General features: G+C 45.6%; 1 long non-coding RNA gene across 1 annotated transcript; it reads right to left on the bottom strand.

The window, feature by feature from the left end:
* Positions 1 to 42,585: 42,585 nt before the first annotated feature.
* On the bottom strand, positions 42,586 to 57,722 carry LOC146058921 (uncharacterized). The gene is made up of 3 exons (XR_014470041.1): positions 57,609 to 57,722; positions 55,754 to 55,877; positions 42,586 to 43,266 (listed from the first exon to the last, which is right to left on the bottom strand). It is a non-coding gene; the product is annotated as an uncharacterized LOC146058921 (long non-coding RNA).
* Positions 57,723 to 72,089: the final 14,367 nt, after the last annotated feature.

A 72,089-nucleotide genomic window follows, 5' to 3' on the forward strand; every position in this document is an offset into this window, starting at 1 on the left:
AATTGGTGGAGTTTGAGCATAAAAACGGTATTTATAAAATCAAAGATTTTCTCACGTGTAATACCCGCTATGCCATCTATGCGATAGAATGCACCTGCAATCTCCTATATGTGGGAAAAACTAAAAGACAGCTGAAAGTTAGATGGGCTGAGCACGTGAGAAACATCACAAATGGTGTGATGACACATCCGTTCTCAGCCCATTTTAAAGAAAAGCACGGACAATCCACTAAAGGTATAAAGAATTTTTTTGGCATCTCCCTGGTAAAAGAGGATTGGAGAAATAATAATAGAGATGCAAGATTGGCACGCAAAGAAATGCGATGCATTTACGATTTAAACACACTCAAACCCCATGGGCTTAATGTAGAATTCGAGGTTAAGTGGTTCCTGTAAAAATAAAAACTTAAATATTCTTTATTTTATATCAGAGTACTAGTATAAAATGCCATTTTTAATGTGTTTTTAACAACTTTTTTATATATATGTTAAAATTTGTATTTTTGTAATATGTATATGCACTTTGTCAAAATGGATATCGGGTATCTCATATGCACAGTCCTAGATTCAATTTGACATAGACTGTCATGGTAACCTAGATATACACATAAAAAGACGCAAGGCTTGTTTACATCATGTGACAGGATACTGTCACTACTATTTCCCCCATTGTAGCCTGTGCGCTGTATTCACACCACGTGGTGTTTGTTTACATCACGTGGTTTATGTTTCCATACTAGTGCTGCCTGGGACGTACGCACGTCCAGACCGGATATGATCACATGATCATGTGATCGGGACTCCGGAGCCCACCGCCGTTATGTAAGTTAATAGCGCGATCCTGGATCCACAGGACACGCTGTGATTATACCTTTGTTTAAGCGGCGGCTAGCCAGCACAATTACCTAATGTTTACATGTGTTTAAACCTTTACATACGTGTTTACATATTCCATTCGTTATGCACCTCCCCCGCAGCTAGTTCCGGGCAATACTACTTCCGGTTTAAGGGGGAATAAATACAATGGTGCACACATCATACACTCCACCTTGAGAAAGACGCCTGGAGCGTCGAAACATGTTGGAGGAGTGTTTTTAGGAGGCCATCCACGTTACCAGGGTCAAGGTTGAGACTACAGCAGGAGCTACCCGGGTTCCATTACATCTCCCTGTTGTTATTCCATTGATCCTACGGTACGAGGCTTGGCCTGTCATTTTTTATCACATTTTATTTGTGTTATTGTCAATAAATAGCCTCTTGATATTTGATCTGCACCATGAGGAGATCTCTTTTTTTGCATATGGTACTTCACCTGTCATGAGCAAGGATAAAGAAAAGATACCTTTGCATGTTTTGGCTCCACTTTCCATCACGTAAGATAGTGTGAGCATTGTGTTTGTTTCTGGAGATAGCAAAGATACCTTTTCATGTGTTTCCACAGTGTCCTACATGTAAGCACATGTAAGATAATATTGTCTTAAGCACAAGTTGGTGGTCCCGATAAAAAGATACCCAGATAGGATTTTCACACACAATACATTCTGTAAGCACGTGTAAGCCATCTATCCTTCGGGTTTTTTTGGGGATCCCTCCCTTGGAATAAATATTCCATTCACTTCTTACATGAAGAATTGTATCTGATGGGCCTTTTTTTGCTGTTTCTTTTTCCTGTTTCCTATGTTGGAGTTTAAGTTCACAATCAAGAAGTGACATCTTTTTTGGGAAGACAGAGAAATATATGACAGAGACAGCATTATTTGACCTTCCTGATACGAGAAGATAAGCAGCGCAGTGACCTCTAATCACCTTTTTTTGCATATGTACTTGTTTGTTTTGGCATTTGTAGTTGCTAATTCTTAGAGGTTTTGTGCAGCAGCTTTGAAGTGAAGCGCCGGTTGTTTTAATATGTGACCTGCCAATTACAGCTGTATCATCAGTATGCAGGCGGTCATGGCACCTCACAAAGTGACACTGGCCCCAAACTACCACCACCCGTCGGGACACCTTCACACTGTGACCCAGAAGTAGTAAGCCGGGTCAAATAATCACACCAAGCAAGCCACGTCCCTGCGCATTTCCTCATCAGACTTCATCCCGACTTTGCGTAGGGTCATTTTTGTTACATATCATGTAGTTCTAGCCCACAGCTGAATTTTATGCGCCTGTTGAAAGATGACGATTGGCTATATTTAACAATAACAATTTTTGCACTCAGAGGCGTACCTAGATATTAGTAGGCTCCATAGCAAAAGTTTGTAAGGGCCCCCTATTTAGCAACTGATGGTGATAAATGTATGTAAAACATATTAGTTAGACAGTAGAGATGGGCCCCCTTCAGCTCTGGGCCCCATAGCAGCTGCACCCCTTGCACCTATGGTAGTTATGCCCTTGTCTGCACTATCAAGAGCCTTTTTTTCTAGACAATGGGCGCCTCTGTCACCCATTGCCATGCTATATTGTGAACTCAGGTTGGGGTGGAGGAGGGTCCCAAATTATATTTTTTTTTTACACCTGGGCCCACCACCCACAAATTCCTCCACTATATATATACAGGGCTGTCTTAACAGCAGTGTGGGCCCCTGGGCAAAGCAATGCACTGGGGCCCTTACCCATTCTCCCCTCCTAGGGGTGTGGGGTGCTATCAGCAGCAGCTTTGATGTCCCACGGGTGGCAGGGGGTGCTCTATCTTCCACTCAACATGTAGGACCTGGAGCAGTAACTTCTGCTAATTACTCCTTTACTGCACAGGTGGTGAGAGGGAGAACACTAACGTGTGGAAGGGGGAACTGAGCTGAACGAAGGGTCCAGGTGAGTGTTGGATAATGGACTGGGCTTAATATTCGTCATTTTCCGGTGGAAGGGCAGCTTGTTTGACTGCAGATATCGCCATTATCTGGAAATAGATTTCTTGGCCTTTAATAGTATAAAAACCTAGAGTCCCAACTTTCAGGAGGTGCTGGGGACTTGGGGATCAGATATCAGGAGCCAAAGCAATCCATTGACAAAAATATAAAACTGTACACCAGACATTTGGAGCTGGAGCAGGAACCGAGCAATTAAGAGGTCGTATGTGGACTTCTGCTTTGAAGTTGGATATCTCCAGTACCCAAGGGCCGATTTTCAAAATTCGGGTATCCCTGGAAAAATGGGATCCTCAGCTATCAGCTTAAAGCCCATATACACCTAGGGCCCCTGGGCAAGTGCCCATTAAGCCCATACGAAAATACAGCCCTGTCTGGGGTGCTACATGAGCCCTGAGGTTCTCCACCTGATAGAGGTAGAGAAAAAGAAGTGGAATCAGAGAAACAAACACTGATAGGTAGGGTGAGAACCAAGAAAGAGCAGCATCTTGAAGACCTAGGGATTGTAGCATGTGTATGAGAAGGGATCATCCAAGGGTGGAACTACCATTGGTTTAGCAGGTGCAGTTCACTAAGACCCCTGATGACTAAGAGCCCACTGCTACCCTATTACTGTTACACTCTGCCTAACCTTCTATCTCTATTACTAATACCCCTTTCACACCAGCCTCATTTTCCGGGTTGGGCCCGGGAACATCCCGCGACTTGCGCAGGTGTGAAAGGTTCCCAGGCCAAAATCCCGGATTGTTCTCAGGTTCTCGGTGTCCTGTACGGCCGGGGATCCACACAGGCAGTGGGCGCAAATGATGGGACAGGCGATGGATGAAGATGACGCAGCTCTCCGGCAGCAGTGAGGGCGCCTGAGAGCTGCGTTATCTTCACCCGCCGCCTGTCCCGTCATTTGCGCCGCCGCCTGTGTGGATCCCCGGCCTGCACAAAGGACAAGCAACCGGGGTGAGTATTCTCACCACCTCCTGACCACCTACGCAGCCATCCCGCCGACTGCCCGGCTTCTCCCCACCTCCTGCCGGCCTCCTTCCCGCCCCCTTCACACACCAGAATATGCAGGGACTTTTCTGGTTTGAAAGGGGCCAACCCGGGAATGGCCCGGCATGATTCCTGGGCCATATTCCCAGGTGAGTTCCTGTATTTTCTGGTGTCAAAGGAACCTGATTGGGGAAGCGAGTGGAGTATGGGAACATCACAGTGACATTACACTTATCTCTATTACTAACAAAGGGACCTGACTGGGGAGGTGGGGGAGTCTGGGAGTATCACAGTGACATCACTCTTATCCCTATTACTAACACAGGGACCTTAATTCTGAGGGGAGTCTGGGAGTGTCACAGTGACTTCACTCAGAGCCGGCCCTAGGCATAGGCAAACTAGGCAAATGCCTAGGGCGTTTGGAATGCCTAGGGGCACCAGCAGCTTCTGCTGATTAAAATGATATGCAGCACGCCTATATTCTGTGTGTGAGTGAGGCTGTATCTGCATATGAAATAGTGTATTCATGGAAATCACTGTATCATAGCATTCCGTATGCAGGTACAGCCACAGTCTCACACAGACTATAGGCATGCCACATATCATTTTAATCATCGGAAGCTCCTTGTGTGTGCGGGTCATAACAATGCAAATAAGACGAATTTTCAGCAAAAAAGGCACCCAACGTTAGCAGAACTGGTCAGGAGCCAGGGTCAAACGCAGGATTTTCAGAAGGGGGTTTCCAGAGAAGGGCGGAGCAAAGCACGGAGACCCAGTATATGCCAAGTCAGTTAAAGTATTATAGATAGACCAAATATATATATAAATATATACTGTACAGTCCAAACTCCGGCACTCCCCAATCTGCTGCTAGCGTTTCTTACCCTGGTGCCTTCCTTGGGAATGAATTCCCTATGTAAACGATGATTGTAGGCAAATAAGGCGTCACTCAGGGATTTGGTGCAAAAGATCAAGACGGCAATTTATTCTTCCGACATGTTTCGAGCACACAGGCTCGTCCTCAGGGAACAAATGCATATACAAACAAAACGTGCTAAAATACCCAGCAAAGGTTACATAGTTACATAGTAGGTAAGGCTGAAAAAAGACTTGCGTCCATCTAGTTCAACCTGGTATAGATATCCATTGCTGATTTGGTAGGTTCTGGTATTTTACAGACAAATTATATTTCTTATTTGTACCCATGGATGTTTTTCTCCAGTAAATGTTTGTCCAACTTTGCCTTGAACGCATTTAATGAGCCAGCCGTTACCACCTCTCTGGGAAGAGAGTTCCAGAGTTTGACTGTTCTGACCGTAAAGAAATTCTTTCTACTAGCTGAATGAATTTTTTTTTCTTCTAATCTATACTCATGCCCTCGCGTCCTAGATTCCTTTCTAGTAGAAAATAGGGTGTGTGACAGTTCCTTATATTGGCCCTTGATATACTTGTACATGTTGAGCATGTCCCCCCTTAAACGTCTCTTTTCTAATGTAAATAGTCCCAAATTGCTCAATCTCTCCCCGTAGCTTAAATTCTCCATTCCCCTAATAAGCTTTGTTGCTCGCCTTTGGACTTTTTCTAATTCTATGATGTCCTTTTTATAGTGTGGGGCCCAGAACTGTACTCCGTACTCTAGGTGAGGTCTCACCAATGCTTTATATAGTGGCATAATTACCCTTGAGTCCCTAGTTTCCATTCCCCTCTTAATACATGCCAGAATTTTGTTGGCCTTTTTTGTAGCTACATTACAATGGGCACTACATCCTAGATTGCTGTCTATTTGGACTCCTAGATCCTTTTCAAGTATGGAATTACCCAGATCCTCTCCGCTAAGGTTGTAACTTGCACACTGGTTGTGTCTCCCAAGGTGCATAACCTTACATTTATCTACATTGAACCTCATCTTCCATTTTTTTGCCCACTCATCTAGAATTGCAAGATCATTTTGAAGCATGGTGACATCTTCTGGTGATTTGATGACTTTGCTAAGTTTTGTATCGTCCGCAAAGATGGATACATTGCTGAGTAACCCTATCCCAATATCGTTATTAAAAATGTTAAACAAAATGGGCCCCAAAACCGAACCCTGGGGCACTCCACTTAGTTCCGGTATCATATCTGATACGGCACCATTCACAACCACTCTTTGTTCTCTATTACATAGCCAATTCCCTACCCATCTGCAGATATTTTCACCCAATCCTAGGTTCTCCATTTTATTAATCAATCTCTTGTGTGGGACAGTATCAAATGCTTTAGCGAAATCTAGGAAAATCACATCTACAGCATTTCCATTATCGAGGTTTTTGCTAACCTCTTCATAGAACCCTAGTAGATTAGTTTGGCATGAACGATTTTTCACGAACCCATGTTGGTTAGTACTGAGTAGACGGTGATGATCTAAATATTCCTGGATACCATCCCTTAAAAATCCTTCAAATAGTTTACCCACAATTGATTTTAAACTAACAGGTCTGTAATTAGTGGGATCTTCCTTTTTTCCTTTTTTGAATATTGGCACTGCCTCTGCTATTCTCCAATCTTTTGGCACTATACCTGACGATAGTGACTTGCTCAAGATATAATGTAGGGGGGTAGCTAGTTCATCCCTTAATTCCATTAATACCCTCGGATGAATCCCATCTGGCCCTGGTGACTTATTTGTTTTGAGTTTGATTAGCCTCAGTATTATTTCCTTCGGCGTGAAATCCACAATGAGATCTGGCTTTTTTGTCCCGTTTGTGGTAAATGTTCGTTCCACAGTCTGCTCTCCCTTAGTAAATACTGATGAGAAGAACTCATTTAACAGTTTTGCTTTTCCCTTGTCCTCAGTTACACTTTTTCCACTAGTATCAGTTAGTGGGCCTATGTTTTCCTTAATTAAACGTTTACTATTTATGTATTTAAAAAAACTTCTTTGGGTTGGTTTTGCTTTCAGTGGCTATGCTTTCTTTATATAATATTTTAGCTGCTTTGATTACCCCTTTACAAGTTTTGTTTGATTCTTTGTATTTTGCAAACGCCTCCTCATTCAAGTTATTTTTATAGAATTTAAAGGCTCTGGTCCCACCCCAACAATTAATTAAGAGGCATACTCACCTGCGTCCACAAGTGTGCTGTCTCCGCGTTGGTCCGTTCAGTAGCCCGGGGTTGCGAGTGACGTCATCACACGCGCCGACTCACGGCGGCGCCTTGCGTATTTCGTCACAGGCAGTCACCTCCCAGCCCCTGACCGACGTCGGCGGCCTGACGCTGCACTTCCTGGTTCGCAGGTGTTGCCATGGCGATGTGTAAACAAATGAAAAAAACTGAAAAGATATAATAACAAAAATATTAAGTATACATATTAAATATTGGCATAAAAAAAGTGTCACAATACATTTAAAAACAAGGTCAGTGTGTTCACAGAGGGATAAACATGTTTCTTTACGACTATCCACCGAAGGGTGGGATCTCATAACCATAAAAAATCATTTATTCAAAACTTTATAGGTAAACTGATTTATTATCAAAATTTATATTTTTATATTATTATAATTCCCTGTGTTCAGATGTGTTCCAGCAACATGTTATGGTCAGAACACTATGGGTTTTACCTCACAAAAAGTGATGCAATCCCATCTGTTCATTTAGTCCCCTAGGGGAGATCGTGTCCAATACAAAAATCCATCTGGCTTCTGCTTGTAAAAGGCCTCTATTGCCTCCTCTTGCTGAGACTGGAATGTGATCTATTATTTTAGACCTAATACTTGCTATACTGTGCCCCTTTTGCACACAGTGTCTAGCCACAGGCTGATCACTGGTGCCTGAACTCAATGCATGGGGTATGGCAGTTCTATGGTTCGCCATGCGCTCTTTGAACTGGCATTCTGTCTTGCCCACGTAATAAAGACCACATGGACAAGACAGAATATAAACCACATAGCGGCTGGTACATGTAAGGGGGTACTTGATAGCATATTGGCGTCCTGTGTGGGGGTGACTCACAGATTTACCTGGCAACATAGATCTACATGTTGTGCACCCCACACATCTGTAACAGCCCGTAGGCCTAGACAGGAAGTGTGTGGGTTTCTCTTCTTTCATGAGCCCAGTTATGTCTACTTTTACCAGCATATCACCCAAATTTTTGCCACGTTTGTAGGCCGGCATAATTCTTGTATTTTTGAGGCCTTTAAGTTCTTTATCAGTGTTAATAAATGGCCAATGTCTTTTAACTTGCTTGGTGACTTCAGCGCTACCATTAGCATACTGTGTCACCCATGGCATCCGGTTGGACATATCTGTGTTGTTAATTGGTCCTACAGTGCTTGAATTCCTAAGCACTCTATTTTTGGCCGCTAGGAGGTCTTTCTTTTTATATCCCCTTTCTAGGAACTTTTGTTGCATGAGGTCTAAATCTTCTTGTTTTTGAATGGGGTCACTGGTAATTCTCTCAACATTTGGGAGTAGGGGAGGCCTTTTCTCAGGGCCAGGGGATGATTACTTTCGTGCCTGAGAATTGTGTTACAGTCTGTTTCCTTGATGTGAATAGACGTGGAGATCTTCTGATCTGTCACACGTATCTTCACATCAAGGAAATTGATGGTCTCTTTACTAATTACATAGGTAAATTTTACTGGACCGTTGGTATTATTGTGGGCATCAAAAATCTCAACCAGTTCTCCCTCAGTGCCTGTCCACAGAATTAGGAGATCATCAATAAATCTCAAATACAACAATACCTTGTTAGCATAAGGTGCATCAAAAAACAATGTATGGTCAACCTTGGTCATAAAGGCATTGGCGTACGATGGGGCCACATTGGACCCCATCGCACACCCAAGCCGCTGGCGGTACATAACTCCATTAAAATAAAAGTAATTTCGGTTAATTACCAAGGTCAACAATTCTAGGAATAAAGAGATAGGTGGACCTGTATATACAACACTAGTTTCCAATAGCTCTTTTACCGCCTCAATGCCTTCACAATGGGGTATGCAGGTATATAAGCTAACCACATCAGCACAGCACATAATGGTATTAGGTGGCAGCGTCCCCAATTCCTTGAGCCTATCAATTAACATGTTGGTATCCTTTAAATAAGATCTGGTTTGCTGGATACAAGGATTTAAATAGGCATCAAGGAAGGTTGACACAGGTTGGTAGAGTGACCCCCTGGCAGATATGATGGGTCTGCCAGGGGGGCTCTCCAAGCTCTTGTGGACTTTAGGCAATGTGTTGAACATAGGCGTTTCTGGATGGCTTTTACTCAGAGCAATGCTCAATTTAGGTGTTATGTCTCCATTCGTGACTGCCAATTTCAACAAATCATCCAACTCCTTCTTGTATGTTGCACTAGGGTCATGTGCTAGTACCTCATACACAAGACTATTATCAAGCTGTCTTAGACATTCAGCAACATACTTGGACAGGTCCTGCACAACAACAGACCCACCCTTATCCGCCTTGCGGATTATAATATTGGACCGTCCCTTCAGTTTTTTCAAAGCGTCTTTTTCTGGACGGGTTAAGTTGTTAAAAGTTTTTTGTTGCATAATCTGTTGGTAACTTGTATGCTCCATCATTCTTGTAAACGATTTTATAGATGGGTTTCTTGAAGGAGGGTCAAAAGTCGACCTTGGTTGAAGTCTTTTCAATTGGGCTGGTATGTCACTAGCTTCAGTGTCCTTAGGGTGTCCATCAAAGAACTCTTTTAGTCGAAGGGATCGTCCAAAACGGTAGCAGTCAATTTTCCATTGAAACTTGTCCATAGGTGCACATGGTACGAAGGTAAGTCCCTTAGATAAAACCTGCACCTCGGCTTCATCCAGGATTACTCCAGAGATGTTAAAGACTAAGTCTTTTATCGGTCGCCCCCCTTGCGACCTCCTTTCCCTCTCGGCCTGCCCACCGCGCCTCGTCCTCTTCCTTTTGGCGTTTTTTTGCCGGTGGCAGGTAGACCTTCCTCTAAAGGGTGGATATTATCAGTAGATGATTGCATGGGAGCCTCTGTTTCACTAGATGAGGTGCTAGTCCCTTCATAATCGGTGAAGCGGTATCGCTGTCTCTGGTATTTTACTGATCAAGATTGATTCGCTTGGGGCACTGTTGTACTCAGCCATTGGTACACTCGATTTTGTTCATAATCGACCTGTACTTTGCGTCGCTTCTCTCTCTTGAATCGTATCAAATCTTTGCGATACTGTTCCACTTGTTTTTCAAGTTTTGCTGGCCAGTCGACTTGTGTGTCGCTTGCTAGAGTATTCTTGTGCAAGGTCTCAAATGCAGATAGTTTATTTCTTGCTGTCGTCAGTTCTTTTGTCGACTCATCTACTACTAGCAGCACCAAGTCCATTGAGCATTTATTGAGGATGCTCACCCATTTTTTACATAAGGCCATATTCTGTCTACCTATTGTTGGTGAGTTCCGAATCTTGAACCCACGGGGTATTTGTTTGTCTTTATAATACCCAGCTAGTGTGGACGCATGCATAGTATAATCCACTTTGCGTTTTTTCAAGAAATACCAGTCCTTGAATAGATCCTCATTGTCAACAGCCACCGCCTGTGTCTGGGTTGATACTGCTCGCAGGATCACATCAATCTCAGCGTCTGAGTAGCTGAAAAAATACCCGGTGTCGACTTGAGAAAAGTTGACACCCAGTTCATTCGGTTCCATTGTATTTCCAGTGATTGTGCTGTTCTCACCAATAAACGTGCCAACAACACACAACTGTACAGGTTCACTCGATGAAATAATCCACTGGACCTGGGTGGAACCACTTTGAGGGAGACAAATATAAGCGCTGCTGGGGTGCCTTGATGGAAAGTGTATGCAGGTACTGCCAAGTTACCTCACTCCCAAATGTACAGTCCAAACTCCGGCACTCCCCAATCTGCTGCTAGCATTTCTTACCCTGGTGCCTTCCTTGGGAATGAATTCCCTATGTAAACGATGATTGTAGGCAAATAAGGCGTCACTCAGGGATTTGGTGCAAAAAATCAAGACGGCAATTTATTCTTCCGACGTGTTTCGAGCACACAGGCTCGTCCTCAGGGAACAAATGCATATACAAACAAAACATGCTAAAATAACCAGCAAAGGTCCCACCCCAACAATTAATTAAGAGGCATACTCACCTGCGTCCACAAGTGTGCTGTCTCCGCGTTGGTCCGTTCAGTAGCCCGGGGTTGCGAGTGACGTCATCACACGCGCCGACTCACGGCGGCGCCTTGCATATTCTGTCACAGGCAGTCACCTCCCAGCCCCTGACCGACGTCGGCGGCCTGCGAGCAGTATCAACCCAGACACAGGCGGTGGCTGTTGACAATGAGGATCTATTCAAGGACTGGTATTTCTTAAAAAAACGCAAAGTGGATTATACTATGCATGCGTCCACACTAGCTGGGTATTATAAAGACAAACAAATACCCCGTGGGTTCAGGATTCGGAACTCACCAACAATACAGTAGGTAGACAGAATATGGCCTTTTGTAAAAAATGGGTGAGCATCCTCAATAAATGCTCAATGGACTTGGTGCTGCTAGTAGTAGATGAGTCGACAATTGCTGCTTTAAAAAAACTGGAGATTTCTCACCAAATCTCTCACTTTCTGAATCTCTCATCCTATTAAATCTCACCCCCAGTCTTTTATCGGTCGCCCTCCTTGCGACCTCCTTTCCCTCTCGGCCTGCCCACCGCGCCTCGTCCTCTTCCTTTTGGCGTTTTTTTGCCGGTGGCAGGTAGACCTTCCTCTAAAGGGTGGATATTATCAGTAGATGATTGCATGGGAGCCTCTGTTTCACTAGCTGAGGTGCTAGTCCCTTCATAATCGGTGAAGCGGTATCGCTGTCTCTGGTATTTTACTGATCTAGATTGATTCGCTTGGGGCCCTGTTGTACTCAGCCATTGGTACACTCGATTTTGTTCATAATCGACCTGTACTTTGCGTCGCTTCTCTCTCTTGAATCGTATCAAATCTTTGCGATACTGTTCCACTTGTTTTTCAAGTTTTGCTGGCCAGTCGACTTGTGTGTCGCTTGCTAGAGTATTCTTGTGCAAGGTCTCAAATGCAGATAGTTTATTTCTTGCTGTCGTCAGTTCTTTTGTCGACTCATCTACTACTAGCAGCACCAAGTCCATTGAGCATTTATTGAGGATGCTCACCCATTTTTTACAAAAGGCCATATTCTGTCTACCTATTGTTGGTGAGTTCCGAATCCTGAACCCACGGGGTATTTGTTTGTCTTTATAATACCCAGCTAGTGTGGACGCATGCATAGTATAATCCACTTCGCGTTTTTTTAAGAAATACCAGTCCTTGAATAGATCCTCATTGTCAACAGCCACCGCCTGTGTCTGGGTTGATACTGCTCGCAGGCCGCCGACGTCGGTCAGGGGCTGGGAGGTGACTGCCTGTGACGGAATACGCAAGGCGCCGCCGTGAGTCGGCGCGTGTGATGACGTCACTCGCAACCCCGGGCTACTGAACGGACCAACGCGGAGACAGCACACTTGTGGACGCAGGTGAGTATGCCTCTTAATTAATTGTTGGGGTGGGACCTTTGCTGGGTATTTTAGCATGTTTTGTTTGTATATGCATTTGTTCCCTGAGGACGAGCCTGTGTGCTCGAAACATGTCGGAAGAATAAATTGCCGTCTTGATTTTTTGCACCAAATCCCTGAGTGACGCCTTATTTGCCTACAATCATCGTTTACATAGGGAATTCATTCCCAAGGAAGGCACCAGGGTAAGAAATGCTAGCAGCAGATTGGGGAGTGCCGGAGTTTGGACTGTACATTTGGGAGTGAGGTAACTTGGCAGTACCTGCATACACTTTCCATCAAGGCACCCCAGCAGCGCTTATATTTGTCTCCCTCAAAGTGGTTCCACCCAGGTCCAGTGGATTATTTCATCGAGTGAACCTGTACAGTTGTGTGTTGTTGGCACGTTTATTGGTGAGAACAGCACAATCACTGGAAATACAATGGAACCGAATGAACTGGGTGTCAACTTTTCTCAAGTCGACACCGGGTATTTTTTCAGCTACTCAGACGCTGAGATTGATGTGATCCTGCGAGCAGTATCAACCCAGACACAGGCGGTGGCTGTTGACAATGAGGATCTATTCAAGGACTGGTATTTCTTGAAAAAACGCGAAGTGGATTATACTATGCATGCGTCCACACTAGCTGGGTATTAAAAAGACAAACAAATACCCCGTGGGTTCAGGATTCGGAACTCACCAACAATAGGTAGACAGAATATGGCCTTTTGTAAAAAATGGGTGAGCATCCTCAATAAATGCTCAATGGACTTGGTGCTGCTAGTAGTAGATGAGTCGACAAAAGAACTGACGACAGCAAGAAATAAACTATCTGCATTTGAGACCTTGCACAAGAATACTCTAGCAAGCGACACACAAGTCGACTGGCCAGCAAAACTTGAAAAACAAGTGGAACAGTATCGCAAAGATTTGATACGATTCAAGAGAGAGAAGCGACGCAAAGTACAGGTCGATTATGAACAAAATCGAGTGTACCAATGGCTGAGTACAACAGGGCCCCAAGCGAATCAATCTAGATCAGTAAAATACCAGAGACAGCGATACCGCTTCACCGATTATGAAGGGACTAGCACCTCAGCTAGTAAAACAGAGGCTCCCATGCAATCATCTACTGATAATATCCACCCTTTAGAGGAAGGTCTACCTGCCACCGGCAAAAAAACGCCAAAAGGAAGAGGACGAGGCGCGGTGGGCAGGCCGAGAGGGAAAGGAGGTCGCAAGGGGGGCGACCGATAAAAGACTTAGTCTTTAACATCTCTGGAGTAACCCTGGATGAAGCCGAGGTGCAGGTTTTATCTAAGGGACTTACCTTCGTACCATGTGCACCTATGGACAAGTTTCAATGGAAAATTGACTGCTACCGTTTTGGACGATCCCTTCGACTAAAAGAGTTCTTTGATGGACACCCTAAGGACACTGAAGCTAGTGACATACCAGCCCAATTGAAAAGACTTCAACCAAGGTCGACTTTTGACCCTCCTTCAAGAAACCCATCTATAAAATCGTTTACAAGAATGATGGAGCATACAGGTAACCAACAGATTATGCAACAAAAAACTTTTAACAACTTAACCCGTCCAGAAAAAGACGCTTTGAAAAAACTGAAGGGACGGTCCAATATTATAATCCGCAAGGCGGATAAGGGTGGGTCTGTTGTTGTGCAGGACCTGTCCAAGTATGTTGCTGAATGTCTAAGACAGCTTGATAATAGTCTTGTGTATGAGGTACTAGCACATGACCCTAGTGCAACATACAAGAAGGAGTTGGATGATTTGTTGAAATTGGCAGTCACGAATGGAGACATAACACCTAAATTGAGCATTGCTCTGAGTAAAAGCCATCCAGAAACGCCTATGTTCAACACATTGCCTAAAGTCCACAAGAGCTTGGAGAGCCCCCCTGGCAGACCCATCATATCTGCCAGGGGGTCACTCTACCAACCTGTGTCAACCTTCCTTGATGCCTATTTAAATCCTTGTATCCAGCAAACCAGATCTTATTTAAAGGATACCAACATGTTAATTGATAGGCTCAAGGAATTGGGGACGCTGCCACCTAATACCATTATGTGCTGTGCTGATGTGGTTAGCTTATATACCTGCATACCCCATTGTGAAGGCATTGAGGCGGTAAAAGAGCTATTGGAAACTAGTGTTGTATATACAGGTCCACCTATCTCTTTATTCCTAGAATTGTTGACCTTGGTACTTAACCGAAATTACTTTTATTTTAATGGAGTTATGTACCGCCAGCGGCTTGGGTGTGCGATGGGGTCCAATGTGGCCCCATCGTACGCCAATGCCTTTATGACCAAGGTTGACCATACATTGTTTTTTGATGCACCTTATGCTAACAAGGTATTGTTGTATTTGAGATTTATTGATGATCTCCTAATTCTGTGGACAGGCACTGAGGGAGAACTGGTTGAGATTTTTGATGCCCACAATAATACCAACGGTCCAGTAAAATTTACCTATGTAATTAGTAAAGAGACCATCAATTTCCTTGATGTGAAGATACGTGTGACAGATCAGAAGATCTCCACGTCTATTCACATCAAGGAAACAGACTGTAACACAATTCTCAGGCACGAAAGTAATCATCCCCTGGCCCTGAGAAAAGGCCTCCCCTACTCCCAAATGTTGAGAGTGGGGAGAATTACCAGTGACCCCATTCAAAAACAAGAAGATTTAGACCTCATGCAACAAAAGTTCCTAGAAAGGGGATATAAAAAGAAAGACCTCCTAGCAGCCAAAAATAGAGTGCTTAGGAATTCAAGCACTGTAGGACCAATTAACAACACAGATATGTCCAACCGGATGCCATGGGTGACACAGTATGCTAATGGTAGCGCTGAAGTCACCAAGCAAGTTAAAAGACATTGGCCATTAATTAACACTGATAAAGAACTTAAAGGCCTCAAAAATACAAGAATTATGCCGGCCTACAAACGTGGCAAAAATGTGGGTGATATGCTGGTAAAAGTAGACATAACTGGGCTCATGAAAGAAGAGACACCCACACACTTCCTGTCTAGGCCTGCGGGCTGTTACAGATGTGTGGGGTGCACAACATGTAGATCTATGTTGCCAGGTAAATCTGTGAGTCACCCCCACACAGGACGCCAATATGCTATCAAGTACCCCCTTACATGTACCAGCCGCTATGTGGTTTATATTCTGTCTTGTCCATGTGGTCTTTATTACGTGGGCAAGACAGAATGCCAGTTCAAAGAGCGCATAGCGAACCATAGAACTGCCATACGCCATGCATTGAGTTCAGGCACCAGTGATCAGCCTGTGGCTAGACACTGTGTGCAAAAGGGGCACAGTATAGCAAGTATTAGGTCTAAAATAATAGATCACATTCCAGTCTCAGCAAGAGGAGGCAATAGAGGCAAGCGCCTTTTACAAGCAGAAGCCAGATGGATTTTTGTATTGGACACGATCTCCCCTAGGGGACTAAATGAACAGATGGGATTGCATCACTTTTTGTGAGGTAAAACCCATAGTGTTCTGACCATAACATGTTGCTGGAACACATCTGAACACATGGAATTATAATAATATAAAAATATAAATTTTGATAATAAATCAGTTTACCTATAAAGTTTTGAATAAATGATTTTTTATGGTTATGAGATCCCACCCTTCGGTGGATAGTCGTAAAGAAACATGTTTATCCCTCTGTGAACACACTGACCTTGTTTTTAAATGTATTGTGACACTTTTTTTATGCCAATATTTAATATGTATACTTAATATTTTTGTTATTATATCTTTTCAGTTTTTTTCATTTGTTTACACATCGCCATGGCAACACCTGCGAACCAGGAAGTGCAGCGTCAGGCCGCCGACGTCGGTCAGGGGCTGGGAGGTGACTGCCTGTGACGAAATACGCAAGGCGCCGCCGTGAGTCGGCGCGTGTGATGACGTCACTCGCAACCCCGGGCTACTGAACGGACCAACGCAGAGACAGCACACTTGTGGACGCAGGTGAGTATGCCTCTTAATTAATTGTTGGGGTGGGACCAGAGCCTTTAAATTCTATAAAAATAACTTGAATGAGGAGGCGTTTGCAAAATACAAAGAATCAAACAAAACTTGTAAAGGGGTAATCAAAGCAGCTAAAATATTATATGAAGAAAGCATAGCCACTGAAAGCAAAACCAACCCAAAGACGTTTTTTTAAATACATAAATAGTAAACGTTTAATTAAGGAAAACATAGGCCCACTAACTGATACTAGTGGAAAAAGTGTTACTGAGGACAAGGGAAAAGCAAAACTGTTAAATGAGTTCTTCTCATCAGTATTTACTAAGGGAGAGCAGACTGTGGAACGAACATTTACCACAAACGGGACAAAAAAGCCAGATCTCATTGTGGATTTCACGCCGAAGGAAATAATACTGAGGCTAATCAAACTCAAAACAAATAAGTCACCAGGGCCAGATGGGATTCATCCGAGGGTATTAATGGAATAAGGGATGAACTAGCTACCCCCCTACATTATATCTTGAGCAAGTCACTATCGTCAGGTATAGTGCCAAAAGATTGGAGAATAGCAGAGGTAGTGCCAATATTCAAAAAAGGAAAAAAGGAAGATCCCACTAATTACAGACCTGTTAGTTTAACATCAATTGTGGGTAAACTATTTGAAGGATTTTTAAGGGATGGTATCCAGGAATATTTAGATCATCACCGTCTACTCAGTACTAACCAACATGGGTTCGTGAAAAATCGTTCATGCCAAACTAATCTACTAGGGTTCTATGAAGAGGTTAGCAAAAACCTCGATAATGGAAATGCTGTAGATGTGATTTTCCTAGATTTCGCTAAAGCATTTGATACTGTCCCACACAAGAGATTGATTAATAAAATGGAGAACCTAGGATTGGGTGAAAATATCTGCAGATGGGTAGGGAATTGGCTATGTAATAGAGAACAAAGAGTGGTTGTGAATGGTGCCGTATCAGATATGATACCGGTACTAAGTGGAGTGCCCCAGGGTTCGGTTTTGGGGCCCATTTTGTTTAACATTTTTATTAACGATATTGGGATAGGGTTACTCAGCAATGTATCCATCTTTGCGGACGATACAAAACTTAGCAAAGTCATCAAATCACCAGAAGATGTCACCATGCTTCAAAATGATCTTGCAATTCTAGATGAGTGGGCAAAAAAATGGAAGATGAGGTTCAATGTAGATAAATGTAAGGTTATGCACCTTGGGAGACACAACCAGTGTGCAAGTTACAACCTTAGCGGAGAGGATCTGGGTAATTCCATACTTGAAAAGGATCTAGGAGTCCAAATAGACAGCAATCTAGGATGTAGTGCCCATTGTAATGTAGCTACAAAAAAGGCCAACAAAATTCTGGCATGTATTAAGAGGGGAATGGAAACTAGGGACTCAAGGGTAATTATGCCACTATATAAAGCATTGGTGAGACCTCACCTAGAGTACGGAGTACAGTTCTGGGCCCCACACTATAAAAAGGACATCATAGAATTAGAAAAAGTCCAAAGGCGAGCAACAAAGCTTATTAGGGGAATGGAGAATTTAAGCTACGGGGAGAGATTGAGCAATTTGGGACTATTTACATTAGAAAAGAGACGTTTAAGGGGGGACATGCTCAACATGTACAAGTATATCAAGGGCCAATATAAGGAACTGTCACACACCCTATTTTCTACTAGAAAGGAATCTAGGACGCGAGGGCATGAGTATAGATTAGAAGAAAAAAGATTTCATTCAGCTAGTAGAAAGAATTTCTTTACGGTCAGAACAGTCAAACTCTGGAACTCTCTTCCCAGAGAGGTGGTAACGGCTGGCTCATTAAATGCGTTCAAGGCAAAGTTGGACAAACATTTACTGGAGAAAAACATCCATGGGTACAAATAAGAAATATAATTTGTCTGTAAAATACCAGAACCTACCAAATCAGCAATGGATATCTATACCAGGTTGAACTAGATGGACGCAAGTCTTTTTTCAGCCTTACCTACTATGTAACTATGTAACTATGTAACCTTTGCTGGGTATTTTAGCACGTTTTGTTTGTATATGCATTTGTTCCCTGAGGACGAGCCTGTGTGCTCGAAACATGTCGGAAGAATAAATTGCCGTCTTGATCTTTTGCACCAAATCCCTGAGTGACGCCTTATTTGCCTACAATCATCGTTTACATAGGGAATTCATTCCCAAGGAAGGCACCAGGGTAAGAAACGCTAGCAGCAGATTGGGGAGTGCCGGAGTTTGGACTGTACAGTATATATTTATATATATATTTGGTCTATCTATAATACTTTAACTGACTCGGCATATACTGGGTCACCTAAGTGTCCATCTCCGTGCTTTGCTCCGCCCTTCTCTGGAAACCCCCTTCTGAAAATCCTGCGTTTGCCCCTGGCTCCTGGCCAGTTCTGCTAACGTTGGGTGCCTTTTTTGCTGAAAATTCGTCTTATTTGCATTGTTATGACCAGCACACACAAGGAGCTTCCGATGATTAAAATGATATGTGGCATGCCTATAGTCTGTGTGAGACTGTGGCTGTACCTGCATACGGAATGCTATGATACAGTGATTTCCATGAATACACTATTTCATATGCAGATACAGCCTCACTCACACACAGAATATAGGCGTGCTGCATATCATTTTAATCAGCAGAAGCTGCTGGTGCCCCTAGGCATTCCAAACGCCCTAGGCATTTGCCTAGTTTGCCTATGCCTAGGGCCGGCTCTGAGTGAAGTCACTGTGACACTCCCAGACTCCCCTCAGAATTAAGGTCCCTGTGTTAGTAATAGGGATAAGAGTGATGTCACTGTGACACTCCCAGACTCCCCCACCTCCCCAGTCAGGTCCCTTTGTTAGTAATAGAGATAAGTGTAATGTCACTGTGATGTTCCCATACTCCACTCGCTTCCCCAATCAGGTTCCTTTGACACCAGAAAATACAGGAACTCACCTGGGAATATGGCCCAGGAATCATGCCGGGCCATTCCCGGGTTGGCCCCTTTCAAACCAGAAAAGTCCCTGCATATTCTGGTGTGTGAAGGGGGCGGGAAGGAGGCCGGCAGGAGGTGGGGAGAAGCCGGGCAGTCGGCGGGATGGCTGCGTAGGTGGTCAGGAGGTGGTGAGAATACTCACCCCGGTTGCTTGTCCTTTGTGCAGGCCGGGGATCCACACAGGCGGCGGCGCAAATGACGGGACAGGCGGCGGATGAAGATAACGCAGCTCTCAGGCGCCCTCACTGCTGCCGGAGAGCTGCGTCATCTTCATCCATCGCCTGTCCCGTCATTTGCGCCCGCTGCCTGTGTGGATCCCCGGCCGTACAGGACACCGAGAACCTGAGAACAATCCGGGATTTTGGCCTGGGAACCTTTCACACCTGCGCAAGTCGCGGGATGTTCCCGGGCCCAACCCGGAAAATGAGGCTGGTGTGAAAGGGGTATTAGTAATAGAGATAGAAGGTTAGGCAGAGTGTAACAGTAATAGGGTAGCAGTGGGCTCTTAGTCATCAGGGGTCTTAGTGAACTGCACCTGCTAAACCAATGGTAGTTCCACCCTTGGATGATCCCTTCTCATACACATGCTACAATCCCTAGGTCTTCAAGATGCTGCTCTTTCTTGGTTCTCACCCTACCTATCAGTGTTTGTTTATCTGATTCCACTTCTTTTTCTCTACCTCTATCAGGTGGAGAACCTCAGGGCTCATGTAGCACCCCAGACAGGGCTGTATTTTCGTATGGGCTTAATGGGCACTTGCCCAGGGGCCCTAGGTGTATATGGGCTTTAAGCTGATAGCTGAGGATCCCATTTTTCCAGGGATACCCGAATTTTGAAAATCGGCCCTTGGGTACTGGAGATATCCAACTTCAAAGCAGAAGTCCACATACGACCTCTTAATTGCTCGGTCCCTGCTCCAGCTCCAAATGTCTGGTGTACAGTTTTATATTTTTGTCAATGGATTGCTTTGGCTCCTAATATCTGATCCCCAAGTCCCCAGCACCTCCTGAAAGTTGGGACTCTAGGTTTTTATACTATTAAAGGCCAAGAAATCTATTTCCAGATAATGGCGATATCTGCAGTCAAACAAGCTGCCCTTCCACCGGAAAATGACGAATATTAAGCCCAGTCCATTATCCAACACTCACCTGGACCCTTCGTTCAGCTCAGTTCCCCCTTCCACACGTTAGTGTTCTCCCTCTCACCACCTGTGCAGTAAAGGAGTAATTAGCAGAAGTTACTGCTCCAGGTCCTACATGTTGAGTGGAAGATAGAGCACCCCCTGCCACCCGTGGGACATCAAAGCTGCTGCTGATAGCACCCCACACCCCTAGGAGGGGAGAATGGGTAAGGGCCCCAGTGCATTGCTTTGCCCAGGGGCCCACACTGCTGTTAAGACAGCCCTGTATATATATAGTGGAGGAATTTGTGGGTGGTGGGCCCAGGTGTAAAAAAAAAATATAATTTGGGACCCTCCTCCACCCCAACCTGAGTTCACAATATAGCATGGCAATGGGTGACAGAGGCGCCCATTGTCTAGAAAAAAAGGCTCTTGATAGTGCAGACAAGGGCATAACTACCATAGGTGCAAGGGGTGCAGCTGCTATGGGGCCCAGAGCTGAAGGGGGCCCATCTCTACTGTCTAACTAATATGTTTTACATACATTTATCACCATCAGTTGCTAAATAGGGGGCCCTTACAAACTTTTGCTATGGAGCCTACTAATATCTAGGTACGCCTCTGAGTGCAAAAATTGTTATTGTTAAATATAGCCAATCGTCATCTTTCAACAGGCGCATAAAATTCAGCTGTGGGCTAGAACTACATGATATGTAACAAAAATGACCCTACGCAAAGTCGGGATGAAGTCTGATGAGGAAATGCGCAGGGACGTGGCTTGCTTGGTGTGATTATTTGACCCGGCTTACTACTTCTGGGTCACAGTGTGAAGGTGTCCCGACGGGTGGTGGTAGTTTGGGGCCAGTGTCACTTTGTGAGGTGCCATGACCGCCTGCATACTGATGATACAGCTGTAATTGGCAGGTCACATATGTTGTATATCATGTGGGCAGGGCATAAAGTGGTCATGCAGAAGTGGGGGAACTTTTTTCCCTATGCCACCTATTTACCAGTGGCGTGCGGTGGGGTGAGGCCCAGCCTTTCCTGTCATACTAACATATATGCTGGAGTTTTGAGTTTATTAAGTACAGATGGAACACCTCTCAATATTGCCGCCAGCTCGCCTTGACGGAGGTTCTGGCATTCTGATTTTCTTCTTGCGCTGCCCTCCGGAGTGATATACTGTAATGTGCCAATGGAATTCCGCCATTCGCCGTACGGAGCGCGCTTACAGTATGAGACAATCGTGCGGAATGAGATGCTCGTGAACATCGCTGCAAGCAAACGGGCTGTGTAGTGTAATGATCCTAAACAAATATTTACGTTCACGTAGCCGATACTGAAAGTGACATACTTGGAGTATATAGCTATATATCCATTGGTTTTATTTGTCTGCAACTACTATGCACCTGTAATTAGAGATGAGCGTGTACAGATCCTAGAGATCCGAACACCCCCGAACTTACCTGTTCCGCAGCATTCACAAGCTGTTCGCGTCCATCTCACCGATAATACGAACCGAAAACAAGGCCAAAACGTCATCATCATCCCGCATCGGATTCTCACGAGACCGGATCTCTATAAGTCCCGGCTTCCATCGTCATCTTCGTTTGGCACGGATGTGTCCATACTGTCTGCAGAGAAGGGAGGGGACATACACATGGGCATGCTATGGGGGCTGCAGGTGGGGGACAAACTAAAGGGGGAACTAACAGGCTGCCTAACTTTATGGGGGCTTGTGAAAACAAAAGGGGGAACTACTGAGTGGCAGGGTACAACTACTAAGGGGAACTACTGTAATGGACTCACTAGGGGTGAGATGTAGTAATATACATCACTGCCCGGCCGCAGTAATTCTAGCACATATGTATTAACATATGTGGCTAGCATCGCAGTGCAGTGACGGAGGCCCCCCCGCAATACCTGTAATGTGGTGAGCGGAGGGTGCCTGTCACCTCCCTGTGTGCCTCCTCCTCCCCTCACACCGGGGACAGCTAAGCAGACTGTCCCCGATGCCTCCTCCTCCTCCCTGCAGCCAGAGGGACATCCAGCTGCGCTGCTAGGGGGAGGAGGGGTTTACTTTCTGGGTTCAGGAGGACCTGCATCAAGGTAAGTCAAGGGGAAGGGGGCTCGGCTCGATGACGCGGCGGCCAGGTATTCATACATTAGAAAATGCAATAGACCCCCCAAAACGGGGGTTTTACCACATTTTTTGCTTAGTACATCCCACCCTAAGGAAGAACTACTTAAGGTACAACCAGGGCCTGCACCACCACTAGGCAAGTCTAGGCATTTGAACAAAAATTGGTATATTTTGACAGCATACCAATTTTTGTTCAGCTACCCACTTTCTGTATTATACAAGGTCACATCACTATTCTAGACACTGTTTTTCCTTCTTTTTTTGGAACACGTGCAAGTCCATCGTGTCATCTTCCCATATGCGGAAAATCCACACCGATGTTTAGAATTTGATTTCCCAGGGGCTACACCGAAAGAAACCTTGATAAGAGGAGTACCATCTAAATCCAACGTGAGTTTTGGTACGCCCCGCAGAATCAAATTCGTCATGCACATTAATAATTATACTACCCAATAGGGGGTTTATATTAAGAGACACTGACACAAAGATTGATTGTAATTTTGTTTATTTTATTTTTATGTTTCACGTCTTACCATGGTCTGTTAACCCATGTCCACCTAATGACCGGTCGACCTAAGCCAATGTTGACCTTTAAGTGTGTTGACCTTGATGCATGTCTCCCTTCAGTGGGAAGATATTGTGACAGATATTGCTAAGAAAGTCGCTTCTAAGCGATATCCTTCAGAATATCGTCCAGTGCTGGTGTGGCCAAATCATTGATCGGAGCTCTCACCGGTAGCTTGCGGAGCTCTCACCGGTAGATTGCGACCAACTCCTGCCATGAAACAAAGCCTCTGAAACAAGGAGAGGCTTCCCAGTAATGCAGTGCGCGGCTGACGTAATGACGCCATCCGCGCATCCACACTCTCACGTACGGCATGTGAAAAGCCTGCTAGATCCAGGTCCATCCAGCCAATGGTGGAGAGAGAACAGGTCAGCGGCAGCTGAAATAGTCAGTACCGGCGGAAGCTGAAAGCGGGAGTCGAACCCTTCACACACAGGGCCTTGTTCTGGTTCATTCGCTCGGACCCCTTCATTCACCAGGGGTCCGATTTTCGGTGTATGTGCATGCGCAGCAGCATTTCTGCACATGTGTATACGCTGGGTGCGTGCGAACTTGCCGAGAAGTCTGGTCGGCGAGTGCACGCTCGCAGCCTTGTGAGCAGGGGGTGGAGAGGGGCGTGTGGTACTGGGCGGGGCCATTAGAATATGTGCACGCCCTGCGTAATATGCTAATGATGTCATGACGCACATGCAAAGGGCGGACAGCTGAAATAGCCAGATGGCAGCTGCCCCCCCAATTATGCACAGAGAGGTGGTTATTTTGCATTGGAACAGAGGTACGGGTGTTCTGCATAGGTGGAGGAAATCTGCACACAGATGGGGTAATTCACATGGGGGACTGTCCTGCTCTGTGAGAGGGAGGGGGGTTTCTGCACATGGTGGAACCTGCACAAGGGGGAATTGCATAGGGGGTGGGTGTTGCACTGGAAGGGAAATAATTTGCACAGGAGGAGGTGCCGGTAGATCATCGGTAAGTGAGGGTACCCTGGTCTAGCATGCAAAATATCATTATCATTAACGATGCGTGCTCCTGCACCTTGTTAACAAAGATTGCATACCCGCCAACATTTGAAGGGCAGAAATCGGTACATACCCAGAAAGGGGGTGTGGTCATGGGTAAAGCAGGTGTGGCCACTCATAAAGGGGGCATGGCCACACCCTTTCTGAATGGGTGCTCGGCATTTAAAATAAAATGAAAAGTGAGTGCTAATTATATATATATATATATATATTAGTATCTGGCACCCAGACCTATACTATCCTGATGACATGATGGGTGACATTCTATGGGATGAGATTTGCGTTTTTTGGCGTTAATTAGTCAACAAAATGGCGACATCGCATTTTTCCGTCAAATCGCCAATTTAATAGGGTGCGCTAAGGGACTGAAATCGCATATTATGTGCGTTAAGGCATGCGGACCAAAAGTGCGAAATTAATTCACATTTTTATCGCATCCAGATGTTTTCGTATAGAAAAGTATACAACTGGCTTATTTAATGCAATGCGCATTCGCAAATCGCACTTTTTAGGTGTCTAATAATCGCACTTATTTCAGACCAGGTTCTGTTTGGCGATTTGGCCCAGAACTCATTTTGGTCAAGTGCACACATGGTTAATTTCACCACAGGTGCCCTCATTTTCACTCACAAACACCCCTACATAAACCCCAATATCATTAAGGACACCTGTGAGGGTTTCAGACATGGAGATTTTGCAGACTATTTTGGAGTTGCTTATCTGTGATGTGGCCCATTTGGAGGAGCTGCGCTGGAGGGAGGAAGCTGCGCACCAGATCCTGGTAGCCCCCCGACTACTGCGTACCCCACGTATGTATCGTGCTCGCCTGTACCTGGACTCCCTCTCGGATCAACAGGTTGTGGGGATGGTTACGCTGAACCGCATTAACCTGTTGGACTTATATGAGCAGGTGAGAGATGATTTGGACCCTTTTGGGGGAGCCAACTATGCAGTGTCTGGCCAGCACAAATTAATGTGTGCCCTCTACTATTTGGCCACAGGCTCCACTCAGTCTGTGGCCTCATGGGCCTTGGGGGTATCACAGGCCACTTTCTCTAAGCATTTTACTCAAGTGTTACTTGCTTTAAAGAAGTTGTGCCGGACATACATCATCAGCCGTTACTTTTCTGGTAAGCACATGTGCCCTGTACTCAAAAATGTACCTGTGGTGTAAGTGTACTCATAAACAAATTATTGACCAATAACATCTGTTTCCACCCACATTTAGCCTAATACACAGTGCCCAACGGATGCAGATGGTGGTGCTGACCTATGCCTTGCTGGTATCTAGCTTGTAAGTACATTTGATACATGTATGAATGAAGTTTGCAGTCCAACATGGCTCACTGGTGTTGTGGAACTACATGTGCCAGCATGCCCTGACACACTACAACCATTACAGTCCAAACCATGAGTGTCAGAGCCTGCTGGAATATGTAGATCCACAACCTTTGCCGGCCATGGAGTTACCCCACACTACTTTAGTGCAATCCCATTGTCATATACCATTACAATATGTTAGAATTCACACAATAATTGGTTTTTATAAAAAGACACAAACACAATGGTATGCGGTTAGACATTTTTACTTCTGCCTACTTTTTCAGACGCAATCTGCATTTTTGCAGTTGAAACATAACAACTGTGGGGGCATGTTACAAGATGTTTGGGATTTGACAAAATTAACAAACATATATATGAGCTACCTTCTGCCAGCATCAGGCACCCCTTCACCACTTCTAGAACCTGCACCAAGGCCACCACGGGTCCTAACACTCCGCCGGGGTGGGGAAGTGGGGGAGCCACTTATTGGGGTGCTGGATACACTGCTCAGGGTTGATGCTGCGCCACCTCCCACATTGGCTTCCAGCTGCTGTATTTGGGCCTGCATACCTATTAAGGCATTGGTCTGCGCTGTGCATGATTGGCTTAGTGCAGCTATACTTTGCGCCAGGCTGCCAATATGCCTATTCTGTTCCCTTATAGCAGAAGTTTGTTCTGCAAAACGGGTGTCAATGCTGTTAGCAATGCGCACATGAGTGCCTACACCTACCCGTACACTACGTGCAATTTTGCGTAATTGAAGAAAGGTGTCACGCATGTACCCCGGGATGTTACGTATTTGCAGGCTTTGGGAGGCCATGAATTCTATCTGCTTGTCCTTGAAATTGACCAAGGAGTTAGCTACTTGGGAAGCAGAAGCTGCTGTATGGGGTGTGTTGGTGGGTGGGGGTGGGTTGGGAGACACCCCACTTGGGGGAAGATCACTCTGTGATGAGGTCTGTATTTCTTCGTCTGCCGCAAAGGTCTCGACCGGTTCAAGAATGATTTCCATTTCGTCTAACACCATTATTGAAGAATCTGTTTGGTTGGTCCCTAGTTGTATAGCACCTGTGGATACAGATGAAGAGGTAAGTACTGATGCATATATATGCCACACTGTCATCTATACTGTTTTACATAGGGCTTGAGATGCTGGACGCACATACCTAGGGGTGTTATGTACGTACCCCGACACAGCATGTAACATTGACATTAATAATAATAATTAATAACATTGACATAAAAATATGTTAGAATTCACACAATAATTGGTTTTTATAAAAAGACACAAACACAATGGTATGCGGTTAGACATTTTTACTTCTGCCTACTTTTTCAGACGCAATCTGCATTTTTGCAGTTGAAACATAACAACTGTGGGGGCATGTTACAAGATGTTTGGGATTTTACAAAATTAACAAACATATATATGAGCTACCTTCTGCCAGCATCAGGCACCCCTTCACCACTTCTAGAACCTGCACCAAGGCCACCACGGGTCCTAACACTCCGCCGGGGTGGGGAAGTGGGGGACATTCATTTCCGTTGCAATGTAGCAGCAGGAGATGAATGTAGTGTGAGATATTGTTGATGTGACATGGGTGTGTGTACTGTATGTGTAATGGGGTGTTTTTTGTTCATTTACCTGCTTCCGCAGATTCTGCAGCAACGGGCCTTCTTGTCTTGGATGCTGCAGCACTTCGGGATCGACAATCTGTACAAGGAAAGATATGCAGCCATTATGGACCTTACAATGGATAAGCATTTACAAAACCCATGCATTGAAATGACTATAATGGACAATACTTCCTTTGGATTTGGACTGTATTATTTCTTCACCACATTTTTTTTTTTTTAACACTATTATTTGGTAAAATTATTATTAAATTAGTGGCCACATGACAACTATTGGATAATCGGTGGTATGTAGTCATGGCAGCTAAACCACCAGTACACCTCTGTGTTTTTGGCCACATACATGTAAGGCTGCTAGAAAGAATGTTACAGTGTTGAACAATATGAGCAGTTGTGGAACTACAGGGCCCAGCATTATGAGCAATTTGAAAGTAGGAGCATGCAATTTCTTGTGCATGACCTTGCTGGGCTATATAGTTCCACAGCAGCACTTTACTTAGCATAACAATACAAGTGAACATTATAGTTATAAAACATTGGCATGTATGTTTAAGTTTGCATGGGGTCACACTTACCAGCTCTGGATGGCGTTTGCGGCCTATCAGTATCCGCCACGTGCATGCCAGGCAGGACCTCAGGGGGTATGATGCGCTTCAGCTTCACCTCATACGAATTGTAGCACACAGTGGTGGGGCTTCCTCCTCCAGTCTTGGTGGCCTCCTCCAACTCCATGGCCATTTTACTTTTCAACTGCCGTTTGATGTCGTTGAATCTCTTTTTCACATTGCGGACCAGGCGCTTGTGCTGACTGATAGCGTTCACCGCCTGGGTGATATCCTTCCACATAGCCCTTTTGCGCTGTGCAGTGGTCTTGTGGTGAGATTTGCCAAGCAAATGGTCAAACACTGGCAGGATAGCCCGGACAAGTGCTGCATTTTCCTCATATGAAAAACGGACCTTTCGGCCACTTTTTGTGCGGCCAGCTTCCACCTTCTCCTCCTCATTTTCTACTCCAGCCATGTACCCCTCCTTCTCCATGCCAGTGTCTTCCTCCTCCTCACCACCATCTTCCTCCACCTCTGACATGTGGCCCTCCTGCAGCTGCTGTGGGGTATGGTCAAGGTCTTGGCTGTAGGATGGGGATGCCAGCGGATCCTCCACCTCCTCCTGCTGGGGCTGGACGCCCAGGGCATGGCCTGGGGCTGGCCTTGCTGTGGCCATGCTGCCTGCCACACTGCTGGCTCTCCCACTTGGCTGGCTGCTGCCACTGCTTCCTCTGCCACTGCTCCCTCTGCCACTGCTCCCTCTGCCACTCCTCACTCTGCCACTGCTCTCTCTGCCACTCCTCACTCTGCCACAAACTCCTCTTCCTCTAATCACACTGCCACTGCTCCTCTCCATGCTCCTTACTTCCTAACAAAGAGTGAACTGGCGCCAATGCCCCTTTATATAGGGGGTGTGATGCATAATGGAGGGGACAGAGATGGGCCAATAGGTTGGGGGGTTCTTAGTCATGCGGAGACAGTTTTGTAAATCGCACTCCGGTTGGTCCAAAATTCGCACATGACCGGCGGAAGAACTCGCACTTTTTTGTGACTTAAAATCGCACCACTTTGCCGCAAATCGCACCTCTTCGCACTTTTCAGCCTCCAAAGCGCATCACATTAAATATGCAAATTATGACTGAAAAGTGCGATTTGAAAAAGGGCGAATAGCGGCGATGTGGTGCGCTTAAAAAACATGCGCATTTATCTCATCCCATAGAATGTCACCCGATGTTACAGGATACTAGAATTAAATGTCTGACGCTTTGATAAATAAAAGTAACCATCACACCTTATTTTCTGCCTCCTGCTTGTTTCAAGATGTGCTCCGCCACTGCAGCCATTCCCCCGTCACTACCGCAGCTGCCGCACCCCATGCTGTGCTAGCTCTCCTGTCTGCGCGAAAATCACCACTGCGCATGCCAGAGAGGCTATCAGCCACACTGTGATCTCTCCTGAGTGCTGTGCGCCGGGTCCAGGATAGTGTGTATGGGACCGTAGTCAGCATATTCGGCCTGATTCCTGCCCTGATGCTGTAGTGATGCATGTAGTACTGCAGGTATGGCCAAACCGGTCCTCGAGATCTACCAACGGTCCACGGTTTCCATGTTACCTAGCTGGTGCACAGCTGTAGTCATTACTAACCATCACATTTTAAAACCTGCTGCATTCATTCCTACTAAAGATCCACAGGTTGCCTGGAAAACATGCACCGTTGGTAGATCTTGAGGACAGGTTTGGCCCCCCCTGTAGTACAGTATAGATGTTTGGTACCATGCGCAATGTGTCGGATCCATATTGCACATGTGCAGTACAGGTCCGCGACTTGGTTGTACTACAGCTTCCCATTGTCAGTGATTGACAGTCTGATGCTCCTTGGGGGCGGCATGTGTGACACCTCCTGCTACATTACCATATTAGTGCTGTCATTGCTGCATCCATGTAAGTTGCCGCGGGAAGCACCTCCAGCCCAATATGAATCAGGCCCACTGTGCTCCTACAAGCCAGTGCCCATCTTATGTTTGGCAATGGGGGCATAATAGGCACACACCACATCCAAGATCAAGATATTCCTGCTTTCTGGGAACTGCTGGACGCGCATCTGCTTCCGGTGTTCTTAGTGGCGGTACCAGGGTTGGCGTTTTCTCCTTATGAGACTGTTTTGTTATGGTTTGCTTTCTCAGTTGCGTGTTTTGGGGCCGTACTGGTGTTGGAGCTGGTGGCATCTTCCAAATTGGTTGCCTCTACTTTGCTCCAATCGGATGTCCTAATAGACGAGGGGTCAGAATCTCTGTAGAATACGGCAGTTTCTTTTTATCATATATATTTTATTGAGACAGTCTCTTGAAAAGTAGACAATAAATAAACATTTCTCAATGTACAAGAAATACGTTCAATAAAAAGGAACAATGTCCTTCAGAACAAGTACATTGTGACGGAAATTTCTAACAATTTTATTAAACAAAAATAATGAAATAACAGGATAAAAAGTATTGTAATAAAATATGTATTTTAAATTGTCAAATGCGTATCAAGCATATTAATTCATAATAACAGTAGAAGTAATAAGGGTAAATGATATAGCTTGGGAATAGGAAAGAAAATAAAATAAATGTATAAATAAAACAAAAATAAATAATAAAGGAGGGGGGGGGGGAATAAGAAATAGAGAGGGTTCGTCCGGGGGGGGGGGGGGGGGGGTTGAAGAAAAAAAAAGTAAAAAAGAAGAGCAGAATATAAAATAGAGAGGAATTTTAAGGATTTAACATGGAAGAAGTCTCAGTTAAGATCTAGATGATACCCCTTCAGACATACGGCAAAATCCCGGGATTTTTCACATGCACAATCCTAGGGTATGTCTGGAAGGCTCTACCTGGGATTTTAGTACTCTAAAATCCCGGGTCCTGCGCACCTGCAATGGACCTGGGATTTTTAAAGACCCGGGTTTGAACCGGGTCTAAAATCCGGGTAGTATGTCTGAAAGGGGTATTACATAATTCTCAAGATGGTCCGAGGAATTTCTGTTACAGAGAGAATACAGCAGTGTCAATGCCTCTGCAGGGATATATATCCCAGCGATAGGATCACATATTGCAAAGCGACCCTGGGCAGTAGATCATGACCTGCCCACATCGCATTGTATACGCGATCCTATGATAAATTAACCCTATCTGTTATTGGTATCTCATGTCCAATGCTGTTTTTCTTGTCTGTTCCCCTGTCCATCCTACTCGGAGATTAGCTACTCGCCATTGTTGGCAATGGGAGTCTTGAGGGATTTACAATTTTTGCCTGTACTGACGGACTAATTTGGCTATTTACAATGACACAATGTATTCCTAGGTCTGTCCCTCAGCAGGTTTTTATTTTACCTCTTGCCGAGTTCACTTGTGTTTCCCTAAATACCCCCCCACCCCCCATATTCCCCTCTGTGTCTCCATGTTTGTTGAGGCCACTCTAGCGGAGTTGCCAATACAATTAGTAGCATTTTTTGGGGGGCAGATCCTCCTATATATCAATAATCATTTGTATATTAATAAACAGCTGACACTTCTCTGCCAAATCTACGTCTCAGTGTCTTTATTTTATTACAGTATAAGGATAAGTGATCTGCACCCAAGACACTACTCCAGGGCTGCCATCAGGGGGGTGCTATGGGGACAGTCTATCCCCGCAGCCCGCATGGCCATCAGCTTCTGATACACTACTGCATCCTAAAGCGAAGCATCAGAACAATGGCGTAACCATCGGCAATCTGATTAACACGCAGGTTGCTAATAAAAAAAAAAGTTACAGACAGTAGATAATTGTAATACACCAGGGAGAGGGAGGGGCCCATAATTCCCAGTGGCAGCCCTGCACTTCTCATTCCATAGAAGGTTTAGGGACCAGAAAACCTCCATATGTCTTATGCACAATATTACATTATGGGCAACTGTTTCCACAGCAATTCTGGAACTACAAGTCCCAGCATGCTACAGAACCACTCTGGACATTAGTTGAGTCGTGTCCCTCATTGTTCATCCTGTCTGTCCTTATCGGTATTTCCACCTTCTGATCAGAAGCAGCAGCTACCCGACTATCACAATGTGTAGTTACAGGTGCAGGTGCATAATGTCCCTAATTAAGGTCCCGTAGGATCGGCTTCCTGATGCACAAAGTCCCGGTTAATGGTGCTCCGCCATGTGTAGGACCCAGTGGCGTAAGTTCATCCCGGTTGCCAGGATGCAAGATAAATATTGGTGCCCCCCAACACACACACCATCTTATATAAATATGTATGTATGTATGTTATGGATATTCTCAGGGCTATTTTTGTGCAGGCTCCAGCAGGAACTGTGGCCCTTATTCTAGTTCACTCTTTCTGACAAAATATTTCTTAGATGGACAAAACCATGTGCACTGCAGGTGTGGCAGGTGTAAATCCCCACCCAAATCTAATTATCTCTGCACAAGTAAAGGTGCATACACACTCTACGATTTTTTATGACCAATATCGTTCATTTTGGCCCTTATGAACGATATTGATCAAAAAATTGTGGAGTGTGTACGGGCAGGCCGACGAGCGGCGAACGACGGTGAGCGGTCATCACCCGTCGCCCGTGCAGGGCAGGTCAATTTTTACCTGCTCTACCGTCGTTCGCCGCTCGCCTGGAGGAAAGCCTGCTGGAAGGATGCGCCGGAAGGAGACTGCCGGCGGAAGCCGCGCCCGCTGCCCTCCGACCTCCTCCATCACACTCGAGTCTGGAGTGAAGACGGAGGCGCCGCTGGACAGAGACACGCTGCTGGGAGAAGACGCCGGAGTCCACTGGTAAGTATGAAGGTTCCCCACTGTCCACCAATGTTTACAGTGCTTTTTCACACTGCCACCAATGTATTTAAATAAAAAATGTATACCCCACTGACCACCAATGAATTTAAATAAGAAACTAATTACCCCACTGACCACCAATGGTTAATTTACTATCAGCCCGGCACCCACCAGCAAAGGGTGTAGGGGACAGCCCCAGGCTTCAACCCTGCCTGGGGTGGCCTTTGGGGGGGGGGGGACGGACACCTTTATTGGGGGTGTGCCCACTCTCCCAGGGACCCAGGCAGGGCTGACCAGTCAGGGTGTTAATGTGACGGCCGGGGCAGCTTATATAAAAAGTCTCCCCCGGCTGTGGCATTGCACCACTGGTTGTTGGAGCCTGGTGCTGGTTCCAAAAATACGGGGGACCCCTACTCTTTTTGTGCCCCGTAATTTTGGAACCAGGACCGGTCCAAGAGCCTGGTGCTGGTTGCTGAAATACAGGGGACCCCCTATTCATTTTGTCCCCTGTATTTCTAAAACCAGCACTGGCTCAAAGAGCCTGGGGCTGCTTATACGGGTGTGGGTCAGTTGGTCACCAGACTGTCATTAGGTCGACATGCATTTAGGTTGACATGTGTCTAGGTCAACATGCTGAAAGGTAAACATAAGTGTAGTTTGACATTGGTAAGGTTGACAGGGTCATAAGGTCCACATGGATTAGGTCAACAGGGTCATTAGGTGGACATGGGTAAGGTCGACAGTGAAAAAGTCAACAAGTTTTTTTCAAGTTTTAATTTTTTAAATGTTACCTTTATGTCAACTCAGTCAACATAGACGTATGGCTCACTGCGCTCGCCATGCTTCGGGCTTGCTACGCTCAGCACACTATTTACTTTTCCCACCATGCCCTAGTGGATTACAACCTGTTGGCACATGTTGGCTCAAAACAGTTTTAAAAAACCACGTCGACCTAATGACCCTGTCGACCTAAAGTCTTGTTGACCTTACAGCATGTTGGCCTAAAGTTGTGTCGACCTAATGCTTGTTGCCTACTTGGTGGTGACCCAATGACCGTATTCTTGTTATACTTGGGAGGGGGGACCACCACGGTGTTTAAAAAATATAAAAAAAATCAGGGGATCCCCCTACTCAGTTTGCCCAATGTTTTCTTTTTGTAAAAACCAGGACAGGTTCTTTGAGGCCGGGGCTGGTTACAGCCGTGCCGGTGACTTTATACTGGTTGTTTTGTTTTTTTTTTCACTGTAATTTGCCGTTTTTTTAGGCTTTTTAAACGGGTACAGCTGCAGTGGGAATGCTCCAGGTTGCTGTACCCGTTTAAAAATACCGTGTTTTTTTAAACGGGTAAAAAGCAGTGTTTTACCCGCTTAAAAGCCGTTTTTTCGGCAGTGGGAAAGGGGTAGCCCTTTTACCCATAAAAAAAAGGCATGGGGTCCCCCCCCACTGCCGTAACCAGCACCAGGCTGAAAAAGCCGGGGCTGGTATTAAAAAAATCAGGAAACCCGACAAATAGTGGTTCCCTGATTTTTTACAACCAGCCCCAGGCTCCAGGTCTGGAGCTGGTTCCCAAAATATGGGGGACAAAATGACTAGGGGTCCCCCGTATTTTAAGAACCAGCCCCAGGCCAAACCAGCCAGCAGGGTAATGCCACAGCCGGGGGACACTTATTATGTAAGGTCCCCCGGCCAAAGCATTCATCCCTACTGACCAGTCAGCCTGGCCAGGGGCCCTGGGGGAGTGGGGACCCCCCCCAATAAAGGGGTCCCCCCCTCCAGGACTTACCTGACCAGGCTGAAGCCTGGTGCTGTCCCCGATGCCCCTGTGCGGTGGGCATCGGGCTGATGGAATGGTGTAAAAAAATAGAATAAAAACTATTGTCTTTTACTGTGGAACTATGAGTCCCAGCAAGCCTCCCCCGCAAGCTGGGACTTGGAGAACCACAAGTCCCAGCCTGCGGGGCATTAAATCTTTCAAGAAAAAATGTACCAGCTGTTTTGTAAACAACTCTGGGAAGTTCAAGGGAAATCTGTCACCAATATCTTTCATGCACAGTTTCTACGAGTGTGTATGCACCTTAACTGTGACCCTAAAGAAACATAGAATGTGATGGCAGATAAGAATCACTTGCCCCTTTTTTAGACATGTTGGAGCCGAGAAAGTCGGCTCCTGATTGGCCGCTAGGCGGCCAATAGAATCATTCAGAAGAGAGGCGCGGAAGATGAATGTTCTCTGCGTCTCTCCTCAGTCCGAGCGGGGTGATGCGCGACTTGGACTACAGCGGAGAGAAGAAGACGGGATCTTCGCCAGAGGACCTGGTGAGTAGGATTTCCTTCCACAGGTCCCCAAATGGATTTCTTTGGATCCTGGACCCCGGACTCTTCAGCCCTGGAGACCCAGACCAGCCCCGGAACCAAGGCCCCGGACCTCGCAGCCACAGACCCAGGAACCAAGGCACCAGACCCTGGACCATGGAGCCCCGGGACCTACCAACAGGCTTAAGATAGGTAAGTATCAGTATGTGTGGGCTTTGGCTGTATTAAAGTTTTATTTTTCATATGTCAGTGTGTATTTATTTGACTATTTTTCATACTGTGGAACTACAAGTACCAGCGGGCCCTTTAATGACCCGCATGCTGGGACTTGTGGTTCTCCAAGTCCCAGCTTGCGGGGGGAGGCTTGCTGGGACTATTAGTTCCACAGTATTTAACAATAGTTTATTCTTTTTTTACACTGCAATCAGCTCGATGCCCACCGCCCAGGGGAACCGGGGACAGCACCAGGCTTCAGCCTGGTCAGGTAAGTCCTGGAGGGGGAGCCCTTTATTGGGGGGTCCCCACTCCCCCAGGGCCCCTGGCCAGGCTGACTGGTCAGTAGGGATGAATGTTTTGGCCGCGGGACCTTATATAGTAAGTGTACCCCGGCTGTGACATTACCCTGCTGGCTGGTTTGGTCTGGGGCTGGTTCTTAAAATACAGGGGACCCCTACTCATTTTGTCCCCCCGTATTTTGGAAACCCCTATTTGTCGGGTTTCCTGATTTTTTATTGCCAGCCCGGCTCTTTCAGCCTGGTGCTGGTTACGGCTGTGGGGGGGACCCCATGCCGTTTTTTTTTAATTGTTTTTTTTTATTCTTATTTTTTTAACACTGAAGGCTACAAATACGACAGGAAAATAAAGTGTATTTTCCTGCCGTTTTTGCCCAGCCATTCACGGCCGTTTTACGCTAATTAGCGGTCGGATTTTCAATACAGCCGCTTAGTAAATCAGGAATCACCATTCTTTTGAATGGTGATTTCTGTCGTATTCTATCGATGGTGTATTCATTCTTATTTGTAAATACAAATACGAATGTCCCATCAATACAAATACGAAAATTCGTATTTTTGGCACAGTAAATGCCAAAAATACGAATAAGCCCCCAAAAATCGTATTTTCATATGAAAATACGATTTTTTTCCACTAATTTTTCTTAGTAAATTTCCCCCGTTACCTCAAAACATATTTGATCCTTATTTTTTTGTAAGGATATCAATATGCCTATCCCAAGCATGTTTACATTGTGTACTACTGTATTTGCCGCTACTACCTCTGATGGGAGGCTATTCCACTTATCTACTACTCTTTCTGTGAAGTAATTCTTCCTCAAATTTCCCCCTTCCATTAATCTAGGACTGCTGTGACAGTGGTCATTGCTGACATCACAGACTCTCCTCTTAAATACCTGGGCACGACTGCATTTTTCAGAAACACCTGGAATATGGCAGGATTTCCACCCCCCCCCCCCCCAAACGCCGGTTTCCTGTCAGTCACATGGCCAGATGCACTAAGCTTCAAAAGTGATAAAATGGAGAGTGATGAACGGCCAGCCAATCAGCTCCTACTTGACATGTCACAGACTGTGTTTGAAAAATGTCAGGCAGGTGCTGATTGGTTGGTTGTTTAACACTCTCCATTTTATCACTTTTGAAGCTTAGTGCATCTGGCCCAGAGTCTGGACAGTTTGTGTTTATGATCCATTTGCATTTTCTGATGCTAATCACCCTTGCACATGCATTATGCGACATAGGATTAACATCTTCTATCTGACCCCCACGCCAGCCACAAAATAATAATATAACCATAAAATACCATTAATAAAATTATATAACAGAAAGACTCAGACACAGTGATTGCCATTCATTTATTAGAACTAAATCAATTAGGAAATGTATGGTGCCCATTACCTTCCACCATCTGAGGGGTGTCCCATGTATATACCATATAATCACACAATCATAAGTAACCATAATATAAATAAAGACTCAGAGGCATGTATTTGGCAGAATAAAATGTGGAATTTATTTGAAACACATTAAAAATATTTAAATATGTTTAAACTAAGATTGGTGGCAAATGGGGTCTATTGGGGAAGCAGTGAGAAGAATGGAGGGAGGAGCCAGTAGAGATGTTACCGATAGCAACCAATCACAATTCTCCCCTCTTTCCACTGCTTCGTGGATAGCTCCCAAAGCATTAAAATTTATTAAAATGGATGATCTGCCAAAAAAAAAAAAAAATGTTTAATTGAATGCCAATTAGCCGAATAATGACAAGCTTCAGGGCCAATCAGAAGCAACATAAAGACACATGAGGGAATAGGGGGTTGGGGGAGAGCAAGGATAACACAAGTAGAACTCAGCAAGAGGTGAAACCAAAATCCTGCTGAGGGACTGAAGAATTTGAAATTGAAAGCCAAATTTTAATGTGCCAAATTAAGTCCGTCAGTTCAGGTAAAAAAGGTAAAATCCCTCAAGACTTCTGCTGACAACAGCAGCAAGTAGCTAATCCCCGAGTAGGGTAGACAGGGGGAGACAAGACAACAAGGACATGACCAGTAAGAATAGTACTTACGTCATTGGATTGCACCCCTGGATGTTTGGGGGCAATGATGTTCTTGATTTCCTCTAAAGATGACGCTGGGGAAATCTGCTCAGGTCAAAGCATCGTGCGCGGCACAGGGGGCAGATGCTGTTGACGTCCAGCCACTGTGTCAGGCATGAGACGTGGAAAACATGCCTGCAGGATGTGACCGCCACTTCCTCACAAATCCGAAACTGGGAGATGCAGATGGTGCAGGACTCTACAGCGCCGCCTCCTGTAAAGGTGCATCTCCTGTAGGATGGAAGGCGGGCAAGGATGACTGCTGGTCTCCGTGCTACCAAGGATGGTGCTGCCGCTGCTGGTGCTCCTGAGGACGGTGCCACTGCTGGTTGGGCTGCTGCAGATGGTACGCCTGAAGATGGTCTGCGGCGTCCAGATCGTAGCCAGGAGGTGTTCGGATATGGCCCAGTTCCAAATAACTGGGCCAGTTCCCTCCGGCTCATTGTCGATGGTAAATTGCACCAAAGGTGCACAAAAAAAAAGAAAAAAAGAAAAGAAAACATAGATGTTAATGTGCGCTGATCTCTCTGATCACTGATAATACCTGGAGGAAACACGCTGTAAAAGCTGGATCTCTCTAGGGGGGTATTTTCTTCTTGTGCTCACCTCTGCTCCTGCTCAAGAAATGCCAGTGAGAGGCCAGCACACTGAGGTTTTACACCTGGCATGTGGCATGCGGGCGGCAGTTGGAAATGGCAGTTGGTCTCTCTGTCCCATGCCTCACATCATCTTCCCACTGATATTACACAGTAACACATTTGGGAAATCAGTGAAAAGTGACAGATTAGTGCTCAGGGGTCACCACACCAAGGGCAGGGTGGTTTTTGGGCATGGGGAACCAGTTTTTTAAATCTGTCATTGCCTCTGCCATCTCTCCACTGTTGTGACAGCTACCATTCCTGAGGAGCAAAAATATCTATCTATATTTCTACACATATCTACTGTATCTAGCTATCTATCTATCTATATATCTATATATATATATTTATTAGGGATTGCCATCGATGTCAATTCTGCAACTGGCCATCGATAGTGCTAAATTATGCAATGGATGACCATCGATATTTTTACATATTGATGGTCATCCATTATGTTTGATTGATTGGCCTGTGGGCCAATCAAAATATAGGGGGCAGGGCTTAGCGGGTGTCGGAGCTATACAACGCGTCCAGGCGCTTTGACAAAAAACAGCAAAACATTGTTTTGCTGTTCCATTGATGGAGGGAAACCATCTGGTTCTCCCCCATCGATGGCAAAAGTATTCGACATCGGCCATGAACCATCGATGATTTCAAATCATCGATGGGCGATGGCCATCCCTAATTATATATATATATATATATATATATATATATATATATACAAAAGAAGTAAGGAGAAAGAGCGCACCAATGAGCAATAAATTCAATATTTTTACTTGAAAAAATAAAAGCTCACATACATGAAGGTTAGGGGTTAACAGCTTGCCAGCACAGGGTATCAGCATCCACACGCTGTCAGTTCGGCGGAGGGACCGGGACCAGTCCTGCAATACAGGTCGCTAGGCCAGCCCTCTGACGAAGTCGATGACGAAACGCGTTGGGGCGTGGCCTAGCGACGTCAATTGAACGAAGGAGTACGCTTGTGAATCGGCTCCAGAAACCACTAGGTGCTGGGCACCATTTTCTCATGCTGATTTGTCTGCGGTACCCTATACCGCCACCCTTGGTACGTGATCTTATCCCCACTCTGTGTGCTTTTATTGTTCACCAATAAAATTGTCAACTTTTACCCGCACTATGGAGCGCCTGTTCTTATTCTACCAATAGATATATATATATACACACAAATACATACATACATCTTTGCGGGACACAGCTTACACTACGGAACTTATGTATCGTAACCCGCACCACCCTGGGTCCACGCCACCCTCCTGTGTCCACGCCACCATCCATTACCTTTAGTAAAGTTGTGGCGAGCGAAGAGAGCCTGCAAGGGGACAATGATGTTATTCTGAAAGCGGCTAATGTAACGGGCGTAAGCTGTGGCCGCAAAGATGAGGAATTACCAACAATTCTGTCCTTAAGAATCTTCTGCCTCTGGAGAATGTGGTGAATGACAATGTTTGACGACAATAGTGGTGGTGGTGGGGGGGTTCTGATTTCTGTTCAATATATGGCGGTCAATGAGGTTTATGTCTGTGTGCTATGTATGATAGACAATGATGTCTGTGTATAATATATAGGTGTAATAGGTATTCTGATGTGAAATATATTAGCAATGAAACCTTAGCTTTTATTTTATTTTGTTACTGACACATTTGTATAGGTGCCATCATTGTAATGTTAATGGTGTTTTACTTATACCAAATACTCTACAGTGAATGCACAAATGCACTGAGATCTCTATTAGCAACAAATGCTGCGAGACAAATGTATCAATCATTTGCTCGTTTCTTTTGTCATATACAATAGCCGACATCATCACACTGCCAGATGTACTAAGCTTGATAACGTGAAGAGTGATAATGTAATGGCCAATCAGTTTTTAAATGCCATGTTACAGACTGTGTTTGAAAAATTAAAGCTAGGAGCTGGTTGGTTGGAGGTTTATACCTCTCTACTTTATCACTTTTCAATGCTTAGTACATTTTTTAATGAAGTTCATGAATGATTATGCAAACGCAGGGCGGGGGGGGGGGGGGACTTTGGCCCTCCATCTGTTGCTGAACTACACATCCCAGCATGCACTGCTACATGTTTTGCTATTGGCCATGTTAAAACTGCAGCAAAAGCATTCTGGGATGTGTAGTTCAACAAAAGCTGGAGGCCCGAAGGTTCCCCATCCCTCCATTAAATTGTGACAACAATAGTTGGTATATAATATTCATTTATATCATTTATATCCCCAATTTTCATTGTATACCTACCCTGATGGGTCAAATGCCCCCCCCATTGTTAACGCCACCCCACGATCAACGCCAACCCGAAGCGTGGCAAGCGCAGCAGTACGCGTCCTCCGACCTTTTCATACCCCCACTATCTACGTTGGCGTGGAGTTGACTGTATCACCGAGCCTGAAGCGTGGCGAGCGCAGCGAGCCCCACGAGGGGACGCGTAATACCTGTGGAGTAATGGGCGTCCCCTTCCAGGGCTCGCTGCGCTCGCCACACTACAGGCTCGGTGATACAGTCAACTCCACGCCAACGTAGATAGTGGGGGTATGAAAAGGTCGGAAGACGTGTACTGCTGCGCTTGCCACGCTTCGGGTTGGCGTTGATTGTGGGGTGGCGTTAACAATGGGGGGGCATTTGACCCATCAGGGTAGGTATACAATGAAAATTGGGGTTTAGGGGGGCATTTTACATTGGGCCCAATGTAAAATCGGGTATCAGGGACCATTTTACATTGGTTCCAATGTAAAAATCGGGTCGATCACATCGCATGTGATTTGGTTGCGTGATTTGGTTGATTTGTGGACCCGATGGATACAATTAAAATCGTTGGCGCCGTGCTAGGAAACAAGTACCGAAAATACCAATTTTCAGGGCTGTTACCGCTCCCCCAGACTCCTGTACTTACTCCGATGCCTTGCAGAGTGGGAGATTTTGGACTACCCCCCTCTAAAAATCCTGCGTTTGCCACTGCTGCCAGTGGTGGAATTCCAATGCTGTGGGCAATTACCAGGTCAATAGCTATTGCATGCAGTCAGGGGGTACTAATTACCAGTCTGATGGAGGGGCCCAATGGGGCCCCATTACCTGCCAGCAGCAGCTCTTCTCAATCCAGCACATGCTTCCATGTGCTCGGCTGCAGTGTGGCCAGGGTGGTGATTAAAGTGCTATTTTTCTGTATATTTTAACTTAAGGGTGCATGGCCACGCCCCCTGAAACGTACCGTTGGCCCAGCTAAGCTCTGTACTACCCTGCGTGCAATAGGCTCCTGACGTTTTCAGTGGGGCTGATGCATGTAACGAGCACCTGGAAATGGGGAGGCCTTGGTACTTTTCTCATGTTTTATAGTAACACTTGTCCATATAACAGGACTATGATTTGTCACATGCTGTGCCGTGCAGTCCCCCAGTTATTGCAGGCGTTCTCCATCGTCACATTAATGCATATATACAGATGGAGCCCTCCCCAGCCAGCCTTCTCTGGAGAGCCATGGTGAGCCAAGGCCTATTGTTCTCAGCAGCAATACAATACATACAACAATACAGTACGGGATAAGCAGAGTAATGGGTACTTGTGTATTATCTGGGCGCCCGGTTTTTTCATTGCATGCCACTACTTAAGGCATGAGATGCGATTTTTCATTCTAAAGACCAGATTTTTAATTTTATAGTCACCCATGGGTGATTTCATACCCCCACTATCCAACTACGCATGGAGATGATTTTATATAGTGTGGCGAGCGCAGCGAGCCACTGAGCCCAAAGCGTGGCGAGCGAACGTGGAATACTTTACATGTATTCTGCGTCTGCTCGCCACGCTTCGGGCTCGCTGCGCTCGCCACACTATATATATTCCACTCCATGCGTAGTTGGATAGTGGGGGTATGGAATCACCCATGGGTGACTATACAATTAAAATTCTGGTCTTTACAATGAAAAATCGCATTGCATGAATTGTATGCCACTATATTGCATGCAATGCGATGTGATGTGATGCAATACAATGAAAACATTGGGCGTCCAGATTTTACACAAGTACCGAGTAATGCTATTACTCACTTAATCCTATTAAAGGGCTAGATGAGGATGGCTCTATCTGTAGGAGCCGATTCAGACTCATTCGTTAAGGTACAAATTTGTCCCCGCTGTTCGGGGTTTGCACATGTGTGAATATGCTCATCCGCAAACCCAGGGAGCAAGTAGCCTAGGCAAGTTTCACACTCGCCGGCCCGTTGGCTCCAGGAGAGGCGGGAACGGGCGGACAACAGCAGGGGAACGTGCCCATAAAACCGCTCCCCTGCTAACGTCTATGCCTGAGCGGACCCCGGGTGGCTAGGCTGCAACAATACGAGCAGGACTGAATCGGGCCCATAATGTCAATTCATCCAACCTTTCTATTGTTTATTTCTTATAAAAATCGCTTGTATGTAGGTCGGTGTTTTTAAAAAGGTGCAAAAAAAATAAATGACTCCACAATGAAATCACTTAATGTTTATGATATTTACAATCAAATCTATAATTTATTTTTATGGGCATTTTCGTTTTGTTGTAGAAAATAGGTTCCTGGCAGATTTATTATGGATTCACTTACCAGGAGAAGACGCCAAAGGCAATATCACACAATAGTTAATATAAGAATGTCGTTTATTATTCCTTATCTCGTGCTCTGGTGGTCAGCATAGTATGGCATCTTATGGGCATCTTATGCCCAGGATGCACACACCGGACCCCTCCTCATCAGCTGACACCAAGGCAGGACTAGACATCTACACCATTTACACCTGAAAAGGATGCAGTTCTAGGATTCCCTCCAGTCTCTCTTCTACCGTGTTCCATGCATGTCGTTATCGCATGCGGAGCAGCTTACAGAGGTAAATAGGTCCAAAGTTTGCAGTGAGATGCGGAACGACCAACTCCCCTATGTGGCAATTTGTGTGGAAATTAAAAGTATTTCTGAACACATCCCGGAAGGATCGGAGGTTCTGGATCTCGGCATGGACTCCATACTCCGAGGCCACCAGCTCAAGGGCTCTCTCCACTACGCACTCGTTCTGGAGTTGGGAAAGAGAGCAAGTGGTGTACACCACCTCTCCTCCTGGTGCCGCAGCCCGAAGGCCGGATCTGTGGGGAAATAAGAGAGAATCATTCTCTATACAAGACAATCTGAACGGTGGCAACATTCTACCTCTAGAATAACATAACAAGAATAGCAAGGAAACACACACAGTATAGGGGGTCGATCCTAGGGTGCGAGGTGCCGTTCCCACATAGCTTAAACGCCGATTTTGCACCCTACAGAGGCTGGTTTCACACAGAATTGCTCACTATAGGCGATTGAGCACTTTTTGTCTGAATTCCAGCCGTCCCGATGATTTGTAAGTATCTTTTTAGAGAACCACCTGATACAAACATTAAAAAAGTTGTGGCAAGATAGAAGAAATGGAAGTTTTCCATAATCACTTCAGAGTAGCTGATACTTGTAGTGCCACACTACAAAAAAACCCTCTGCCATTTAACCCCTTCCCGCCGCAGCCTGTTTTTGCCTTCCTGACAGAGCCCTTTTTTTCAAATCTGACAGGTATCACTTAAGTGGGGATAACTTTTTTTTGCTTTTACTTATCCCAGTGATTTTGAGATTGTTTTCTCGTGACACATTGTACTTCAAGTTATTGGTAAATTTGGGTCGATACAGTCTGTGTTTTTTTGTGAAAAATACCAAAATGTCATAAAAAAATGGAAAATTTTGCAATTTTCAAAATGATAAATTTTCTGCTTGTGAGACAAATAATCATACCACTCAAAATAGTTATTAACTAACATAGACCATATGTCTACTTTATGTTGCCATCATTATTTCAACCTCCTTTTAATTTTTTTGGACACTAGGAGGCTTAAAATATGAATAGCAAATTCTCAAATTTTCAAGAAAATTTCAAACACTGATTTTTTTAGGGACCAGTTCAGTTCTGATGTGACTTTGAGGGACTTGTATGTGAGACACCCCCATAAATGATGCCATTTCAAAAACTGCACCCCTCACAGTATTCAAAACAGCATTTTGGAAGTTTGTTAACCCTTTAGGTGTTTCACAGGAATTAAAACAAAGTGTAGGTGAAATTTCAAAATTTCATTTTTTTTGCAGATTTGCAATTTTAATACATTTTTCTAAGGAACACAGTAGATTTTACTAGAGAAATGTGACTAAAAATTGATTCCCCCAATACTTTTGTTTTCATAAATATCCTATATGTGGCCCTAGTGTGCACGTTGACCAAACCACAGGCTTCATAATAGAAGGAGCACCTACTTGATTTTGGAGCCTCCTTTTTAAGAGATTATTTTTTAGGCACCATGTAGGTTTCTAGGCACCATAAAATGCTAAAAGTTAGGAACCCCACCACAAGTGACCCCATTTTGCAAACTACACCCCTCAGGGAATTCATCTAGGGGTATAATGTACATTTCAAACCCCCAGGGGTTTCACCAATTGTGGTACAACTGGGCAGTGAAAATGAAAAATTAAATTTTTTACACAAAAATGCAGTTCTGGCTCAAAATTTTTCATTTTCACAAGGAATGAAGGAGACAAAGCACCCCAAAATCTGTGCCCCAATTTCTCCCGAGTACGGCAATGCCTCACATGTGACCAAAAAATACCATTTGGGTGCATGGCAGGACACAGAAGGGAAGGAGTGATTTTTGGATTTTGCAGCTCAGATTCTGGTGGAATTTTGGTGGGTGCTATGTCGCATTAGCAAGACCCCCAAAGCACCAATACAGTGGAAGCCCCCCACAAGTGACCCCATTTTGCAAACTACACCCCTCAGGGAATTCATCTAGGGGTATAGTGTACATTTCAAACCCCCCGGGGTTTCACCAATTGTGGTACAACTGGGCAGTGAAAATGAAAAATTAAATTTTTTACACAAAAATGCAGTTCTGGCTCAAAATTTTTCATTTTCATAAGGTATGAAGGAGAAAAAGCACCCCAAAATCTGTGCCCCAATTTCTCCCGAGTATGGCAATGCCTCACATGTGACCAAAAAATACCATTTGGGTGCATGGCAGGACTCAGAAGGGAAGGAGTGATATTTGGATTTTGCAGCACAGATTCTGGTGGAATTTTGGTGGGTGCTATGTCGCATTAGCAAGACCCCCAAAGCACCAATACAGTGGAAGCCCCCCACAAGTGACCCCATTTTGCAAACTACACCCCTCAGGGAATTCAACTAGGGGTATAGTGTACATTTCAAACCCCCAGGGGTTTCACCAATTTTGATACAACTGGGCTGTGCAAATGAAAAATTACATTTTTTTACACAAAAATGCAGTTCTGGCTCAAAATTTTTCATTTTCATAAGGTATGAAGGAGAAAAAGCACCCCAAAATCTGTGCCCCAATTTCTCCCGAGTATGGCAATGCCTCACATGTGACCAAAAAATACCAGTTAGGTGCATGGCAGGACTCAGAAGGGAAGGAGTGATTTTTGGATTTTGCAGCTCAGATTGTGGTGGAATTTTGGTGGGTGCTATGTCGCATTAGCAAGACCCCCGAAGCACCAATACAGTGGAAGCCCCCCACAAGTGACCCCATTTTGCAAACTACACCCCTCTGGGAATTCATCTAGGGGCATAATGTACATTTCAAACCCCCAGGGGTTTCACCAATTGTGGTACAACTGGGCAGTGAAAATGAAAAATTAAATTTTTTACACAAAAATGCAGTTCTGGCTAAAAAATTTTCATTTTCATAAGGTATGAAGGAGAAAAAGCACCCCAAAATCTGTGCCCCAATTTCTCCCGAGTATGGCAATGCCTCACATGTGACCAAAAAATACCATTTGGGTGCATGGCAGGACTCAGAAGGGAAGGAGTGATATTTGGATTTTGCAGCACAGATTCTGGTGGAATTTTGGTGGGTGCTATGTCGCATTAGCAAGACCCCCAAAGCACCAATACAGTGGAAGCCCCCCACAAGTGACCCCATTTTGCAAACTACACCCCTCAGGGAATTCATCTAGGGGTATAGTGTACATTTCAAACCCCCAGGGGTTTCACCAATTTTGATACAACTGGGCTGTGCAAATGAAAAATTACATTTTTTTACACAAAAATGCAGTTCTGGCTCAAAATTTTTCATTTTCATAAGGTATGAAGGAGAAAAAGCACCCCAAAATCTGTGCCCCAATTTCTCCCGAGTATGGCAATGCCTCACATGTGACCAAAAAATACCAGTTGGGTGCATGGCAGGACTCAGAAGGGAAGGAGTGATTTTTTGATTTTGCAGCTCAGATTCTGGTGGAATTTTGGTGGGTGCTATGTCGCATTAGCAAGACCCCCGAAGAACCAATACAGTGGAAGCCCCCCACAAGTGACCCCATTTTGCAAACTACACCCCTCTGGGAATTCATCTAGGGGTATAATGTACATTTCAAACCCCCAGGGGTTTCACCAATTGTGGTACAACTGGGCAGTGAAAATGAAAAATAAAATTTTTTACACAAAAATGCAATTCTGGCTCAAAATTTTTCATTTTCACAAGGAATGAAGGAGACAAAGCACCCCAAAATCTGTGCCCCAATTTCTCCCGAGTAGGGCAATGCTTCATGTGTGACCAAAAAATGGCAGGACTCAGAAGTGAAGGAGTGATATTTGGATTTTGCAGCACAGATTCTGGTGGAATCTTGGTGGGTGCTATGTCGCATTAGCAAGACCCCCAAAGCACCAATACAGTGGAACCCCCCCACAAGTGACCCCATTTTGCAAACTACACCCCTCAGGGAATTCATCTAGGGGTATAGTGTACATTTCAAACCCCCAGGGGTTTCACCAATTTTGATACAACTGGGCTGTGCAAATGAAAAATTACATTGTTTTACACAAAAATGCAGTTCTGGCTCAAAATTTTTCATTTTCACAAGGAATGAAGGAGACAAAGCACCCCAAAATCTGTGCCCCAATTTCTCCCGAGTACGGCAATGCTTCATGTGTGACCAAAAAATGGCAGGACTCAGAAGGGAAGGAGTGATATTTGGATTTTGCAGCACAGATCCTGGTGGAATGTTGGTGGGTGCTGTCGCATTAGCAAGACCCCCAAAGCACCAATACAGTGGAACCCCCCCACAAGTGACCCCATTTTGCAAACTACACCCCTCAGGGAATTCATCTAGGGGTATAGTGTACATTTAAAACCCCCAGGGGTTTCACCAATTTTGATACAACTGGGCTGTGCAAATGAAAAATTACATTTTTTTACACAAAAATGCAGTTCTGGCTCAAAATTTTTCATTTTCATAAGGTATGAAGGAGAAAAAGCACCCCAAAATCTGTGCCCCAATTTCTCCCGAGTACGGAAATGCCTCACATGTGACCAAAAAATACCAGTTGGGTGCATGGCAGGACTCAGAAGGGAAGGAGTGATTTTTGGATTTTGCGGCTCAGATTCTGGTGGAATGAATGGTGGGTGCTATGTGGCATTAGCAAGACCCCCGAAGCACGGTGAAATGATGAACCTAATAATCCATAGATGTGTGGTATATTTTAAAACACTCCTTTATACATAGGCCGGGTTTGTCGGGGCAAGTGTCACACTGGAAAATAGTTTGCTTTCTTATTCCCTTTTTATAGCAAACTTTGCACCTTTTTTGTGTCCTGCCCTTTTTTCCAGTGGAGGGGATTTCATCAGGAAAATGCTGCCCTGGTACAATACGGGGGCCAGTACTAGAAGTACTGGGGCCCTCTGCCTGCTGGTTCCCAAATATTAGGCTCTTTGTGACTTCCTCTTGAAAGTGCATAAATGTCCCCCTCTGGCTGGTAGAACGGAATAGCACGTAAGCGTTATACAGTGCCATCTGGATGATATACACGGCCAGCTTCTTGTACCAGATTTTTGTTTTCCACAGGGCACTGTACGGCTTCAGTACCTGATCTGAAAGATCCACTCCGTCCATGTACTTATTGTAATCCAGGATACAATTAGGTTTTGAGGTGTGGGTACTGGTACCTTGTACAGGGACGGAGGTGGTACTGTCTCCGTGAATTGTTGTCAGTATAAGGACATCCCTCTTGTCCTTATATTTGACCAACAACATATTTTCGGTGGATTGTGCCCTGCTTTCACCCCTTCTCATTACTTGGGCAATGTGCGTTTTTGGGAGGCCTCTTTGGTTCTTGCGCACAGTACCGCAAGCTGCTGTACCTCTTGAACCAAGGGCCTTAAACAGGGGGATGCTAGTGTAAAAGTTATCCACATAGAGGTGATAACCTTTATCCAGGAAGGGGTGCACTAAATCCCAGACAATTTTTCCACTAACACCTACGAGGGAGGGGGGCATTCTGGCGGTTCAATTCTTGAATCCTTCCCTTCATATACCCTAAACCTGTGAGTGTACCCTGAGGTGCTTTCACACAGCTTATACATTTTTATGCCATACCTTGCCCTCTTATTGGGAAGGTACTGGCGGAATTTAACCCTTCCTTTAAAATGTATAAGGGACTCGTCTATGCAAATGAATTTATCTGGGATGTACATCTCTTCAAATTTGGCACTGAAATGATCAATGACCGGCCTGACTTTGAATAGCCGGTCAAAGGTGGGATCATCTCTGGGTGGGCACTGTGCATTATTGTTGTAATGCAAAAATTTAAGGATTAACTCAAAAGGAGTCCGGGTCATGGCCATACGGTAAAGTGGGGTGCTGTACAGAACATCTGTACTCCAATATTGCCTAATTTCTGGCTTTTTTACTATGCCCATATGAAACACCAGACCCCAAAACGTCATCATCTCTACTGCATCTACAGGGGTCCACCTAGCAAATGATAACGTGGGGTTTTGAGCAATAAACTGCTGGACATATAAATTAGTTTGGTCCACCGTTAAATTTATAAAATCATCAGAGAAAAATAATTTGAAAAAGTCAATTTCTCTGAGACCTGTGGAATCAAATTGGATTCCTGGGATGGCCAAAAACTCAGGAACCTGGGGCTCAAAATTGTCTGGTGGTGGGGTCCATACGAGATCAATTATTGGGGGGGGGTCTCAGCTGCTCTACGGGGGCGTCTTTGAGGGGGTCCCTCATCACTAGAGGAGGAAGAGGAGCTTAAGATGAATCCTTCAAATTCAGTCAGAGGCAAGCATGGCATATGCCTCCTCCGCTGAATACATTCTTCTGGATGACTGGGATGACATTTGGGATGACATTTGGGATGCCATTTTTATTTTTGTGTTTCTGGTAGTGAAATGTTTCAACACGTGTATAGTGTAGGGGGGGTACAAACTTTATTTCAACCCGGGGGGGTATGTAGTGTGTAGTGTGTATGTAGTGCAAAAAAAAAAAAAAAAAAAAAAGGTCCTGCGCCAAAAATTGAGCACAGATGTTGGTCAGTAATGTCTGTCACTGAACAGCGCTCAAAGGCAACAGGAATTTGATCAAAAAAAAAAAAAAATAGATCAACCCTGTGCCGAAAAAGCTGATCAGTGATGTACGTCACTGATCAGCGCACAGTGGCCACAGGACACCCACAAAATCACAGTGTGTGTAAAAAAAAAAATTAAAAAAAGACCCCACAGCACCCTCAAAAAAAAAAAAAGGTGATCACTGATGCGACACTGATTACCAGTGAGGGGCAGCAGGTGCACAACCTTTGGTGCAACTGACAGTGCAACTGGCAGCAACTGACAGGTATATATAAAAAAAAAAACCCTGCACCCCCAAAAAGTTGCTGATCAGCACAGATATACTGATCAGCACAAAAGGGGGGGGGGTAGCAGACACAAAATATAGCACTCTCTATCACTCTCTGTCACTATCTCTCTCTATCTCTCACTATCTATCACTATCTATCACTCTATGACACTGCAGCAGCAGCACTGACAGTTATATATATAAAAAAAACCCTGCACCCCCAAAAAGGGGGGGTAGCAGACACAAAATATAGCACTCTCTATCACTCTCTGTCACTATCTCTCTCTATCTCTCTATCTCTCACTATCTATCACTCTATGACACTGCAGCAGCAGCACTGACAGTTATATATATAAAAAAAAAACCTGCACCCCCAAAAAGGGGGGGTAGCAGACACAAAATATAGCACTCTCTATCACTCTCTGTCACTATCTCTCTATCTCTCACTATCTATCACTCTATGACACTGCAGCAGCAGCACTGACAGTTATATATATAAAAAAAACCCTGCACCCCCAAAAAGGGGGGGTAGCAGACACAAAATATAGCACTCTCTGTCACTATCTCTCTTTATCTCTCTCTATCTCTCTATCTATAACTCTATCACACTGCAGCAGCAGCAGGAAGTCACAAGAAGTCAGATCCAGGAAGCATCCAGCACGCTACAAGCAGTGATCAGGTGATCAGGTAAGTATTTGCAAGGATCAGGTCAGTATATCACGGCAGATAGGCACGGTGACCGCACTGCACGCAATTCCAGACCGGAATGGCGTCTGCAGTGCAGTCACCGTTAGTTTAAATCACCCTCCATGGCTGTGATTGGTCCGTCGGTCCGACGAACCAATCACGGCCTTTGGGGGCGGGTGGGGTGAGGTGGGGTGACACCAGTGTCACCCTTACACCCCGTGGTGATTGGTGCTGTACTTTACAGCACCAATCACCACCGATCCCTGTGTACACAGAAAACGCTGTAATTGGCTGTTCACATTTGAACAGCCAATCACAGCGATCGCCGACGGGGGGGAGGCATCGCCACCCCCCCTGGGCATGCAGGGACATGTCTGCTGTCAGGGACAGCAGACATGTTTAAACTGTCACCGCGTCTATAGACAGTTTAAAGCCATGACGTACATTTATGCCATGTGTCGGGAAGTACATCCCGGCCATGACGTAAATGTACGTCAAATGTCGGGAAGGGGTTAATATGCAGTAAAATTGAAATTCTTAGCATAATTTTAGCAAAAATGATGCAGGATCACTAACATTCAGAAGGATCCAGTCCAGACTGCAGGACCCCGGGCCAGCACAATCACACTGCCTCAAGGCATCAAACTAGTAACAAGGGGGTAGATGAATGAAGCAGTGATAAGGGAGGAGATGTGAGCCAGAGGAGAATTGGCCCACGGCAACCAATCAGCATTGAAGTAACATCTATAATTTGCATAATATAAAATTATACAGAGCAGCCGATTGGTTCCCATGAGCCATTTCTCCTCTGTTTCACTTCTACTCCCATATCACTGCTGCATACATCTACCCCACAATCCCTTGGGGGGGGGGGGGGTGATCTGTACTTAAACCTAAGGAATACTAAGCCTCTAATGAGGTCACCTGGTCAAGTAGACATCACAATCAGTTTAGGCAGAATGTTGGGACCACATGTAAAGAGAGACTGGAGGGAATCCTAGAACTGCATCCTTTTCAGGTGTAAATGGTGTAGATGTCTAGTCCTGCCTTGGTGTCAGCTGATGAGGAGGGGTCCGGTGTGTGCATCCTGGGCATAAGATGCCCATAAGATGCCATACTATGCTGACCACCAGAGCACGAGATAAGGAAGAGGCAAGTGCAAGTCAGGCCATGTATGTGGAAACATGGATGCTAACCAAAGAAGGCGTTCACCATGTTATAAATCAGGATACGAGAGAGACAGCAGAGCTCAACAAAATTCTCTAAAATCTAAGAGCCAGCATCAAGGATATACAGGTTAAGTATAACCTTAATTCCTGGTCCAAAATTCTCAGGACCAGAACGCATTATTCCATAATTTGGAATATTTTTACATTTGAATGAGATATCTTGCATTTATGTTGTATATGCACATCAAACACGTGTGATCAGTGGTGAAAGTGTGGCGGTACGGGGTGGTACGGCGTAACCCTATAACATATTGCGCCGGTACCCCGTACCGCCATAAAATCCCAGCACGCATGTCACTGCGCATGCGCAGGTTTGCGCAGTGACATCAAGCCGAGGCACGGCGGCAGCACGAGCGGCTCAGACTCTCATCACACTCCTGCCGACGTGCTGGAGACAGAGCCGCAGGGGGAAGCAAGGGGAAGGCTGCCTGTCACTGCAACTTCCGGCAGCCTGTGCCTCAATAGCGGCGCTGGGAGCAGGAGACTACTGTAGCAGTGGCGGCCAGGTATAGTGAGAGGAGCAGAGGGAGGGGGGCTGGTGTCTGGACACTGGCGGCAGCATATGATCAGCGGCAATGCCATATCAGGTGAGCAGCAGTGGCAGCCAGCAGAGGCCGGCCCCTGTGAGCCACCCAATGTTAGTAAGAACAGATCTACTTTCTCTTGTACCCCCTCTTACCTCACCCTCTGCCACCTCTTCCCCTTTCACCAAGTCAATGTGACCTCACCCCCTGTCAGCATGCCCCTCACCCCACTTGCCTCATCCCACCACCTCGCCCCTTCTCACTTCATCCCAGCACCTCTCTTTATACCACTATATACCACCACCTCGCCCCTTCTCGCCTCATCCCACCACCTCACCCCTTACCTCAGCCCATCATATCTCCCTTTCTCACCGCAGCCCGCCACATCGCCCCTTCTCGCCTCATCCCACCACCTCACCCCTTACCTTAGCCCATCATCTCTCCCTTTCTCACCGCAGCCCGCCACCTCTCCCTTTCTCACCGCAGCCCACCACCTCGCCCCTTCTCGCCACATCCCGCCACCTCGCCCCTTCTCGCCGCAGCCCGCCACCTCGCCCCTTCTCGCCTCAGCCCGCCACCTCGCCCCTTCTCACCTCAGCCCGCCACCTCGCCCCTTCTCGCCGCAGCCTGCCACCTCGCCCCTTCTCGCCGCATCCTGCCACCTCGCCCCTTCTCGCCTCAGCCCATCATCTCTCCCTTTCTCGCCTCAGCCCGCCACCTCGCCCCTTCTCGACTCAGCCCGCCCCTTCTAACCGCAGCCCACCACTTTGCCCCTTCTCACCGCAGTGGTGCAAGTATTGTGGTATGGCGTTATGGCATGGGTAATATGCAGGGGTGTAAGCATGAAACATTGAAACCCCTGGCATTGAGCATGCAACGAGCATGTAGGTAAGCGGCACTTATGTGGTATATTATGTAGTGAGCATTACAGCGTGTGTAATGTATGTAATGGGTATTACGGTGTGTGGTATTATATGTAATGGGCATTACAGTGCGTGGCATAATGGTGTTTGGTATATAACGTGTAATGGGTATTGCGGTGTGTGGTATTATTTGTAATAGGTATTGTGTGGCATGTGTAATGGGCATTACTATGTGTGGCATAATGTGTAATGGGCATTATGGCATGGGTAATATGTATTGGGTGTGTGACATGTAACCGGCAGTCCTGTGTACATTTTTGCCATGCACCTTCGGCGTGCAATATCCCTATTTATGGTTTGTCTGGCTCCTACACTTTGATCCTGACCCCTACATTTTGTGTTCAGGATGCAATGCATAAGCCCAAACAGAAATGTCATTGTGCTCTAAAGTTTTGTCATGTAGCCACTCCCACCTCGTGTCATATGACCACGCCCCCTTAACCACGCCCTAACCACGCCCATTTTTGACGCGTGCCTTCAGCACGCAGCACAGTACCACTAAGACTTTTTTTCTGCTTGCACCACTGCGTGTGATACACACAAATAATATATATGTGCATGAAACAAGGTTATAAAACATGAAACAAAGTCTGTGTACTATCTCAGGTACTGACTTGCACATATTTAGTGCCAGTTACATATCATGTCCCCAGTAGTGCCAGTTACATATCATGTCCCCAGCAGTGCCAGTTACATTTCATGTCCCCAGTAGGCCCAGTTACATATCATGTCCCCAGTAGTGCGAGTTACATATGTCCCCAGTAGTGCCAGTTTCATATCATGTCCCCAGTAGTGCCAGTTACATATCATGTCCCCAGTAGTGCCAGTTACATATCATGTCCCCAGTAGTGCCAGTTACATATCATGTCCCCAGTAGTGCCAGTTACATATCACGTCCCCAGTAGTGCCAGTTACATATCATGTCCCCAGTAGTGCCAGTTACATATCATGTCCCCAGTAGTGCCAGTTACATATCATGTCCCCAATAGTGCCAGTTACATATCATGTCCCCAGCATTGCCAGTTACATATCATGTCCCCAGTAGTGCCAGTTACATATCATGTCCCCAGTAGTGCCAGTTACATATCATGTCCCCAGTAGTGCCAGTTACATATCATGTCCCTAGTAGCGCCAGTTACATATCATGTCCCCAGTAGTGCCAGTTACATATCATGTCCCCAGTAGTGCCAGTTACATATCATGTCCCCAGTAGTGCCAGTTACGGTACTTGTTTAGTTTCACGGCGGCAGCACGAGACGCTCTAGCTTGAATATTGGCAGCTTGCCAGCTGCCTAGCCACCTTACAGCATCAGGCTACTTGTTTATTTTCAGGGCGGCATCGCGTGCCACCTTACGCTGACTTCTCCGTGGCAGGCCAGCGCTGCTACCCCTAACCTCCTGTCAAGTGAGCGCCTCTCACACATCGCTTGTGCCTGCGTGATATGGGGATCATGATGGCGCCGGTGGAGAGTTACTCCATCTTTGTGTTACGTAGGAGTGTCTCAGGCGCTCCAGCGGCGGCCGCACGAGCCTGCTCTAGATATGAATCTTGCCAGCTTGCCAGACTGCTTTGACCGCACAGATGTTGCCTAATAACTGTATGAGCGCGCAGATGTTTGCCCGCACAGATGTTGCCTAGTAACTGTATGACCACGCAGATGTTGCCTAGTAACTGTATGAGCGCGCAGATGTTTGCCTGCCCAGATGTTGCCTAGTAACTGTATGAGCGTGCAGATGTTTGCCCGTCCAGATGTTGCCTAGTAACTTTATGAGCGCGCAGATGTTGCCTAGTCACTGTATGTAGTCAGTCAGTTCTTGTATTGTGTCCAAGCAGTAGCTGATTTTGCGTGTACTACTTGGATGCTATGGCGTCTAAGCAGTAGATGCAAAATTCAGACGCACTGTCAGCACTAAGGTGCAAAATTCAGACGCACTGTCAGCACTGAGGTGCCGCCGAGTCACTATGCTGACAGGTCATTGTAGCGCCACAATGACCTGTCAGCGCACAGATGAGAGTGTATCATTGCATTGCTGCTGGAGCGTCTGAGACGCTCCTACGTATCACAAAGATGGAGCTCACTAGGCTTCACAGGAGCTTAGGAGTAGCAGCGCTGGGCTGCCTTGGAGGAGTCAGCGTAGCACGCTGATAACATACATTACAGAAGTAAGGTGGCACGGGCTGCCGCCCTGAAACTAAACAACTAAGCAGCTGACAAGCTGCCAGAATTCATAGCTAGAGCGTCCTTGCGCTGCCGCCCTGAAACTAAACAAGTACCCCAGTTACATATCATGTCCCCCAGTAGTGCCAGTTACATATCATGTCCCCCAGTAGTGCCAGCTGCAGATGTACCCAGTAGGTTTTTAGCACATACGCACAAAAAAATACCTTTACATTTTGGAAACTATGGTTTTTGGAATAATTTGGAGAACGGATATTTGGATAAGGGATACTCAACCTGTAATTATATTATTACCCAGATCCGTTCCGAAGAAAATCATTGAATACTGTAGTTCTAAAAGTCCTGGCATAATACAGAGACCTGGGTATCAGTGACTTACACCAGGAGCATAGTCTGCAGCAGTGGCACCTATGACGCTGCTTTGTCCTCATACGATGGAAGATGTTGTTCTCCTCCTCTAGAAGGGAATGCCGGTCTGTGGTACACGGAGCATCTACCAGAACCTGCAGATCCAAGATGAAGAATTATATTCTAAAACAACACTGGGCACAGTGGTGGGGGAGGGGATCTATGGGCCTGCAACCAACAGTGGCTTGTTGGCTTAGCTAAAACATGCAGGGGCTGAACAACACACAGGAGGAAACACTAGGGATATATACAGTAGGTGACATCCACTCTAGTATCCCAGTGTAACCCAGGTCCAGTGACCAGAAAACACGACCTGCACAGCTTCCAGGGTTGTAGCCAGAAAACACTGATAATGGTCATTAGATCTCTGCCATTTTTTACCTAACGTTTTGTGTGAACAGCTATTACTGCATACTTGCCTACTTTCGGAAACTGGTTTCAGGGAGATTCCATACCTCACACGTTGTGCATGGTTAAAACCAGGACAGAGGCGTGGCTACTCCGGGATAGGGGTGGGGCTACAAAGAAGGTGGGTGTGGTCTCCAGTAAAGTGGGCATGGCCAAGTGCAGTGACACCCATTTTTTTCATTTTTTTCTCTGGTGGCTGGTCACTAGCAGGCTTTGCTGATCTGGGTGGCTCTTGTGCGGACCACAGGCAGCGGTGCTTGGCAGGCCTCTTAGGCATGATTGTGCCAGGCTCCGCTGTGCTGTCCAGATTTTTAGATGGGGATTGATTATTCTGGGGGTTTTGGGAGGACTATGCAGGGGATTGGGGGGGACTGGCAGCTAAAAGGTGAGCCTCCTGCCAGCTACCAGCCTACACATAACACACGCGCACACACAAATACAGACAGACACAGGACAGTGTTCTCCTATACACAAACACACAATGCCAGTGTACTCACACACACTAACAGGGATCAGTACCTAACTATATACACACACATACAGGGGTCACTACCAGCCTACACACATACAGGGGTCACTACCAGCCTACACACATACAGGGGTCACTACCAGCCTACACACATACACACACACACACACACACACACACAGGGGTCACTGCCAGCCTACACACACACACACACACACACATATATACACACCAGGGGTCACTGCCAGGCTACACACACAGGGGTCACTACCAGCCTACACACATACACACACACACAGGGGTCACTGCCAGCCTACACACACACATATATACACACACAGGGGTCACTGCCAGGCTACACACACAGGGGTCACTACCAGCCTACACACACACACACACACACACACACACAGGGGTTGCTGCCAGCCTACACACACACATACATACACACAGGGGTCACTGCCTGCCTACACACACACACAGGGGCCACTACCAGCCTACACACACACACATTGGCCACTACCAGCCTACACACACACACACAGGGGCCACTACCAGCCTACACACACACACTCACAGTGGACACTACCAGTCTACACACACTCACAGTGGCCACTACCAGCCTACACACACACACACACACACACACACACAGCGGCCACTACCAGCCTACACACACACAGGGGCCACTACCAGCCTACACACACACACTCACAGGGGCCACTACCAGCCTACACACACACACACACACACACACACACACGGGTCACTGCCAGCTCTTATAGATACACCCAGGTCACCTACAGTACACACATATTGGTGTCAGTGGCAAGATACAGTATATAAACACAAAACAAACACAGAGCTGCTCTCACACACACACACACACACACACACAGAGTACCAGCCAGCTTGGAGGTAGGTAGAAATACTGTCACCATGCACTAACCTGAGAACGGAGCACTCAGCACTGCACTCCTGCTCCTCCCCCAGCCTGTCCTCCGAGCTGCTTCCTGTTCTAGCTCCCGGTCACTCCCCCTGCCACTGTCTTCAGCCTGCAGCTTCCTCAATGCGGGGGTAAGGTGAAGACTCCGCAGCTGCTGCTGGTAAAGTCTCCATGCCTGGAGGCTCTGTCTGCTGGGCGCCGTGGCAGCGCTGCTTACTATGCACGCTAGTGCCAAGCTCCGCCCCCCATCGCGCCGGACTAGCGCATGCGCAGTCCAGATTTTGAAACTGGACTTTGAAATTCCGGGGGATCGGGAGGGCTTTGCGGGGGACCGGGGGACTGGGGTCTAAAGCGGGAGGCTCCCGCAAAATGCGGGAGCATCGGCAAGTATGTATTACTGGGAGGGAGAGATTACAGCCCCCCTTTATGGTCCTGACCACTCCAGTTTTACCCCAGGGAGATACATTATCGCCGGCAAGCGATGCACCAAATATGTTTTAAGAGACAGAGTCAGGCTTGTCCCCATCTCTGCACAGGGGCCACGATAAAAGCACATCTGCTCCTTACTGTATGCGTGCTGTGTATGTATGTGTGTGTATGTCTATATGCTGTGTGTGTGTATGTATATATGCTGTGTTGTGTGTATGTATATATGCTGTGTGTATGTGTGTGTATGTATATATGGTGTGTGTGTGTATGTATATATGCTGTGTGTATGGTGTTTGTTGTGTGTATGTATATATGCTGTGTGTATGGTGTGTGTGTGTTTTTATCCTTAGTTGGTCCCCCCTTATCTTAAGTAGGTACTTGTGTATTATCTGGGCGCCCAATGTGTAAAATTGCATGCCTTAACTTAAGGCTATGCGATCAACGCGATTTTTCCGACCCGATGAAAAAAATTGGCACCCAGATAATACACAAGTACCCTTAAGTACCCCAAGCTCCCTGGATCCTTAGGGCCCGATTTAGAGTTGATCACAAAAGCAAAATCTTTCTCAAAAGGGTAAAACCATGCTGCGCTGCAGGTGGGGCAGATGTAACATGTGCAGAGAGAGATTTGGGCGAGTTATTTGTTTCTGTACAGGGTATATATTGTATGCTTTATATTTACACTGCAAATTAGAATTCAGTTTGAACACACCCCACCCAAATGTAACTCTCTTTGCATGTTACATCTGCCCCACCTGCAGTGCAGCAGGGTTCTTCCCATTTGAGAAAGATTTTGCGTTTGCGAACAACTCTGAATCAGGCCCTTAATCAGGCTCTATCCCCAGTGACAACTTGTTTCTGCAGACACCCCCTTTCCCCACTGTAGGTCTCCAGCCTGGCATTTAGGGGAGATCACTATTTTCCTGTGACTTGGAGATGGCATCTTATCTCGGGTCAGCCCACCGTGTGAACAAGGTAAGTTCCAGATCTGACCCGCGACTTTGGTGGGAAAGGGGTAGACGTTATAAGTTACACTGTACATAAGGCACATTGTCGGGTGCAGTAAGAGTGGAGGAGATAAATAATAAGCAGCAAAGAGAAAGTTCATGTTTATAATACCCCTTTCACATCGCACCTAATTACCGGGTACAAGCCGGTTTCTTGCCGGTTCGACCCGGTAATTAGTGCGATGTGAAAGGGGTTTCCGGGTCCCGCAACCGGGTTGCAACACGGCAATACGAACTGTTAAAAAAGAAGGGTTCTTACCATTTCATTGCCGTGTTGCTGTGCAGTATGAACGGGTTAAACGGGGCGAGCATCCCTTTTCCCGTTCACACTATGGAGGAGACAGAGCTTGGAGCAGCGCCAGCTCTCTCTCTGATGACGCGCTGACACTGTTGCAGGGTGAACATGCACATGCAGGGTCGCACTGGGACTGAACTAGTTAAAAGTCCCGCTGCGATTCTGGATTTGCGATTTGAAAGCGGCATTATAGACAAGTTACATAAGAAGGGATACAATTAGCTAACAGCTAATCCTGATTTTGTTACCCTGACCAACACTGATCACTGATTGGTCACTTCCACAGGCAGCCTCAAAATAATAATGTATTACTGTATTCTGTGTGAAACCAGCCTCTGTAGGGTGCAAAATCGGCGTTTAAGCTTTGTGGGAACGGCACCTCGCACCCTAGGATCGACCCCCTATACTGTGTGTGTTTCCTTGCTATTCTTGTTATGTTATTCTAGAGGTAGAATGTTGCCACCGTTCAGATTGTCTTGTATAGAGAATGATTCTCTCTTATTTCCCCACAGATCCGGCCTTCGGGCTGCGGCACCAGGAGGAGAGGTGGTGTACACCACTTGCTCTCTTTCCCAACTCCAGAACGAGTGCGTAGTGGAGAGAGCCCTTGAGCTGGTGGCCTTGGAGTATGAAGTCCATGCCGAGATCCAGAACCTCCGATCCTTCCGGGATGTGTTCAGAAATACTTTTAATTTCCACACAAATTGCCACATAGGGGAGTTGGTCGTTCCGCATCTCACTGCAAACTTTGGACCTATTTACCTCTGTAAGCTGCTCCGCATGCGATAACGACATGCATGGAACACGGTAGAAGAGAGACTGGAGGGAATCCTAGAACTGCATCCTTTTCAGGTGTAAATGGTGTAGATGTCTAGTCCTGCCTTGGTGTCAGCTGATGAGGAGGGGTCCGGTGTGTGCATCCTGGGCATAAGATGCCCATAAGATGCCATACTATGCTGACCACCAGAGCACGAGATAAGGAATAATAAACAACATTCTTATATTAACCCCTTCCCGACATATGACGTACATTTACGTCATATGTCGGTTGAGGGGGAATCAAGCCAGCTCACGGAGTGAGCTGGCTTGAAAGAGAGCAGGTAATGGCTGTATATTACAGCCAGGTCCCTGCTCTCACGGCCACGAGCGACGAGTTCGCTGATCGTGGCCGTTTAACCCTTTAAGCACCACGGGCAAAGCGACCGCAGTGCTTAAATAGCTGATCGGAGGGGCTGCGCCCCCCTCCGGCGCCGATCGGGGCCCCCCGCAGTGAGATCGGAGGGTGCCGATCGGTTGCCATGGTAGCCAGGGGTCTAATGTAGACCCCTGTGCTGGCCGTGTCTGCATACCTATCATATCCTGCCTGAGGCAGGATGTAATTGGAAGTGCATAAAATCACTACGTTCAGCCATAGAGCTCTATGGCTGAACCTAGTACAGGCGATCGTGCCCCCTAGTGGTCAAGTACACTAGGGGGCCTTGTAGTAAAAGTAAAAAAAAAAAAAATATATATTAAAAGTTCAAATCACCCCCCTTTCCCCATTTCCCAAATAAAAATAAATAAAAAATAAAAAAAATAAACATATTTGGTATCGCCGCGTTCCTAAAAGTCAGATCTATTAAAATATAACATTAGTTGTCCCGCACGGTTAAAGGCGTAAACGGAAAATAATCCCCAACGCCAAAACTACGTTTTTTGGTCGCATCGCCTACCCAAAAAAAAATAGCTAAAAGAGATCAGAAAGTCGCCCATATCCCATAATGGTATTAATTAAAAAGTACACTTCAGCCCGCAAAAAATGAGCCCTCACCCAGGTCCGTAGGTGGAAAAATAAAAAAGTTATAAGCCGCAGAACATGGCGACGCGACGCAAATTCGAAAAACCGTAACATTTTCTATTTTTTTTTTTTAGTGGTAAAATGTAACGAAAACTATATAAGTTTGGTATCACCGGAATCGTAACGACCCATAGAATAAAGATAACCCATCATTTTAAACGAACTATGAACTCCAAAAAAAACGTAACCAGCGCAAAATTGTGGAATTGCGTTTTTTTTTCTTTTTACCCCACATTGAATTATTTCCTGATTCCCCAGAATATTATACGGTATAGTAAATGGTACCATTAAAAAGTACAACTTGTCCCGCAAAAAAAAAGCCCTCATGTGTCTATATAGCCGGAAAATTAAAAAAGTTACGCTTATTTGAACGCAAGGAGGAAAAAAAAAAAAAAATTACCATAAAAGGCAATGTCGGGAAGGGGTTAACTATTGTGTGATATTGCCTTTGGTGTCTTCTCCTGGTAAGTGAATCCATAATAAATCTGCCAGGAACCTATTTTCTACAACAAAACGAAAATGCCCATAAAAATAAATTATAGATTTGATTGTAAATATCATAAACATTAAGTGATTTCATTGTGGAGTCATTTATTTTTTTTGCACCTTTTTAAAAACACTGACCTACATACAAGCGATTTTTATAAGAAATAAACAATAGAAAGGTTGGATGAATTGACATTATGGGCCCGATTCAGTCCTGCTCGTATTGTTGCAGCCTAGCCGCCCGGGGTCCGCTCAGGCATAGACGTTAGCAGGGGAGCGGTTTTATGGGCACGTTCCCCTGCTGTTGTCCGCCCGTTCCCGCCTCTCCTGGAGCCAACGGGCCGGCGAGTGTGAAACTTGCCTAGGCTACTTGCTCCCTGGGTTTGCGGATGAGCATATTCACACATGTGCAAACCCCGAACAGCGGGGACAAATTTGTACCTTAACGAATGAGTCTGAATCGGCTCCTATAGATAGAGCCATCCTCATCTAGCCCTTTAATAGGATTAAGTGAGTAATAGCATTACTCGGTACTTGTGTAAAATCTGGACGCCCGATGTTTTCATTGTATTGCATCACATCACATCGCATTGCATGCAATATAGTGGCATACAATTCATGCAATGCGATTTTTCATTGTAAAGACCATAATTTTAATTGTATAGTCACCCATGGGTGATTCCATACCCCCACTATCCAACTATGCATGGAGTGGATTATATATAGTGTGGCGAGCGCAGCGAGCCCGAAGCGTGGCGAGCAGACGCAGAATACATGTAAAGTATTCCACGTTCGCTCGCCACGCTTTGGGCTCAGTGGCTCGCTGCGCTCGCCACACTATATAAAATCATCTCCATGCGTAGTTGGATAGTGGGGGTATGAAATCACCCATGGGTGACTATAAAATTAAAAATCTGGTCTTTACAATGAAAAATCGCATCGCATGCCTTAAGTAGTGGCATGCAATGAAAAAACCGGGCGCCCAGATAATACACAAGTACCCATTACTCTGCTTATCCCGTACTGTATTGTTGTATGTATTGTATTGCTGCTGAGAACAATAGGCCTTGGCTCACCATGGCTCTCCAGAGAAGGCTGGCTGGGGAGGGCTCCATCTGTATATATGCATTAATGTGACGATGGAGAACGCCTGCAATAACTGGGGGACTGTACGGCACAGCATGTGACAAATCATAGTCCTGTTATATGGACAAGTGTTACTATAAAACATGAGAAAAGTACCAAGGCCTCCCCATTTCCAGGTGCTCGTTACATGCATCAGCCCCACTGAAAACGTCAGGAGCCTATTGCACGCAGGGTAGTACAGAGCTTAGCTGGGCCCCGGTACGTTTCAGGGGGCGTGGCCATGCACCCTTAAGTTAAAATATACAGAAAAATAGCACTTTAATCACCACCCTGGCCACACTGCAGCCCAGCACATGGAAGCATGTGCTGGATTGAGAAGAGCTGCTGCTGGCAGGTAATGGTGCCCCATTGGGCCCCTCCATCAGACTGGTAATTAGTACCCCCTGACTGCATGCAATAGCTATTGACCTGGTAATTGCCCACAGCATTGGAATTCCACCACTGGCAGCAGTGGCAAACGCAGGATTTTTAGAGGGGGGTTTCCAAACGTAGTCCAAAATCTCCCACTCTGCAAGGCATCGGAGTAAGTACAGGAGTCCGGGGGAGCGGTAACAGCCCTGAAAATTCGTATTTTCGGTACTTGTTTCCTAGCACGGCGCCAACGATTTTAATTGTATCCATCGGGTCCACAAAAATCGCGTCGCATGCAACCAAATCACATGCGATGTGATCGACCCGATTTTTACATTGGAACCAATGTAAAATGGTCCCTGATACCCGATTTTACATTGGGCCCAATGTAAAATGCCCCCCTAGACCCCAATTTTCATTGTATACCTACCCTGATGGGTCAAATGCCCCCCCATTGTTAACGCCACCCCACGATCAACGCCAACCCAAAGCGTGGCAAGCGCAGCAGTACGCGTCCTCCGACCTTTTCATACCCCCACTATCTACATTGGCGTGGAGTTGACTGTATCACCGAGCCTGTAGCGTGGTGAGCGCAGCGAGCCCTGGAAGGGGACGCCCATTACTCCACAGGTATTACGCGTCCCCTCGTGGGGCTCGCTGCGCTCGCCACGCTTCAGGCTCGGTGATACAGTCAACTCCACGCCAACGTAGATAGTGGGGGTATGAAAAGGTCGGAGGACGCGTACTGCTGCGCTTGCCACGCTTCGGGTTGGCGTTGATCGTGGGGTGGCGTTAACAATGGGGGGGCATTTGACCCATCAGGGTAGGTATACAATGAAAATTGGGGATATAAATGATATAAATGAATATTATATACCAACTATTGTTGTCACAATTTAATGGAGGGATGGGGAACCTTCGGGCCTCCAGCTTTTGTTGAACTACACATCCCAGAATGCTTTTGCTGCAGTTTTAACATGGCCAATAGCAAAACATGTAGCAGTGCATGCTGGGATGTGTAGTTCAGCAACAGATGGAGGGCCAAAGTCCCCCCCCCCGCCCTGCGTTTGCATAATCATTCATGAACTTCATTAAAAAATGTACTAAGCATTGAAAAGTGATAAAGTAGAGAGGTATAAACCTCCAACCAACCAGCTCCTAGCTTTAATTTTTCAAACACAGTCTGTAACATGGCATTTAAAAACTGATTGGCCATTACATTATCACTCTTCACGTTATCAAGCTTAGTACATCTGGCAGTGTGATGATGTCGGCTATTGTATATGACAAAAGAAACGAGCAAATGATTGATACATTTGTCTCGCAGCATTTGTTGCTAATAGAGATCTCAGTGCATTTGTGCATTCACTGTAGAGTATGGTATAAGTAAAACACCATTAACATTACAATGATGGCACCTATACAAATGTGTCAGTAACAAAATAAAATAAAAGCTAAGGTTTCATTGCTAATATATTTCACATCAGAATACCTATAACACCTATATATTATACACAGACATCATTGTCTATCATACATAGCACACAGACATAAACCTCATTGACCGCCATATATTGAACAGAAATCAGAACCCCCCCCCCCCACACCACTACTATTGTCGTCAAACATTGTCATTCACCACATTCTCCAGAGGCAGAAGATTCTTAAGGACAGAATTGTTGGTAATTCCTCATCTTTGCGGCCACAGCTTACGCCAGTTACATTAGCCGCTTTCAGAATAACATCATTGTCCCCTTGCAGGCTCTCTTCGCTCGCCACAACTTTACTAAAGGTAATGGATGGTTGCGTGGACACAGGAGGGTGGCGTGGACCCAGGGTGGTGCGGGTTACGATACATAAGTTCCGTAGTGTAAGCTGTGTCCCGCAAAGATGTATGTATGTATTTGTGTGTGTGTGTGTGTATATATATATATATATATATATATATATATATATATATATATATCTATTGGTAGAATAAGAACAGGCGCTCCATAGTGCGGGTAAAAGTTGACAATTTTATTGGTGAACAATAAAAGCACACAGAGTGGGGATAAGATCACGTACCAAGGGTGGCGGTATAGGGTACCGCAGACAAACCAGCATGAGAAAATGGTGCCCAGCACCTAGTGGTTTCTGGAGCCGATTCACAAGCGTACTCCTTTGTTCAAATGACGTCGCTAGGCCACGCCCCAACGCGTTTCGTCATCGACTTCGTCAGAGGGCTGGCCTAGCGACCTGTATTGCAGGACTGGTCCCGGTCCCTCCGCCGAACTGACAGCGTGTGGATGCTGATACCCTGTGCTGGCAAGCTGTTAACCCCTAACCTTCATGTATGTGAGCTTTTATTTTTTCAAGTAAAAATATTGAATTTATTGCTCATTGGTGCGCTCTTTCTCCTTACTTCTTTTGTATATATATATATATATATATATATATATATATATATATATATAATTAGGGATGGCCATCGCCCATCGATGATTTGAAATCATCGATGGTTCATGGCCGATGTCGAATACTTTTGCCATCGATGGGGGAGAACCAGATGGTTTCCCTCCATCAATGGAACAGCAAAACAATGTTTTGCTGTTTTTGTCAAAGCGCCTGGACACGATGTATAGCTCCGACACCCGCTAAGCCCTGCCCCCTATATTTTGATTGGCCCACAGGCCAATCAATCAAACATAATGGATGACCATTAATATGTAAAAATATCGATGGTCATCCATTGCATAATTTAGCACTATCGATGGCCAGTTGCAGAATTGCCATCGATGGCAATCCCTAATAAATATATATATATATATATATATATATATATATATATATATATATATTCCATAGACAAAAAACCTTAAGGTTTTACATGTCCCATTAAGGCTTCTAACACATGATCTGGCATTTCAGAAACCTGCTGTAACTCTTCCACTCAAACGCCAAAAAGCAATGAAATTCCGATCATTAAGGCTGGCGCCTTAATGGACGTGTTCCTTGCGCAGTACAGATATGGTACGCCATCACAGCCTGTGGGTAAGTGCAGATTCAGCACTCTCACAGAGTGAGATTGCTGTCACTCACACAATGGTGGAGCTGCTAATTCACAGATTTGTGTGCTCATTGGAATACACACATGCAGTCTATGCAACTGAAGGTCTGAGCAGTAAACAGAGCCGAGAGGATGGGGTAAAAGTGGTGTTGATTGGGGGAGGAGACAGTGTGGTGCAGTTGAGGAATAGAAATGCGTAGATGGTGGAAAGGCTAAGCAGCATTGATGGGAGACTAACAAATGCGGATGGGTGGAAAACAGTGGCACAGATTGGGGGAGGTAAGACAGAGTGATGCGATTGGGTGGGAAACAGTGAAGCAGTTGGAGAAAAGACAGTGGACCAGATAGGAGAGAGATAGCAGTATAGATGGAAGGAAACTGTGGCATGGATGAGAAGGGCAGAGCAGCATGGATGGAGGGGGTACAGAGTATCACTAATAGACTGGGATGCATTGGCACAGATAGAAAGAAAAAGAGTGGCATCGGTGTGGAAAGACAGGGCAGCGCAGATGGGGAAAGACACATTGGTGCAGATGAGGCAATACACACAGCAGTAGGTATCAGGGAAGACAGAACAGCATGAAGGCGTATAGGAGAAGAAAGTGTAGATGCACAGTAGTTGGGAGTATTATACTTTTTGCAATTATGAAAGATGTTTCTGGTAACTGCATGTGAATACTAAATGAAATGGATATATGTAGTGAGTGTGAAAGATGTTGGACCCTCAGTGGGATAGTTCTAGTAATAGTGTTTATTCTACCACCTGCCATCTTTGAAAACCCATGCAGTTCCTCTACCCTGTCTGGGGTATTGCTGTCTGCTGAAGTGTTTCTAGCACAGGTCTGGTTTGCAGTGCTGATATACAGACCACACTGTTCTCGAAGCACTACAGCAGACAGCTACACCCCAGGCAGGGAAGAGGCACTGCATAGGTTTTCAAAGATGGCAGGTGCTAGAATGAACACTATAGTAATTCAGTGGGCTAGACAGTTTTAGATGATTGCGGGTACTTACAGTATTAGGATGAGTGCGCCACATAACTGCTCAGACCTTCAGTTGCATAGACTGCATGTGTGTATTCCAATGAGCACACAAATCTGTGAATTAGCAGCTCCACCATTGTGTGAGTGACAGCAATCTCACTCTGTGAGAGTGCTGAATCTGCACTTACCCACAGGCTGTGATGGCGTACCATATCTGTACTGCGCAAGGAACACGTCCATTAAGGCGCCAGCCTTAATGATCGGAATTTCATTGCTTTTTGGCGTTTGAGTGGAAGAGTTACAGCAGGTTTCTGAAATGCCAGATCATGTGTTAGAAGCCTTAATGGGACATGTAAAACCTTAAGGTTTTTTGTCTATGGAATTTCACCGCTTTTTTTCAATTTATTTTTTTAATTCAGAAATGTAAAATTTTACTGTAAGAATAACAATTGGATTTTTAAAAATGTTTAATAATAACACTGGCAACGAACATTACCCCTGGCTACAAGCATTACAAACCCCTGGCAACGAGTATGACACCTGTCCCAGAGCATGAAAGCCCTGGCAATGGAGACACCCATACCATGAGACCCCTGGCGATAAGCATGACACCCAGTGTGTAGAAGGTTCACTGTAGGGCACTGAGGGGAACCGCAGACATGGGGGCACTGAGGGGGGACCGCGCACACATGGAGGCACAGTGCACACATGGGGACAGTGAGGGGGGACAGCGCACACATGGGGACAGTGTGTGGGGGGGAGCAATGCACACATGGGGACAATTAGGGGGGACAGCGCACACATGGGGATAATGAGAACAGTGTGACAGTGATGGACACCAGTATGAGCAGATGAAGCGCTAGGCCCTGGGTATATATGTCACCTTCCTCCTCTTGCTGCGGCTGCTCCGTCATTCTCCCAGGGCCCTGCTCCATCCTTCAGCTCCTTCTCAGAGACCTCCTGCCGTCTGAGTCCCGACACACTACACATTCACGGGTTTGTCCAGGTCTCCAGCTAAGGGGGATTCACTGTGGAGTCATGAGTAGAGAGAGAGCAGGTGTCCTCCGCGGTTCATGCATGAGTCATCAACAGCCGGGCTGCCCTCTGCTCTCGCCCGGCTGTTCCGAATCCTGACTCCTGGGGTTCCTGCAAGCGGCAGATTTTGATTCGGGGCACTGAGGGGGGCACAGCGCACAATGCACACATGGGGGGGACCATGGGGGGGCGGGGCACACACGTGGGGAGAGGGGGAGACAGGGCACACACATAGGGGTACTGAATATTACAATAGTGTTCATACGGAATGTTCCGCTAATAGATAATATAGCGTCATAAGTAGTAAAGATAGTACACTACTGAACTTACCCAGGCCCGCCCGACTGAGGTCAGATTCAAAAAGACGGGCAGGGAGAGAGACGGCAGTTACCTGAATAAGGGCTGAGAGCCCTGCCGCATATTGAATATAGTTGTAATAGCGGTAAATCAGTGGTAATAATATACTTGCAGAAATACTTGAAGTCTGTTTAATACTGTAAACTTATAAACGTGATGGGGAACATTGACATATGAATAGTGACACTTAAATACGCTATTCACTTACAAATAAACAGTTACTTGCCCCTGGAGACAATGGGTGACATTTAATAGAATGCGATTTTATTGCACTTTTTGAAATCGCACCATATCGGCGCAAATCACACTTTTAGAACTCGCATTTTTCCCTTTTTATCCGCATATTTAACTAAATGCGAATTCGTCGGGAAAAATTGGGATATGGTGCGATTTTAAGTCATGGAAATGTGCGCATTTTCAGTCATGAAAATGTGCGCATTTCAAAACATGCGATTTTTGGTATTAAAAAAACAACGGCGTGAGGTCCCCCCCTCCTGAGTGTAACCAGCCCCGGGCTCAAGGAGCCGGTCCTGGTTTCATAAAATCACGGGGCAAACCAAATAGGGGTCCCCTGGATTTCATAAAACCAGCACCAGGCTCAAGGGCCGGTCCTGGTTCCCAAAATACGGGGGACAAAATGAGTAGAGGTCCCCCGTATTTCAAGAACCAGCACCGGGCCCAACCAGCCAGCAGGGTAATGCCACAGCCGGGGGGGAAACTTTTTATACAAGTTCCCCCTGCCAAATCATTCATCCCCCTGACCGGTCAGCAGGGGTCCTGGGGAAGTGGGGACCCCCCAAAGCAGGGGTCCCCCCCTCCAGAATTTACCTGCCCATGCTAAAGCCCGCGGCTGTCCTCGATACCCCTGGGCTGTGGGCATCGAGCTAATATTTGGTGTAAAAAATAGAAAAACTATTGTGTATTGCTGTGGCACTATAAGTCCCAGCAAGCCTGCACCACATGCAGGGACTTAAGAGTCCCAGCATGCGGGGCAATAAAGGGCCCGCTGGGACTAGTAGTGCCCCAGCAGTACAAATAGTACTATTTACTATTACTATTTATAGTACTATGAGTGCTATACAATCTTTGCTATCTCTGTACTTTTTACATACAATCAGCTTTAGATTTGCACTATATAGTCCTTGCTGCCCTGTCTATCTGGATTTCGATATGTGCTCTCACGGGAGTGCGCATCAGTATTGCAAGGTAAAAAACCTGTGCGATCTGCATACAATCTCCATATGATTTTGACTATATAGTCAAAATCTCATGCTGGTTTGTCCCGTGTGTACACAGCATTAAACTCAGCTTGAAAACCTGCTGTGTTCTCAATACATAAAGGGTATCTACTGTGTCATTGAACATTGGTTATAAATAAAGTGCACTATTTGTATCCTCATTCAAATTACATAAAATCCAGTTTGGAAACCGGCTGTGCGTATAACATGTAAATGGATAATTACTGTGATATTAAACATCTATACCCATTTGCACAAAGTACTGCTTCCATATGACTTATATGCAGTAATTACTTAAATTAGAAGATAGCCCTATAGTACCCCTTCAGTTGTAATTCTGAACCGGGTGTAGGTACTAAGGAGGAAATACAATATTTCCACAATTACATGTAACATACAGACGAACTTACACATATAAAACCCACACAGAGAGTCTTGTTAAACCCAATAATAATTAGAGGAGAAGTCTTCAATACGAAGATTCCTTCAAATTGTGCTCAATGGCTTGCAATTATAGGTGAAAGTGTTAATTATTAATGACAGAAACACTTATTTTCAGCTACTTTGCTGAGTTCCTATATAACACTTAATTTTTGTGCTCCGGCTAGCAGGAGGCTGTCTAACGCGCACAGTATTTATATGGTTGTCCCCTTGATTTTTCTAGAGGGAGTGGTCTACAGTGATAAGGTCTATTACCATTGATCCCACTTGCTCAAGTGCAGTGGGTAACGGAAATAAGGTTTTAGTTTAGTAGGTAATACAATTTTACAACATAGTTATTTCTGCTTGGTACCCTGTGCAATAATTGCTTTTATGAGAAACCAAAAAGAGACAGATATTTGCGGGCTAACAGAGAGCCATCAGCAAGGTAATCCGCCTATCCTCCTACTCTCACCATCGTGTTTCAGAGGATAGTGGGATGGGGACTAGGCAGAGAAGCTTTCTGCTCAGAAAGTGACACAGGAAGTGATCAAGCCCTCAACGGGCGAAACGCGTCTTTCCACGCCACCACACAGAGAACTACCCAGAGGCAATCCGCTCCTGCTGACTGGAGCTTGTCTGACGCTGCCGCAGGTCACATATGGGACATTGATTCAAGACCGGGCACACAGCGCAAACGGACCAACCGGTCACCCTCACCTATCAGAGGGATCAGTATACATATCTGAGGTACGAGGGCACAGGAGCCCTACCCAGGGATAGCCTGCTCCAAGAACTGCAGCCCGCTTTACGCTACTCCAAATAGGACTATTAATGAATACCTGATGCTTGTTGCATCAAGCGGCACGGCTTTCCCCTTCTCTCCCTTCTCCCTGACAGCCGGATCTGTAGACCTGTCTGCCACGTATGGGACGTCGGGAGAATACAACACCAGATAAGTAACCGGGTGTTTAAACTATACTAAACATCCTATATCTAATAGACCCCGCTGGTGTGTATCATATGTAAATGTATACTACTCTACCTATTCATACCTTGAGCTGATATATAGCGCAGCCCACATTGCTTAATATACCTTAGCATCGACTTTATAACTCCTGTATGCTAATTGGATTATACAATATTAATTGAATAAATACTCACTATAGTTTAAGGCTATTAGAAATATTAAGGTTTTTTAATAACTCTGTTTAAACCTAACTGTGAAGCTGCTAACTGGTACTGCTATAAACTCTTCTCACTCTCGGGACCGGTAGTTCAAGTCCTGCTATGCGTAATAGTATCAGGATTGGTCCTACATGTTAAACGCAGAGCAGCAGAGAGTTTACTTTATCTTTCTTCCAAATTGACAGATATCCTATCAGATCTCTCATCCCTCATCCTCTTATCTAAGATGAGGTGACAGCAGAATCTATATAGGAACTAATATCCTGTCAATCTCTAACCTTGAACTTTTTCTCTGTACAAACCGGGTGGATACATTGTAACAGATTTCTCCTATGCACACAGCTAGTGTGTATCCAATGTATCAATCGCACGGCAGATCTCTGTCTATTTGTTGGTAAACTCATTTACACACAGAAACTGTGTCGTTTCTCTATTTATCTAAATTTTCTATTCATTCCTCTCTCACTTGGCTGGTATCTGGGCGACAGCACTGCAAGGTTATATAACATCAGTGTCGCCATACAGATATAGGCAAGCAGTAGAAGGAAATAAAACTGTCACTTTCTGAGCAGAAAGCTTCTCTGCCTAGTCCCCATCCCACTATCCTCTGAAACACGATGGTGAGAGTAGGAGGATAGGCAGATTACCTTGCTGATGGCTCTC

This window comes from Crinia signifera, chromosome 2 (genome assembly GCF_055691185.1).
Source record: "Crinia signifera chromosome 2, ASM5569118v1, whole genome shotgun sequence".
Lineage (NCBI taxonomy): Eukaryota > Metazoa > Chordata > Amphibia > Anura > Myobatrachidae > Crinia > Crinia signifera.